We start from the raw sequence: 71047 nt of genomic DNA, 5'->3' as shown, positions 1-71047 counted from the left end.
CGGCAAAATTTTTTCTAATAAATCCAATGTTGGATGTTAGTGCTTTCAGACTTTAGTCTTAGAATTTATTTGTCTGGCTGAATTAATAATAATAAAAATACATCACGTGAATTGTCTTTTTTCTTTCTGATTCTCTGGTTGATTTCTGCAATTGGTAGAAGCGTTTGTATTCCCGATTTAATGTCATTTTGCGTAGATGTCGAAGGATTTACAAGGAAGATATTGCTTGAGACATGGTAAGGATATGAGATTGATATTTTCAGTATCATTTATTTGAAAAATGCAGACGTTCCTGCCGTAGTAAAGTGCTTCGTAAATCCTTGGTACCAAGAACTCTGAATATTATTTCAATATCCTCCTTACGTGTACCCCGCAAATATATGTACCCAAAATTTTATAACAGAAGTTGATTATCAACTGAAGTATACCTTGCAGATAGTCAGAGATAATCGTAAATAAATTCCAACGTCGGAAAATTTTAATGAATCCTCTCGTTTTCAGTTCACTGACTATGATGATGCCTAAAGAAATAAATCAGCAGAACGTAATAGTTGAAAAAAGATTCCTTTGCGTTGCTTCTATGGTCCTTTATTCCAGATAAAAGGTTAAGAGTAAATTGAACATGAAGTTAAGACGTCAAAGTCCGGCAAAGTCGTTAACCCTCATCACCTCTTCTAATATAACTTTTTACTTCTCTTCGCCATAAAATGTCAGAAATTATGCTTTCGCTGAGAACTTTTTACATACAGGGACCCAAAAAAGGGGTTTTTTAATCCAAATTTAGTCCAAGCAAAAAATGTTATCGGTAAAATCACACGAATTTCCATCGGAAAGTTTAGTTCTCAGTGACCTATAACTTCATTGCTATACAAAAACTTATTCGTTTATAAGAGGAAATCTATATGGAATTAGCTTCAAAATCGGTTTCATCCAACTTATACATACGTACAATTTACTACGCACTTCACTTGTCTTTGTATTTCCGACTGTGAATACCAATTTATCAAAGTTCCCAACTTGAGAATCTGACATAAACGTATTAGCACAATAACAGCGCAGCGGAGCAAGTTCAGAACCTTGCGAAATTTGATCATAACTTTTATTAAAGAAGCTGTACTCATTATAGTTATTTTAGCTTTATTTCCAGAATGAGACAAAAAGTTCAACATATGCGAGGATCATGACGATAACAAGTATCACCGCATGGGTCATAGGGCAAGCATGGTCCGCACGGACCGCACGGACCACACGGAGCGCACGGATCACATGGCTTGCCGCGACGATCAATCATACAGAGTATTGGCGGTGGGCCTTCCATCAAATTCTTCTTTCTGTTAAAAATATTAACGAAAAGCCATTAATATTAAAATAATTAAGAACACGATAATTCGCCGTAGAGCGAACTACGTATACCCATCGCCTAGGTAAGCTTAAATATGTAAATTTAATTTATCATCTTTTAAACATCTTCAGACAATGTGCATTGCGCACAAAGAAGACTCATTTTCTGATTTTCTCTAATCCTAGGCGAACCCACAAGACCTATTTAGTAGTTTTTTGGATTTAACTTCAAAATGATAAAGAAAAATAAATTTATGATCAAAACTGGTATGACTTAAAATTGTAAAATCAATCAGTTTCAAGCGGACTAAACCGATTCTGATTGCCACGTCGATGAACAATATCGTTAGAATTGAAAATGATAGATATCATCTCTCTGTATATCATAGCCAAACAGACAGAAATTCGGTAATCCCTTAATCCTGGACGGTGGGTATTAAATGTGGTCAACGAATTACTTCGATTTGCCGCCGGCCGCTTTCTCTTTTTTGGCTTTCTCCAGAATATATTTCATCATATCGACTTTGCCGTCACCTTTTCCGCCACCCTTATGGCGTCCTCCTTTTCCGTCAGGTCCCCCATCTGGGCCGCCTGGACCTCCAGGACCCCCAGGACCACCAGGACCTCCGAAACCTCCAGGACCACCGAAACCTCCAGGACCTCCGAAACCTCCAGGACCACCTCTGCCGCCGAACGGCCCGCGGCCACCACCAGGGCCGAAACCGGGGCCAAACCTACCCCCAAATTTTCCTCCTCCTTTTCCTCCTCCTCTTCCTCCAAAACCACCGCCACCTCCTCCCCCGCCTTCACCACCGGTACCCCAACCTCCTCCTCGTCCTCCAAAACCACCACCCGGCCCACATGGCCCGTAAAGGCCGCCAGGAAGAGGCGAGGCACCGGGATAATAACCATCAGGACCATAGGGGCCAAAAGCTTTACCAAATCTTTCACCAATTGCACAATTGTAAAGCTTCATGTATTTGTTAGGCTCACGAGGATACATCGGCGTCACATTCCAATCGCCTTCGTTGTATTGCGTTCCATGATTGACCAAATCCGGTTTTTTTCCTTTTTCCGGTTTTATTACGCCTGCTGGAGGTGTGACACCGAAATCAAATTCGACATCGCTATCAGTGGTATCGGATAGAACCAACTTGTCGGCGACATTGGGTAAGTTACGTTTTCGGCACTCTTTATTGCACTGATATTCTAATCTTTTCTTGTCTAGAAAGCTGCGACAAAAACAGCAAATAATCGGTTTATGACAAGTGCATTTACTAAAACCCATATCTTTGAGACAGCGTTTCAGCTTACGTATCTCCACCATTAAAGGATTTTTAATAATTTTGAATTGAATTGGTTTCATGTCTAAGTATGGATCAGCGCATTGTTTTAAAGCTTCCGGATCTTTCAATGGTCGCATCGTTATTATATACTCGCCATTTTTCTTAAATATGTGCAGTGTCGGTCTTTGGACTAATTCGTCCACTTTTTCTTTGCCGTTGCAACCTTTTTTACGATAAGAATACTGCGACACTCTCAACGTATCAGCGGGATAATCTTTGAGGAAATATTTCATCAGCTCTTTGATAGGTTTACGTATAGCACCAGGTTTCCAGCCAGCTCTACTGCCTTTAGCCTCGACATTCCATAACCAACCCATATTAGAAGGAACATTTTTGCGACCTGCAGCGAAGCCATTTACACAAGTTTTATGGCCAATTTGATTGCCTGGATATTTGCGTACGGTTCGATAATTGTAGCTAGAAACAAGAAATGGGAAATGGTATTCAAAATGAAGGCGCCCCCTTTTCTTTCCTTCCCTACTTACTTTTTACTTTTGCAAGGTTTTTCAGATTTCTTGAAATTTTTCTGCAAAAACTTTTTTCGAATTCGTTCGACCTCTTGATGTTTCTTACGCTCTTCTCTTCTTAAACGTTTTCTCAATGCTCGATTTACTTCTTCAATACTTTGCTGTGCCTCAATCTTATTGTCATCCGCTTGTTCGGCAGTGGTACTCGTAGCAGTAACAGTGAAATTGCTACGAGCGCTTTTATCGCCATCTGATCTGCCGCTTCGAGCACGTGATCCCTTATTAATATTTCGCTTCGCACGTTCAGTAAATTGCCTTTCACATTTTTCGTTTTTCTCGAACTTTTTCTTCTTAGTTTCTTTTATATCGTAAAGATCACGTAACTCGGAAAATACTCGAGCTAAATAAGGTCGACAATCGTCACCGATTCCCGCCCCACTTTGACATATATTATATAATTCGGACGATTGGCGTTCACATTTATCGCATTGTTCGCCTTGCTTTGGTTCAGGTTGAAAAATATCTTCGCATAGTTTACGGATACGGCAATGAGCACATACTTTGCCCGGTTTACACGTGCAGCGGCATTGTTTTTTCTCCTCGGATCCGTCTTTAGAATGTTGATCAATACTGTCGCTACAACTGGATTTCTTATCTAAATACTCTTCTAATACCTCTTCGGCACATATTCGCTCATTGTAAGCCTTTTCATCGAAATATGGTATCGGCTTGTAACCGCATTTCGGACAAGCGGCCATTTTCGGCAGCCAGGAAACGTCTTCTTTGCAAAGAGGACATGTCCTAATTACAAAAAAACTTTTTAAAAATATCTTCAAGGTCGGTTAAGTCCTTCGACACCTACCTTTTTGAACGTGGAACAGTCTGCCTAAGTTCGGGTGCAGTTAAGCTAGGGCACAATCGTACTACTTTTTCGGCAGCGAAAGGATCTTCTCCTGACGGACAACGACAATTGCGAAAATTCGATTCTGAAGGAACAGAAAATAAATAAATAAATATTCGTTTGTTTATATATATATATATATATATATATATATAACTTGTTTGCGGAAACATGAAATTTATTGATTATTCAATTTTTTTTTTTTATAAAAATTGTTTTTTTTCGAATTTAGTATGACCGTTTATGTGGGCAGTTATAATAGGCCGGTAGATCGCAAATGGTACATTTTTTTTCACTAGATTTACTCCGACCGCAAACAACACAAAATTTTCCACCGCTACAACTCGAATCGCGAACTTTACATTTATTTTCGCAGGGATTACGCGAAGAACTACCTGAACTGCTGCAAAGTGGCATGCTCCTGTGTTGGGTTGGTTGATGGCTAGTATGCTTACGCCGTGGACAACAAGATGTCTCAATTGAATCCAAACCGCTGATCAAATCTTTATATTGCTCCCTTACTTTCTAAAAAGTGAAATGTCTTTAGTTATGACATTAAATGCCTTTGTCAATTGCTTACTTGTCCCTGGTTACAATTGCCATTGTTGAGACTATCTAAGATATCCGGCGAAGTTACGGTTCTACCATTAACCTTACGAAAATTTGATAAATCCAAACAGGTCGGGTACACAGATTTTTCCGAATCTGATGCCGGTATAACGCCAACCTGGGCGCAACAGCAAGCCGACTTGTCTTCCCCAACGACAAAAAGAATATCATTCGCATCGATTACTTTATCCATTTGAGAGCAAATATCCGAACGTTTGGAGAGATTATAATCGGGGTCACTGCATATTATGCACCATGATAAAAATAAAAAGAGGAGAGAGTAAGAGTAAAGGAAATGAATAACAGTGTAGCAAAAGAATGTAGTAAAAATGTGTATAAGAAAAGCAAACGACCTTTCACGAAAAGATTATCGTTATGGTACAGGAATACTGATAAAAATCAATTAATTAAAGGTATAGATACTATTTGGTCGTTCCTTGGAACTTATTCATTATGTATCAGTTCAAAGTGAAATATTTTGCTTAAGGAATTTTTTAAGCATGAATGTGTTCGAAACGTTCCTACTGGTAAAAAAGAATGAACAAAATCGGCACATTTCGGTAAACTTCTGATTCGTAATTAGATAATTGAAGCCTTTGAAGCTATTTGCCGTAGCTCTGTTTCGATAAAAATGTTTTGTGCCAGAACTATTCGAAATATCATATGAGAAATAATCCTCTTTAAAAATTTAGCTCTTTTAAGAACTCTTCTGGAAATGTTTCAATATTGATAGCAGTATTGCATTCGATTGTATATCTTGTAATATATAGGTTTACTTACACGTAATCCTTGCATTTCGTTTGAATACGAATGATAACCTCTATGGAACCCGTTTTACTACCGCGGCCATCTTTTAGCTCTGTCTCATCGCAATGTGTTATTTCTCCAGCACAATCATTTATTCGGCTAGTAAATGTATCAGGCCAAACTATTTGCCCGGTTCCTATTGTTATAATTGCATTAGATATTAAAAAATTTCATTCCAAATACTGCATATATATAAATCGATCGTGTTAATGATACTTACCAATCACACGATCTTCATATTTCACCGCCAAAGCTAAAGGTTGTTTTCTCAGTTGCTCTTTTAAATTCAATGGGGTATCGATGAATTCGTAACTACGTCCGGAACGAAACTCTACTACATTAATACGACTGGACGTAATCTTCAAATCAACATTATTAAATTTGACGTCAACTGTTAGTAAATCCGGTTTTGCAAATGTTTCATTGGGTACATCGACACGCACGACAATAATGTCAAATACAAAGCCTATTCCGTCTTTTTTACTTTTAGCTTTAGCGTCGGCACCCGACTGTGAAGCTCTTGCAGCAGCGGAAGATCGCAGTGGGCCTGTGCTTCCAGCAACACCTAAACCGCCGCCGCCAGCAACTCCAGTTTTCAAATCCATGTTTTAATGCCAAAGATTTCTTAACCAATTCAATAATTTTTTTTTGATAAGGAAAAATTCGAAATGATCCAAGGATTTCATACAAGTTGGATTAAGTTTCGGAATTTTTTCGTTTTACTTTTTTTGGAGATTTGTTTGTATGATTTTGTTTTCGCGTAATTGCGCAATGCGAAAAAGTTGTTAAAAAGAAATATATTTATAGAATTTTCTAAAAAAAAAACCGAAAAGTTTCAATTAAATTATGAAAAAGTTTTCTAAAATTTGTAGAAAATCTGAAGAACATTGGTTGACGGAAATTTCAAAGATTATTATTATTCTTCAAAAGAATTTGTTTTCATTTTGTAACAAATTTCGAAGCAAAGTGTTCTTCATATACCCTTTGATAAGTTTTAGAAATTTATATAACTCTTTTTTCATAAACATTTTTAAAATAAGAGAAAAGTAGTTGAAGACTAATACAAATCGGGATATTCGGGCAAGGCCAAGCATTATGTACACCATTTCGCCCAATACGGTTACTCACTCGTTTCGGTACTAGTACATCAAAAATGACGCATGATTTTCCTCTGCACTTTTCATCAGGACCCGAATATTGGGGCGTGTCCAAAACATCATATGACGTGATCCAAATTAACAAACTTAATTTACTTCCTAAAAATTTGATCAATTTTCAGTTTCCGTCATAAAAAACTGAAAATTTGTCGTCAAGCCAAGGGTTTGTCTTTCATTATAGCTGCTCCGTTTGTGGGAGGATGAAAATAGACCTATGTGATACAAATTCCCTAATACTATTGATTAATTTTCATTCGAAAATATAGAAATTAAAGCTTTTGCTGAAGCTTTTTCTGATTCACGAGAAATATTATACGAAGTGGGGTCAAAACCCAATCATCCGCTTACCCAATTTCATCGAAATATCTCAAACATTGGAACCTGTACGTTGAACACAAGAATACATGGAATACACCATGTAGCGGAATTAGTGTAGGTTGTAAATAGAATTTGGAAAAAACAAGGAAAGTCAGGATGTTAAGTAAAATTTTGCAAAGGTAAATTAGAAATTAATTTTTGTGTTTCGGATCATCGGCAAAGTTTTGTCAGACCGCTTCCATCTGCATACCATAATCATGATTAAGCAAATTTATAACATTCATCAGGTGACCTTCAATTCGTTATCAAAAAAGCAAAGTGTGAATGCTTTTTAAATAACAACAAATTTTCTCAGTTTTGGAACATCGCTCTGCAGAGAAAAGAAACCATGTTAGAAAGTTACCTTGTGGAAAACATAAGTCGCCAATCGAATTATAAAAAAGCTCATTGAAGGCTTAAAGAATATCCACCCAGCTGCGCTTAGCATTCTTCTATTCTCGTCCTAATATTGATAAGTTATATTAGCTTTGATGAGGTGAAAGATCGTATAAAGAACTTTGATAACTAAATGTTCTATAATCACTTACAAAACTCTTATATATATATTTTTTTCTTTACTTGCAAAGATAATAGAGAAAGCATTTAAAAAATTTTATAAAATATAATCAAATTTCTGCAACATTTTTTTTAAAACAATAACTTGTAAAAATAAAGAAGAATTTGCGCATTGTAGAGCTAGATTAGGTGGTTTGTTCATTGTTTGGCATTTATAATGTCAATAAATTCGGGTTTCAAAGAGGCACCGCCCACAAGAAAACCATCAATATCAGGTTTGGCAGCTAACTCTTTACAATTGGCAGCTGTAACCGAGCCACCATATTGTATACGTAAGCTATCGGAGACTTCTTTGGAAACATTCTCCGTTAACCATTTACGTAAAAATGCATGAACATCTTGAGCCTAAATAAAAATTGAAAACAAAAATAAAATTCTCTTATTACGATTACTCTTTTTAAACAAAAAAAAAAAAAAAAAACAAAATTACCTGGTCCGGTGTAGCTGTTTTTCCCGTTCCAATCGCCCAAACTGGCTCGTACGCTACCACTACTTTCGACCAATCTTTAACAGTTTTAGCATAAGCAGCCATTTGACAAGCTACTACTTGTTCTGTTTTTTCAGCTTCGCGTTCATCCAATTTCTCACCAATGCAAGCAATCACGCTTAGACCTTCATCCAAGGCATGGGCTGCTTTTTCAGCAATTAACTCATCGCTTTCATTGAAAACATGCCGACGTTCCGAATGTCCAAGAATTACCCAATTTGCACCGACATCTTTTAACATTGCTGGCGATATTTCCCCGGTAAAAGCCCCTTTTGCTATTTTATAGCAATTTTGTCCAGCAATATGAAAATTAGATGGGAATAGTTCGCGAACATAGCTAATGTAAACAAACGGACAGCCCAAAATGACTTCGGTATTCTCATTTAGTTTCGCTCCAGACAAGTTCTTACATATTTCAGAAATAGCATTCTTATCCCCATTCATTTTCCAATTGCCACCAACACAAAATTTACGCGACATCTTCCCCTTTTTATTACAATCAACAGCAAACAAACGATTTCCCTGCTAAAGATAAATTAAAAGATTGATTATTATTCAATTCGAACTATAATTAAACATCTTGAGCACCTTCTTTCAAGCTTTTTTCCTTTTTCTTGGATATGGAATGAGAACTGGCTTTTATTTTAACTTATGGCTATCAGGTTCCAAGAGTAAAGGCTACGTTGTAAATAACTTTTAAATGACCTTGTCGAATACTATTCACTAAACAATTGCAGCTGTTTTGTTTCTTTCTTTAAATACCATTCACAATAACAAAGACCTCGTTATAGCGAAGCACAGCAAAAAGTGCTGCCAAATGATGAATTACACATGCTTACGTATCGCAAAGTTTTTGTTGCTATTTAGTATTGTTTCCCGGAAAACTAAAGATTCTTGGGTTTCCCTTTGATATTTCAGTAAAATAAGAAGCAAGTTTTTTAATAGAAATCCTTAATTTATTTTTAAGTGGAATGTGATATCTTCATGACTGACTATAGGCGAATATGAAAGTAACTGTTATTGTAAGTATACACACATTTGGCAATCTTACCGCAACATTCCAACTTAGACCGTTTGATTTTGAGATTTTGGTCTTATTATATTTAAGAAGAAATCCGCACGCTGTTCTTGTTGATTTGTTAAGCAAATCCATTCAAGCAATATTTCGCACACGTAATTTGAAATTATTGTTCTGGCTTATACAAATTTAATTAAATTGCCTGATGATGAGCAAGAAGACAAGACAAAAATGTCTATATATATATATATTTCTTTTTTTTTTGGCTGACAATTTTAAAAAATTTCGTTTCACAACAGTTTAGGTGATTTAGGTGGTTTATCGTCTGGAATCTTGCTTTATCTAAAATTGCCTTATGGTGATACAATCTCAGCATTGATCAGCATTGAAATCACGTGCTTCGATATATTTAGAAAAGCTTTGTTTTCTTTGCAAACTTCATTCCACTTTTGGTAATGAAAATTGTGAGTAAATGCAATAAACGTTTTTTTTTACGAAGAGGTGGCATTAAAAAATATGAAAAAAATTGAGAGTTCCGTGTAGAAGTTGAAATGAAAAAATTGGTGAACAATTTCATCAATTTAACTTTTCATGTCCGTTAGCTCACTTTTGCAGTGATCTTTTATATCAGATGTGCAAATGACATCTTATCCCGTCCCCCAATTTTCCCAAATCATTTTTCGAACTATTTCCCGATTTTCTAAGCGCTTCTCAAAAAGACCGTTGGAAAATCTACGAAAAAAGACGTCATCTGACCACTGGCCACTCTACTGGTTTATCTGGAAGGTCTAAAGACAGACACACGTGTCAATATTTTAGTAATTGATTTATAAAGAAATTAACCTTACCGAATTTAGACCGCATAAGTGCGTATTTTGGATACTACTGCATATAAGGACTGTGAGGATATGTAAACACTTATATGGCAAAAGGGCCTAATTGTTAATGTTTTATGATCAAAATTTGTTCATGATAGTTATTTAATATAAAATTTAAGTAGATCGAAATTGAGCAACCTGGGTTTATTTCTTTGATCCGACTGTCTACAAAATTTTTCATGAATCGCAAGTAGAAAAAGATTTAATTTTTTATTTTTTTCTGATGGAAAATGAGGCATAGTAGTAATTTGGCAAAAATAATTAAGGATAGGGAATTTGGATCACAAAGGTTAATTTTCAGGCTCCTACAAATATAAGAGTTATAATGGAAAGCTTACCGTTATATGGAGAAAAAGTATAATATCTAATTTTCTACAATGGAAACTGAAACATAATAAAATTTTTGGAAAGTTCAATGTATTTGTTAAATTTTGACTACGACCCCTAAGAAAAGTGTGCCTTTACATGAAAATAATGTGCACTTTTTGACGTATTTTGACCTATAATAGGCGAATTAGAGCAGGGTATTTAATGGTCGGCCTTGCCGAACTATAACGATGTTAGTTGTTTTTTAATGAATATATTTAAAGATTTTCGCTTTAACTCTTTAAGTGTTCCTGAACGTTATGCTTGTGCTCTACTCTCAGGGTCTTCACATTCTTCTAATATTCCATTTGCAATCCCTTTCGAAATTATAAATTGTATTACATTATATATGTAATATAAATTGTTTATTCATTGTGTTGTAATAATGAAAACACACATAGATTAGCAAAAGTAAAAAGACTTAAGTAAGAAGATCACTGCTTCATCGAAACTCCTTAGTTTTTCATTAAAGACCGGACTTCGCCTGTCCGCACACATGCGCACAAATGTCTGATCTTGATAGATCAATGTGTTTTCAAGGTCATTTTTTCACACATACAAAAGCTCTATTCTTTGTTGCTCTTGTACAGTTTGCCATCTTTAAGTGAAATCTTTATTCAAAAGCGTATAAAATGAAAATGGTTTTAAATTACAATTGGATCCAAAAAGTCGCATTCAATAAAGGCGGGAGACAGTTTCTGTGAAGCTAAAAAAAAAGAAAAACATTTTACTACAAACGTTATAATATTTGTGCTAAGAAAAGCAAACCGTGCATGAGCAACAAACCGGAAGAAGTTGTTTACTACACACTATTTAAATATTATGTACAGAGAAAGTGTTATGTTACCGCACTTTACTTGAGCAATTTGAGCAAGTGGAATCGAATTCGCTGCACCCTATTTATAGAAATTGTATTTAATTATTCCCTAATAAAGTCAAGGCCTTTTTACCTATGCGCTGACAAATTTAATTTGCTAATTTTGGTGAGATTAACTCAACTCAATTGTATGCAAAAACAAAGTGTACTTAACGCTTATTTATCTTTTATATGCTTAACAATTATTATGTATATATTTGTGTGCGCTAAGAGACTTGTAAGTCAATGGTTCATCATTATCATCTCATATATTTTCTCATCTCAACAATTAATTGCTAAATATTTATATGTATTTATAAATATAAAAATATTCATTGAAAAGTTCGTAGAGCGAGAAACGACGGAAAACAGTTGAGGATATATAATTCAATCCAAATCATTTCCGTCCACTGCATTGAGGCGAAATTTCCATAGCTTGAGGAGCTTCCAACTTCAGTCAGCAAGCTAGCGTTCGCGCACGGCGAAGGGCTATGAAGACCATTGGGTGACGAGAGAACGTTGTCACTATTTTCGATACTCTTGAGTATCGACATAACGTGGGCTATGCTATGCTTTTGTATAAGTGTCTCCTTTGTGAGTGCAAGTGTTTCACAAATCTGTCGCCCAATGAAGCCAAATTGTTCAACGCGCTTTCTCATCCTTTCGCCTTGGAGTTGTCCATACACAGCAGGACACACTAGCGCGACTTTTTTTTCTTTACATGCGCTGTCGCCCTGGAGACGGCCTATCTGGGGTGGTTTTCTCGACATCCCAAAGGCTTTTCTCCGAAAGAAGAAAGTTTTTGAAAGAAAAATCATCATTAAATAAATTATGTATAAAATTGACGACGAGAGTATATTAAGCTTAAAGTTATAAAAAATAAATTTGTTTATGCCAGGTCAAGCAAACATTTATGCCCTACAAAGCTTCTACGCCTGTAAGCAAAATCAAGGAAGACTTTAAAAATAAGCTTTTATAATATCCCAACTGATTCCGAATCCGATTTTCTCAAAATATTTAAGACTTTCTGCCCATTTGTGATGAGTTGATTTTTCAGACTACTATCCATATAAAGCCTTACTTTCGTCCCTTCCATATTTCCAATTTTAATACGTCTACGCAAAAATCGGTGAAGGACAGTATTCTGAAATACTAAATGAATATGGGTTGGGACCATTTCTGAAATACACTTCAAAAAAATGTTCTTAGAAAAATTAGGATTTTATACGTCAACGAGATGAAATTTTTAAAATTTTATTATCATACTCACATCCACTTTGGACTAGGTCTACTTTTTACCTTACCTGTGTTCTTCTAAACTACAAGCCTTTACAAAGCAACAAACTATCATTTGAGATGTTGTATCAGGAAGATAAGTGAACAAATATATATTATAGAGGAAATGTTAGGTTATTTAAAAAATGGCGTTATGCAACATTTCGAAAGAATTTATAGCATTTCCAAATGAGTATAGTATTTTGAAAAGGCTCCAAAAAGGCATAAGAATGAAAAAAATATATATATGTATATATATATATATATATAGAGATTAAAATCATTTATGGCTATAACTATTTTATACATATTGAAGGCTTTTATCGGAACTACAAACACATGCTTTAAAGACCTTCAGCAAATCAGTTAAAAAGTAATAAAAAGTATTAAGCTTGACAAAGAATATACGCAAAAATGAAATCAGAGTAAAATTATTTTCTATCATCACGAGCGAGCGAATCTATAAACTTTTCAATTAACATGACATGTACACTGATGTGCATACAGATTTGCATATTTGTGTTTCATAGCAACGTTCTCATCAATGAGTTGTATGTGATATGTGATGCTTGCATGCATAGTGTACGAAAAGTTCTCATACCGTAAACATGTCGCTATTAATTGCTCTACTCATCTTATATCAAATTAATTGTTATGAATATTGCTATTATTTTGATAGCTTAACGAGATCTTTTAAAGAATATAAATAAATTATTTATTAATTTAATCCCAAAACGAGAAAAGATAGAATCAACAAATTATACATAAAAACTTTTTCGGTTGTTTTTCTTTTAATTTGCGTAAAGTTATGTGTTGGTGTTTACGCGTTTACTGGACCGTTTTATATAATCTATTTATTCGATTTTTTAACGATATTGGCGATACTTTAGCGCCAAATTCAAATGATTGTCATAACAGTTGTTGTTGCTGTTGTTGTAAACATTGCTGTTGTTGCCATTCATTTCACAAAAGTTGCTGCATCTGCCATAAACATAACCGGATTAGTGATCCATCACTTAATAGCGACGAAAGAAGAACCATAAGTGATATACATTTAAATATGTCGACGGAGCATGATTACGTCATTGTAGGTAAGCTGAGTTTAAGGCGCAACAATTCAGAAAATTACATTCGACCTGCAGTGAATTTTTATTAGTTACAGCTTTAAAGGATTTTATTTATTGTTGTGGTGCGAGAACTTTTTCTACATGGAGCATTCTTTAATGGATTCGAATTTAAAATATTTTTGCTTATTTTGAACGCATTAACACGCCAAGCACGTCCATGCTTACATTAAATTTTGAGATATTTTCCGTTAATTTTTTCTCAAAGCGTTAGACTTAGCCTGGTTGGAGTCTGTTTACCAAGCTTTCATTTTTCCGTCAGTTTATGAAAGCTGCAACGTTTCAACAACAAGCTATTGAGAGATGGATTGTCGGACGATGTGACGATGGGGATAGACGTTTTCGACCAATCAACTTCGATTCTTACGTTGACTAAGAATGTATATCCCTTATGGCGTCTCAGATGAGTGAGAATAGTGCACATTGTTCTTCCTGCGGCCTAGAATAATGTTTCCAAAATTTCCGAAATCCTTTTTAGAAACATTGTCCAAGGGATACGCAAAATAAAACCAAGTAAGAAAATTGTATTTGATCGCGATCGAATCTTTTATACGCACCGCCGTTATCATAAAAAAAATGTAAAAAAAGGAAAAAAAAAATTTTGGTATTCTATAATATGGGTGGGCGGGGCAGATTTTTTCTGTTTTCAAAATAAAAGTGGAACTTTATATAGTGATGTACTTTACGAGCAACGATCAAAAAATGTGGAAAGCAAAGATGCTCGCTTTGTAGGCGCGTCCTTTGACTGGTTTGGACCGTTTTCATTTTTTTTTGCGAATTTGTAGGCGATATTTTAATTTTTGCAAACGGGAAAACGTTTACCACAAACACTGCAGAGTTGGGCAAACGAATAGACGGACATGTTGAAATGCATCCCGAACTTGATAGTGCCCATGGAATAAACGTTCAAATTTTTGTAGATTTTTCTCCTCTAGTTTATTAGTAATGAGCAAAAAATCAATTATTTATTTTTTTTGAAAAGCGAAAGCAGTTCTGTAGGAGTGTACTTCGATCTATTTGGCCCACTTTTAATACCAACCTGCGTGCAAGAACTCTCAACGTTTCTGCGAAATTTGAAGCCGGTAGTTTCATTTTTGCGACTAGGATAATATTTAGAAATTGCGTAGAGGGACAGACAGACGTGCTTAAGTCGATTCAAAATTTGACACTAATCAAGAATATGTACACTTTGTGGAGTCTCTGAAGCTCGCTTCTGAGCGTTGCATACGTTTTGACAAAATGAGTATGCCCCTCGGTCACTTGTCGATCACAGGAACTAGGTTACCGCGACCACTGGTCTTTCTTCACTTCTCTCTGACCTTCAACCTGTTACAAGAATAGGGCATATCCCTGATTATACTGATTGTTCCATATTAAAAAACCAAAAAGTCTACATAAGATACACATTATTGCGAGACATTTGGGGATACTGCTTAGATGTTATTATATATTTAAAGTGCTCCTATTTCCTATTCCCTCTAAGGCGAAAGCAGCATTCCTACCTTTTTTTCTCTTTGTTTAAAAAACATACATTTTCTTTTCTGCTTTAGACGAAATCGATGCCAATTATTTGCAAATTGAAAAACGAAAAATAGAAACTGAACTCTATTATCGGACGGTGGATCGGGCAATCGCTGAAGATGTACTGACCGATAGAGAAGACGGCACTTGCTTAGTGAGGCCATACAAAGAAGCGGTAACAAAATTTAATTAAAACAAAAAAAACTTTTTTTTAATTGCTTGCCAACACAGCTCGTTTATTATTCAATAAAATTTTTACTTCCTAAACTCCACAAGACTTGGATTACAAACCTTCAAGGGTTTTAACTATATATTTAATTCAATTTTTCCTTACAGGATATCACCATCAAGTATATTGTTAGTATTTATTGTCGGCAGCAATTCTATCATTTATATATACGACAAATATGCGGGAAGGAATTATATGCCATTGGTCAACCGAAGCCGAATGAGCGTTTATTTACTACACCCAATGAAATCATTGATTTTTATAAACATCATCATTTGTTGTGTACGAACAAACAAACAACGATGAGCGTTATATTAAAGCCACTTATTGTTTAAATTTTTTAAATGAAAAGAAATTTTTTATTTACAATAGCAATAGCAAAAGATTAAATAATCTCCTTAAGTTGCAACAATGGCTTTAAAAACGCAACGATTATTTTGCATTAAAGCGGGCCAGAGGAATGCTTTAATCAAGTCTGAACGGCGATCAGATTGTAAATGACGATCATGTTTTTCCGGACGAAGAAAACCTAAAAAAAAGTTAATAAATTATTTTTTTTATCGACTTTAAACTTTAAACAACCGATTACCTAAATTAAAATCGATGTCCAAATAATACGGTACTTTCTGGTTAACCATTTTCCAAGCCAAACGTACACAATTACTTACATAATGCGTAAGCGGTGGACATGAGTCCAAGCAGGGATATTCATGCAAAGTTGATAATACCTTTGGAAATGATGTTTGCAAATGAATTTTTATACTCTCTTCACTTTTGTTAGGTTAGTAGATTTTACCTGATTGAAGACTGTTCTCTCAATTTCCCCTAACGGAAAAGTTTCTATCGTCTCGTATAAATAATTACGTACTGAACGATCCAAAGCTAAAGTTATCTCATTTGTACTGTCTAACGGGCAATATACCGAACGTCTTACTTCCAATACCTTACGTTCACGCATACCATGACACAAGCGAAATGAAAGCTGAAAAGATTCCAAAAATTCTTTTTTAATAATTGTTAAAGGAAAGGTTGACAAGTAATTTTTCAAGGATTCTATCTTTATCTTAATCTTTGACTGGCTCTTTGGTTTTTATATTAATTTTTTCGTTTTTCGTTAAATGGAAAGTTGTTTAACATTTTCTATTAAGAGCCAATCATTAAACTATCAAAAAATATCCTTAATATTAATTATTTCATTATTTTAGTGCAAGGATAACATGTATTTTCATAGCTTTCCCTATATACGTTATTTATCTCTTGTACGGTTTACTTTGGTTTTGAACAACTTTCTCTTTTAGTTCCTATTTTGGGAAAATAGAGTGCCGATGTGTATGTAGGAGTCGACTAAAATTTCATTTAAGAGCATTTAAATGTAACTCAATAATTTAAAAATATTAAATAACCACTATTAGTATAATATAAGTAATTAACAAAAAGGCTTAATTAGTATTTTTGAAATTCCTCATAAAATCGTATTTTTGATGATGTTCGAAAATAAAAGATATATAAAAACGGAATATTTTATATGAAAGTGGAAAAGGAAAGAAACAATGCTGCTAAATTTGTTATTATCTACCGTTTTAACGTTTGCAGAGCTGCTTAAATGATTAACTGGAAAACTTCATTCACAATAATTCATTTTAATCCGTTTATTATGTTTGTTTATAGTGAATCAATGTTCATATCCCACCTAACAATTATTAATAATCACTTTGGTACATAAAGAAAGTCTGTGGGATAATTGCTATTTATTACTTTATGGAAATTTTCACATACTAAGTTGTTTGCATGCTTGAAAATACGGAGGCTACTTTTAACACTTGTCCGCAATGTATCAATTATTGGTTTTCAATGCTGTGGTTATTACATTTTTAAAATTGAAAATATCAGCTACTATACGACTATTGATCGGATTCATGAAATTGAAGCTAAAAATGCAAAAGTGTGGCGTCGTTATTTACATAGACTTTTCGCATTTGGTATTTTTAATCTAATAATTACAGAGTAACGGCAACATAATAATTGCAGTGTTAAAACAATTTGCTTACTTTCCTCTTTTCGCCTGTAAAAAATAACAATACAAATTATATACCTATTAATATTCACAAATGCCTCGTTGTTTCTTTAATTCCATGTTATCCAAGAGGGTGAACAAATATAGAGTCTGTACTCTGCAGCTTTAGTTGTGAATGGTCATTGAAGGCAATGTTCCGGCTTTCAATTTTGTTCACTGTGAACTCGCACGCTTGTTTTTCTTTTTTAATAAATAACAAAAAATAATAAAAACAAAAAATCACTTCGTTTAATGGCCTATCATAATCGGGTTATTAATCGCGAATGAAAAATTTGCTTTCGCATTTGTATTTAGATGTTTGAGAAATACTAAAGCGAAAAGCAACTTTCAGCTACGTGATTATTCGTAACTAGTAAATATAACCATGTCCTCGCTAAATTCCCTGTTGAAAGGCAAAGCATAGAGTCGTTTATAATATATATAAATGGTTGAGTGCCCAACTAACAACATAAATGTTAACGCCGATCAGCTATGTTAAAGGCGCAACTTAACAGACCAGAGGGATTGTAAAACAAAGTGACCAAAAAAGCAAAAGCCGTCGACACGCAACTTAACATGGAAAAAAAATTAACATGAACTAACTGACCAAAAAAGCAAAAGCCGTCGATGTTAATATCTGCTTAATGCGCTCTGGCGTAATTTGCAAAAAATACGATTAAGAATGCGAAAAATTCTGGAAGAAAAATCCACTGCAATTTTAGCTTACTTTTTAATTTTTTTACTATATATAAAATGTCACTGATAAAATCACTGATAAAAAAAAGTTAGAATTGTACACCTCAAGCTCGAAATTTCTATGGTTTGTGTGTTTGTTGAAATATAAAAGAAAAGGAGAAAGAGAGCAGTTATGCATTGCAGATTTCTCTTGAATTTAGAAAATAACAAAAATAAGAGCGATTGTGGATGTGAAAGTTCTCTTGCATTTTAAAAAACAAGACAAAAACCTTTTTAAAGAGCAATTGTGAATGTAAAATTTCTCTTTTGTGTTAGAAAAAAACAAGAAATCTCATTAAAAAGCAATTGCGCTTCTCAAACTTCTCTTGCATTTTAGAGCTGATCAATCTTTTTCTCTTTCAGTTGTACAATGTATTTCGGGAAGGAGGCGAGCGTGGGTGACGTGTAATAAAAATATTTTGAGAAAAATTAAATAAAAAATTATTCAAAGTTTACGAATAAATGTGATAAATGAAATAATTACTTGCGATTTAGGAAAAAACAGAATTAAATAAAAGTTATACTCTTTGTGCCTAAAAAATGGTTTGCAAAAATGAAAGATAAGCAATTGTAAGAATATATGTAATATTTTACAAGAAAGAGAAAATGGCGCTAAATTTGTATGTAAGTTTATTGTCAAAGTAACAAAGGTACTAAAATTCTAACTAGGTTATGGTTGTGTACTCTTGCTTCTAATTGCTTTTGAAATAAAAATCAAAGTAAAAAAAAGTTGCAAGCTTAGGTATGTGAAGAAACTAGACAGAAAAGTTAAAAAAAAAAAAAACAAAAACAAGAAATTATGTTGTCTCCCTAATGTTTATAAATTTTGTTTTTATTCAAAGTTACTGTTTATTATATTATTTATTTATATATATTTTTTTCTATATTTCTGATATATGATATTGTTATTATTATTATTTGAACGGTGTTGTTTTTCTATTTTGATTGGCTAAGTGTACTTTTTTGCACATTTATGCTTTTATGAAGCAATTTAAAATGGACAGTTTTTCGCATTTTATCACGATTTGATTTTTCTACTCACCACAATAATTGAAAATAATATTTTCGCTTTTAAATTATGTACGTGTTTTAGCTGTGGCATACTATCCAATGACTCTAAAGTGTCTGATCTATTTTCTAAATACAAAGAACGATACTGAGTAACCATGCTACTAAAAATATATATGAAAGAAAAGTTATTAAATGAGAAAAATAAATAATAATAATAAAAAGAAAAATGAAATGATATTTTTACCCAATGTCCTCATTTGCTGAGTCATCTGAATGGTAGCCATCGCTGCTATTGCTGCCATTGGGTGAATTTAAGCCATTAGCAATTGTTGTAACAATTGGTGTTTTTGAATTTGAAACAATCTCATTACCCATAACATTTAAAATAATTTCACAACCACGTGCAAAGTTCATTAATAAGCCAGCTGCCGGTCTCTTTTCAACATTTGCTTGTGAATCAACACGTTTCAATTGTCCCACACATTTTAGCACTTCTTTATCGTTTTCCACTCTCTGCGATAAATTTTCAATTAGACTAGTTAATTGCTTTAAGGCCGGCTTATCCAATATGGTTAATAAAGTTTTATTATCAATAAGTCTTTGTTGTATGTCCCCGTAACTAATGGCTAAGAGGCGTTGATGTGAAGATTGGGCGGGATCTGGTTTTACTGTTATCATACTTAACTCTTCCAATTTATGCAGAGCCATCTTGTAAGTATCTACATGTCTTTGCAATTCCGTTTTTAAAGCTGAATGCAAAGATATCAACTGACCGGTGGCATCAGCAGTTAAGCCATGACTACCTAAACCTTGGACAGCATTATTAAATGATTTGCGGGTATCTCTTATTGTATGTCTTAGATTAGGTTCATATTGTACTAACGATTGTATAAGTTTTGAACAACGCTGTTTAATGTTTGTATCATGAGGATTCGAAAATAATCTTACTAGTTGCCAAACAATCGATTCAGTTGGCACATCTAATTTTGGAGAAGGGTTAACCGTAATTAATCTGCAAGATGGCATAAATTTTAAAATCAATTTTTACTTTTTATATAATATTTAAAAAAAGTGTTTGCTAGAATCTTGCCTTGAATAAAATGATTCCAAAAGGTAGGCGCTATGTGGTAAATGCTCTAACAGCAAGTCAATGGGCAGCTCTGCGACAACAGACCTTAATACCGAGGGTCCTAGACGGCCGACAACACCTGCTGCTTCGCGATATTGCCGTCCCTCTGATAGTAACATTAAACGCCTTAAAACCTGACGCGGACTAGTCAAAAATTCACGGCCATCACGTGCAGGACCTCGTATTCTTTCTCGACTATCTGCCATAGTTAAAGAATCTTAAACGTGCTTTTGTCACCGATATTCGTTTGCCGTTATTGCTTCTTCCTAATAGTTTACGATCCGTTTTGTAATATGATTTTCTATTGCATTGGCTTAGGTGAAAAAACTATAACAAAGTTATAGATCCGTAATGTTTTCTTAAAGGTCTTAGAAACCATGATTTATACCACCGTCAAGAAGCAACTACAACAGTTTTTAGCTGAAATATACAAAAAAAGAAAAAAACAATAATAATAATTTTTCATATTTTTTTTTTTTTAAATAAACAAAAAAACTTTGTTCCTAAAGTATAAACTACAATGTTTTGAACACCAGTTAAACATAGAAACGCAAGTCATAAAAACATAATAATAATAAATAACATTAGCGGAAATAGTCAAACAAAAAAGTTCATTAAACTTTTAATGCGACATTGTCAGCCAGCAAGAAGAAAGCATTCCATAACCACTACGTATTACTGTTTAATTATAAGACCTTAAGTAAACAAAGCGGGAAAAATGCATTTAATTACTTATTACCAGACCCGTATATCGGACAAGAACAAGACAAGATTCTGTTACAAAGTCGTAAACAGAGGACTTGCGAACAATTGAAGCGTGGTGTTGCAAGAGTCATTACTTGAAGTTTCGAAATTTTCATATTTTAGAATAAAAAAAAAAAAAACGCAAAACTTAATATCATGTTGCATAATAGTGAACATGAAATGCATATTTCGTTAATATATTTACTATATTTTTATTAATTTAAAAGTTTTACTTCAAAATCCCTCTGGGTGGCTGCGTAGACAAAGGATATTAACTAACAGTGGCCATGGGTCCAAATCTCAACTGCGCTAGAGTTTTTATTAAAGACGATATTCTTAGATGTTGGTAGTGCTTTAAGACTATAATCTTGGAATTTATTTCACTGCAATTTTAATAAAACTGTGTTTTATATTGTAAGGGTACCAATCAAAGTATAAATGCCATAGGTAGGCATAAATTAGGTGAAGAGGAAATGATTTCAAACTTGTTGAATAAGTCACAAGACAAAGTTATTTCCTTTCAACTTCAAGTTAGTGGAAACAATATAAGCCCGCCAGCATCTTTCTTTCGAAACACACGCGGTAAGTTTGCTTTTCAACGCATTAAGAAACAAATATTGATCTACAAATACTTCTCGAAACTATACTTTAAGAGACGAAAAAATTCATGAGTGATGTAGGCAACAGTATCGTTTTGGAAGCAGAAATGTTCTCTTTTTAGCGAGGATGCAAACATAGGCTCGAATCCGCTTAAATGTTCTCGGTGTTTGTTTGGCCAACGGCTTTAGGGACAAGCATGGATTACTAAATTATAAGGCGTTCCATAATTGAATTCGTTGTCAATCGGACTATTCGTCCGCGGATTCTATAGCATATTGAGCAGTCTGTTTGAGAAGAAATGAAAACAAGGTTTCATCACGTGGAATAAGATACCCAGCTTCCCAGCTACCCAGCACATACAATCGATAAACTCTCATTAGCTGGCAAAGCTAATATACTGGCACAATCTGAGCGGTATTTAATACTTCTTTAACTGAATCAACAACAACAAATCATCATGTGACGCTTTTGTTTAACTTTTCTGGAAGCTAATGCACATTGAATTATAAGTGTGTGTGCAGGAATCGAAAGATTTTATTCTTTCGAATTATCCATTAAGTGATATTGTGTCTTCAACATGCCTCATAACATGAGGCAAAATAAGCGCTAATTTGCAATTGTGCGCTGTACGCTCGACTTTCGATTGTCGCTAAGAAGGAAAATTGCCTACATTTTAAATCATACTGCACAAGAGTCTTATCGAGAGTTAGCAAATTGTCCAAGAAATTATCTCGTTCATCTTCATACTCGTCTAAAATCGACCGAGCATTCAAAAATTGCAAAATATTTTGTTAATGATGGATGCGTTAGTTGGTTGGTTTTTACGATTAGCGCATTGAATTTTCATACAGTCCACGTATACGTTGTTTGACAAAATCTGTTATGCATTGCTGGTCACTCGGTCTATTGTTGCCTACCGACTCAGATCCATATACCAATTTTTGAGAGTGCCGGCGAACATACTTTACGTGTGGGACTCCCTCGCGAGAATGGTATTATTAATTATTAGTTTCTTGGGAAATCCGTACCGCGATCTAGAAACATAGGACGCTGTTTCCTTCTTCCAGTAATTTATGTGCCATAACAGAAGTTTTTTTAAGTCCCTTTTTGCTGTTGTCTTGTACATTGCTTTCAATGCCAATTCAATTTTTGCTGTGACCATTGCGATATCAGCTTATTCACATGGCTTCTTGGTCCGCCACAAAAATTTTCACGGCATATCATGATTCTTCGAACTTTCCAGCCCTTTTGTTGCCCTCGAATGGCCAGGCACCTCATTGAGTGTTTGAAGACTCTCCAACGCAAGTCTTCATGCTATCATTCGTCCTTTTAGGGACTTTAAAATGGCTTGACTGTCGGGGTAGATGCAGATCAGTAAATAGGTTTTAAGCCTTTCGCTAACCCTAGCCTAAGGAGTTTGTAATGAATACTTCCGAGGATCATTAACGAATGAAAAATCTTCTATCGTAGATAATCCTGTGCTAGCTAAAAAAACCGTAGTTATTAAGGTAATAAATACGAGCAAATGTTGACATGAAATTTATAATTGATTTCAGCATTTTCTTTATTGAATGTTATGCGTTCACAGCAGTGTGCGAAAGTGCAGAAAACTGGAAAAAAAACATGTTGATGGACAATGTAATTAATGTACTAAAAGATTACGTTAGAAATCAAGGTTAAATACCAGCCATGTTAATGATCTGAAAGTCTTTCTTCTTTTGGCGACTGGATCGCTGAGGCCTTTTAATAAATTCATTGATTTATTATTATAAAGTTTTAAAAAACCAGTACCAGTAACTCTGATTAAAAGCAAAGCTTTCTTTTTGATTCGAATATTTAATTGGACCTATTAAATACTTGCATTTAATTTCAGATTAACATTGTAAATACGTTATATATATACATGAAGGTTCTAGCTAGCTTTTTCTTAGCTATCGAAAATAAATTTGCAGCCGCAATTTTGACAGTGGACTCTACTCCACTAATCCATGAAGATCGGACTTATGAGTGGATAGACAACAATCTTGAATGAATTTTACTCCCTTAACTCATGAATATCGGACGAATGAACGGATAGACTCAAATAATTTGGCTAAATATCCCCAAACAACAAACCTTTAATTGTACCTCTGACGGGTGTTCCTCAAGGAGCGATAGTCTATTATTTACTCCGGGTAATAACTATGCAAAGTAATTTACTAACTAAAGCCGGCTCTGCTTCTGCACAGCATGCTTATTTGGGATTGCACTAATAAATATTTTTAGTAAACTTTAATTTCTTATCGTCTATAGCAGCTTTTTAACAATTGTGAACTCGTTTCCGGACGTATAAGTTTTTCTAACTTCTTTTTCCTAAAAACATTGGCAAAGTGCTTCAGGCTTATGTCATAATTTTTGCGATTATGATTAGATTCACTGCGAATTGGTTAGTGAAGGGAGGGACAGATGAAGCTGGGTTAAGTAAATCACACTTTTTACGTTTTCCTTCAGTTCCTTTATTTGAAAGTTTACTAATGAAAATGTTTATGATAAGATTTTAAGTGCTGTCCGAGTGACCGTTACGTGTAAATTTTCTATCGCAGCTTCGACAATTTTTAAAACGCAGAATATCAGTTTCACGCATTAATACGAACAGATCAACTTACACACTGGCTAAGTAAAAATATTTACAGTTGATATAGTTTTTAAAAGGCAATTATAAGAGGAAGCAACTTATGTTATGGTGGATGTAAACAATTGGGACCAAGTTGAAGACTTTTTTACAGCCATCACCGAAGGAAGAAACGAGACATGTATTCAATTTGTCAAAACTTTTGCAAGGCTCAGAAAGGGAGCTTCAAAAACTCCGTAAAGTCTAGATAGGCTTGATCGGTAACAAATTCTAAATCGATTTAAGCATGTCCGTCCGTCCGTTTGTGTAATTTATGTTGTAAACATTCTCTTCGCCGTAAAAATGACGAGATACCGGTTACAAGCTTGCAATAGAATTTGAAAAACAACCAAATCGGTGAACGGTCACGCCTACAACGCCCAAACGATTGTACAATAAAATCTGTGAACACATTTGCTCTTCATATTTCTTGCCTGTCATTCATAAAGGATATCACATGCACCATATAGATTGCCACTATTTTTATGAAACTATTAAGAAAATCAGCAACGCCCATCAAATATGGTAGAGTACAAAAACTTCCTTATTTTCCTTGTGGTATAAAAGGTATAAAAGATTCGGTCATGACCGAATATAATTTTCTTCTTTGTTTAATTTTACATATTTTGCTTATCTTCCAGGAGGCCGCGAAATGATGACCGTTCCTTTACTTACCTTTTTTTGTATTTGTAAATTAATTTGAAAATTTTCCGATGTAATCCAAAAACGAGCCGTTACTTGCCTTCAACAGTTCGGCCAAATTAATTGAACATAACAACAGGAAAAGTGAAATTTTTCTTTTATTAAGAAATCTTTTCTTATTTCTGTTTGTTAAACTTTATTTCCAAAAAAAAATAAAAATAAAAATATATTTAATACATATTCCCATAGTCATAGTAAATAAGTTCACACATTAAGGTAAATAAAAAATAATTTATAGTTATTTCGAGTCATCTATCAAATTGTTTGCAAGTTCATGATTCCGACGTAGGTACGCGAAAAAAAAAAACTAAATTAAGAGCGTTTTTGAAATTCTTTTTATAATTTTAAGAAATATTCACAAACTATGATAGGTAAATGCGTGCTCATGCCATATTACGTTTGTTTGACATAACAGGCTCGCAAATAAACACTAAGAGAATATAATGATGGAGTATATACGAGTATGATATCCGCTCAACACAACCGTCATTGGTAAAAGTCGCATAAAGACTGAATGTCATGAACAGTATAAACTGGAGTATGGTGTAGAGATGTTAATGGAGGATGATTGTGAATAAACTTTCTTAAGTATGTAAGTGACGGGTGACGGGAGAAAGAAAGAAGAAAAGAAGATTATAAGCAAAGTTAGCCAAGAAACCCATGCGAAACCAATGGTTAAACGTTTTTACCCTGTCAGCTACAAAAGCAAAAACAGCAAGTGGCACGAAAGAGTTGGGTTTTAAAGCAACAACAGCAACAGGAGAAGACAACTTGTAAAATCTATAAACATTAACTGAATTATTATACGGTTCACAGATGTGATGGTTGTGTCTTCAATGATGTTTTTTTTTTTTTTTTTTTTTTTTTTTTGTTTATTTTCTTGGCGACTTTTTGGCAAATTTTAAACTGTCTTTACAAAAGTTTAGCTTGAGCTTCTGTTGCGAATTCTCTAATTTTGTACTGTTTAACCCAGAAATCAGGAGAAATGAACGTGTCTAATAAAGTTTTGTATGCATAAATAAAAAAAAGGAAAAAAAAAAATGAAATTTTTAACAACAATAACAATAATAATCTGTCTTGGTCGATCATTCAATCAATGTATTGATTGATTGATTGATTAATGCTCTATTGGTTTACATTGATTTATTATTACTTTTTCTTTTCGTTTATTACTTGGGATCTTTTGCATGTCACTCACTGATTTACCAAGATTGTCGCTTACGAAGAACTAAGTAATTGTTTTATATTATAATTATGAAATGAGGTTAAGATCTTAATCATATGATTAGCAAATATTAATTTAAATTGATGAACATTCGACACAATTTAATAAGCTTATAGGGTTTATCAAAACATATATATATTTTGGAGGACTCTTTAAAAAGCCTTTATGTGCGATACTATATCGTTCGGAAACTTCCTAGCCTTATGATAACCCACTTAAATGACACGGCATGCTGTTGTTCCAGTTTTCAAAATTTTAGATCGTTTCGACCCTATATTGTCTTCTTCCATTCTTTAAACATAGTTTAAATTGTTTCGACCCTATATGCTCTTCTTACATTCGTTTGTTGAGAGCTTGAATCATCGTGGCCCGATCGAATATGTATTTAAAAAAGGGTCATCTGAGTCGAATGAAATTTTGAATTTCGGGAAAAGGGTTCCTTCATAAGTAATAGCAAAACTGCGGATTACCAAACTTAACACAATCTTATAATCCCCAATGATAACACCAAAAATAATCCTTCCAATAACAGTTAATGAATTCCGTGCTTCCCTTTTGGAAGACCACCGATGAACTGTGGTTGACTACCGTGCACTCACATGCATTTCAATTGAATCAGTAGTTAGACAGACTTTAACAAGATTGGTGAAGCAGTTAGTTAATTAAACTTTCCCAGTAATAACGGACTTGTGTTCAAAGGAATAGTTTGTTCATTCAGCGTACTGTTTACGATTAAAATACTGGAAGTCTCCCGAAAGGAGTTAAGCCTTTGAGTTGCGAAGAAAATTTTTCTAATCAATTATGTTGAAACCTTGAATACAATAGCGAAAAAGTAGTATCGAAATTTTCGGGTTCAATTAGAGGAAAAAATTCATTAAAAAATTTCCGCGGTCTGGGGGATGTCAACGCACCTTTCATCTATCCATTTCTCGATGGTGAATTTGAAACATTTGATAACAAATATTCGGAGCATCCGTAACATATACTGGAGATCTAATCATGGCGGTTCACCTGTTGTCAAAACTTAAAAATTCCGAACCTGTGGTAGCTCTCTTCTAAGATATTGTTACGAAATTCTCTTTTCTCGATCACTAGATCGTGAATTTTTTTTTAGTAAGAGAAAACACTTTTCGCTTTAAGACTCTTTATTTGCAATCAATTTCTTTAAGGATAGCATTATTGACATTTTGCTTTGGCAACACTCTCGACCTCGCAACTCTAGTATTCTTTCCCGACTCAAATGTTCTTGTTCTTGCCTTCCGCAAATAGTCTATTTATATACATTTTTACAAGCATATTACTATTTCCTAAGTTTATGGTTTCAATTTTAATCCGTTAGCCTGCTTTTACGTTAATTGTTTTCCTAGGCCGGCAAATCAATTAGTTAGGATAAACTGGATTTGGGATTTCCGTAAAAATATTTATATAAAATATATGTTGCCTTGCAAATTAAAGATTTAGTTAAATTAATCCTATTATCTATTAGCCAGTTATTTCAACTTTGGGAACCTAAAATTTCATATCATTTATTCCCTAAGAAGTGAAAAATCCTTTGTAATAGCTCTAGAGTGACAATTTAAAGCTCTTGTAAACTTCAAGACAAATGTACAGACAAAGTGATGTATTTTGGTTCATCGATTCAAAATTTACTTCAAGTATTTGAATGACGGTTAACGTATTTAATTTCTATTCCTAATTCCTAAAACTGATCCACATCGTTGGGACTCGAACGATATGCATTTGTGGATATGCTTTGTGAATGGCGAAACCTTTCCTCACCTTTCGAAGATTCGTTTCCGTAGCATTTAACCTTGTGGACTTTTTGAAAGCACATGAAGAACTTAACGTCGCTACACTATATGACTCTGTTCAAGTGACTGGACATAGCTTTAAAAAAAAAAAAAATCTCTTCTCTAGCTTAAAAGTCTATTTTTAAAAAAGAAAGAAGATCCAATAATCGTACTTGCCAGTGCTTGTCCTATAAAAGGAGATCTGATAATCTTAGTGGCCAGTGCTGCTCCAATTTTTCTTTTTTTTTTTTAGTCCTAGAATTTATTTCTTTGCTCTGCATGTCTTGCCGACCTTCCTTTAATTGCCCTACATCGGAAATGCTGTGGTGGTAACATTGTTTGTGCGGCTGTTGCTTACTGCGCGAAGTGCAAAGCTGTAAAGTATACCTCCCATACTACGCTTGCAAGTAACCTAATTATTGGAAAAGTAAAATCTTCGCAAGATTTAAAGCCTTCGGAAGACGAATTTCAGCCCGATCTCCACACATAAAATCGGATCATGACCGGAAGCTTTGCATAAATTGTTCTAAGGGAAAAAGGTCTGTCTATCCGAAATATGTCATCACTTTAGAGAGGAATGGCTACCTAGACACAAGTAAAATTGTTTTATTTTATTTATGTTGACTTCTTTTCTTTTTTTTAAAGAAAGTGAAATTTTTCTTGAGTTCGAATTAATTAGGAAAACGATGTTGATTTTTATTTAAACTTGAAATAAGAGAAAAATTCATAATGAATAGAAAGAAAAAATAGAAAAAAAACTTTGGTCACAACTGGTTAAACAAACTTCTTTTTTAACCGTTAGTTCAAAAAATTTTTTTTTTTTTTGTTATTTTAAAGCGACATGTGTTAAAAAGTTTTTCATTTCATTTGAAATAATTTGAACAGTTTTCTTCTTTCTTTTGTTTATTTATTTTCATATATATATATTTTTTTTTTCATAAGCTATCAGTCAGTCAGTCTATCATTATTGAGATATTTTTATGTATTTTTTAAATCAAAGCAGTTAATTACTTGATTTAGTAATGGTCTAACATGTTTTTATAGTCAGCTAATGCAAAAAGCCATAAACGCTGTCTTAGTAAAAATGGGCGAATGCGTTTATGTGAATGATTTTTCTATCCATAGGAACTCGAGCACGTCTCATTTGAAAAATCAAGATATTATTCATTTAGTTGTAAATAAATTCTTAAAAGCTATGAATTTTAGAACTGTTTTGTTTATGTCCGTCCATATGTCCTGGTTTCATATAACGAAGAGGTTCTAGGAATTTTATATATTGCGTTGCATTTATGATACACGGTAAGCGCAGGACCTTTTCAAAGATGATCCACTAATACGTTCGATACTCTTCTTCCGCATAACGATAATGTTATCTACATGAAAAGATTAGTTAAGCATTACCTACCATTAGGTAACGAGTATTCAAAATTCGTTGAAAAGCGTGTATATAACTTTCTTGGTTATTTTATCAGGTGTCCATCGTGGACATGCACGTATACACACATACACATATACATGGGCATACACATTCGCACAGGCCCAGGCAAATACACATTAACACATGCACACACTGCGGTGACAAAGTTTGTGAATTATAGAATGTGCGCATAAGTATAACAAAGTTGCATTTATGTACGATAAGGAAAAGTGTTTTTTTCATGTTTGTTTATAAAATTTTCAAATGTTTTTCTAAGGAAAAATTATAGCTTCTCTCTTTTTCCTTTCTTTCTTTCATTTTCATTAATGTGAAATTTATTATAAAAAGGAGAAAAACGAAATAATTTTCTTCTTCTTCGTCTTCTTCTTCTTGTTTACAATTTCACCAAAGTTATGTGTTGGGAAATTATGTGGCTGCCGGTAAGTGTTAATTTTAAAATCTTTTTAACGAAAATAATTACATTGAATTAAAGCAAATGATAAATATCTTTCTCTGTTTTTCGTAAAGTGAAGCATATGCCATTTTACACAATTATTTAATTTTATTTTGACGCTTCGCTAAGTTTAATATAGAGGCCATAAATGCGTTAACAAATCTTTTCTTTTACGCTTACTTAATATACATTCTTTTCCCTTAGGGGTCTAACTGTCTTATTCATTTTCCCTGAAATTTGAAATTAAAAATTCTCCCCTTTTCTAAAAAGTTCGATTAATTTGTTTATCAAACTTTGATGTTTTTAATAGAGTTTGGCACCTTTGATACCCTTTTATACCACTCATGGTACAAGAGTATATTAGGTTTGTGCGGATGTGTCCAATGCCAAGAGAGCATCACCTTTTGTAATACTGATTGTTTTACTAAGTGATTCTAAGCTCGTCACTCCGTCTGTCTGTCATTTCGTGAGTTCAATCTACAGGCCCTAAAATTTGCGATATTTTGATGGAATTTAATATGCTGGCTTGTTTTGCCCTAGCAAATAAAGTTAATGAAAATATAATAGTTTACATCGGGCCATTTTTTCGACAACCTCCTTTATAAAGCCTTATTTTGTTAAGTCCTTATGCGAGTAAATATAGGGCGGTGTAGGGTGTTTAATGGCCGGCTGTGGCCCACTTGTTGCTTTTTTAAATGTTCATCTAAAAACCTTTAAATTTCATATTAGTGCAGATTGAAACCTTTTAGGATCGGCTTAAAACTACACTGAAACGTAAGAGTCGGAATGCACTGCAGACATAAACTCCTTTTTAACGGCGTCTTTTCAAGCAGATGATATGCGGCCACGAGTTCAGAAAACCTCTGTTCCCTGATTGTATTCGCTCCGCTTAGGAACTTATGGGCTGATGGACACATCGCTTCAAAATATTTATGTAGAAAGTTGAAGTAAAATGAAGTTATAAAGAAGTACGTCTAAGCCCTGTACTCCACATACAGGAGATTTTAATTACGCTTTAGCATCTCAAAGGTCTACATAAAGTGGAGTATGTTATTCAGAAACTTCGAAACTGACACATAAATAACATAACATTCCTCCTTTCGCGACTTGCTTTCTTTTCGCGAACGATGCTGCAGTTTCTAGACCGCTCTTCCAAGTGAATAGTTAACGGGAGCACCACAAGATGTGGAAGAAGATAAACTGACTCACACTATAACGAGGTGGCCACTGTAGAAGTCCCAAATAATCGTAATTTGGACAACTTTTTTTGGAGTAGAAGGGCAACTAATTGAATTATAATACGCAAGATAGTTATTAAGCCTCTTTTGACAAGTTAGCTGTACCATTTGTGTCCCGAAAGTTTTGTGTACTTGCTATGAGGAGTGCACGTACTCGTACAAAATATTATTATGTCTCCATGACGATTTTTTTGAAAAATATCGAGATATCGTTAATTTAAGCCGACGTGCAGTGCGGCTTGTGCAAATTTGATTTGGAAAAAAAGAAGAAGAAAATTCTATCTACGTGCTTATAACTTGAGGAGTACGAGCGAAATTTTGAAAATATTCATTTTTGTGTGATTTACAAGTCTTTGAAGGAACAGGTTCAATTTGAGACCCCACAGAAAAAGCAGTCTTTTATAATAATACTAATAAATAATGATTAAATTAAGCTGTCGGAAATGTCTAATTTTCCCCTTTTCGCTTCGAAATGCATCGAAAGTCTCAAGTATCCGTATGTTACTATACAAATGCGTTCGGCAAATCAAACCTTACCCTTAAGGAGGGAATAAAAGTGTTTTTTTTTCCGTTATCCGATTAATTCCTTTCACTCACACAACCACGTAATCAGCTATTGCTTGTTGTGAATTTTAATCACAAAATGTTTGCCAAAAAGCCACACATAGCCATGAGCCCGTTTAAGAAAGAAGAAGCAAAAAATTTTCAAAAATTTTTTTTTCGACTTACAGGACACATCCTTAAGGTCATAATAGTCTTCATTAGGATAAAAATCGGAATCTACATGGATTCGTGGAATGTTTATGCTATGATACCATGACCTTGTGGAAGCGAAAAAGATTAAAAAAAATGAAGTAAATTATTTATAAACCCGTAGCGATTGATCTAAAGTATATTGATTTGGTTAAAAGAGAGCTAACTGGCGCTACATCGGTATCCAGTTGAAAGGAGTTCATTTGTTGTCGACTAAAATAAAATTTCTTTAGTTTTTTCTTAATTTAAGTTTTTAAAAATTAAAATATTTAGCTAAAGAGACGCAAAGCAAAAACTAAAAGAAAAAAACGTAATCTCTTGTGAGATGGGAGATTTTACTGTACATTCAGGTATACTTGGACGCACACTTTAGAGGCCTAACTTGTGACAAGCAGTCTCTTGTTTAACGTTAAACGGGTAAAGTTTAACAGCAACTTTCACAAAATGACGCGCAACAACCATTTAAAGCACTGAATGCGTATGCGTAGGCATATATTTTAGTATATGGGTAAATGTATATATATATATATATATATATATTAGGTAGAGGATATAACAATATACGTGCATTGTGGCAAACGCGATTCTTATTACAGAATCAAGTGTAACAACTTCTTGACTGTAACAGTTAGGTATTATGTGCTATACTTTGTTTTTATATTTGATGATGATGATGCCACTACTAGCAGCTACATCACCAACAAGTATGAGATGTAATAAAAAAGACAAAAAAAAAAAAAGAAGAAAATAAAATAAAACAAAGGAAAAGAAGAAGAGAAAGAAAACTCTTTATAAGCCTTTCTTAAGATGTGTGCTAAACGTCAATGAACTGTTTGCTGTTATTGATTATAGTTACCACGTGTATCAAAACCTAATTGCTTTGGTTTGGGTTTAAGAAAAACACCAATTATTACTTTATGTTTTGCAGTTAGAAGACTTGTAACGTTCTTTTAAAGCATTATTATTCACATTTATGTTTTACTCGTTTTTGCTTCTTCGAGCGAACTGAACGCTAATAAACGTTTAACTATGAAAATGGCAACAATTTTTTTTGTATTTATGACAAGTAACGCCGTTGAAAATTAAAATTGTCTAATTGTCTTCAACTTCAGTTAGTTGCTGTAATATTAACGGAAATAATTGAAGAGTTCTCCCCCATCCTCATCTGTCTGCCTAAACTGCTGTAAGCAAAAGAGCTGTTGTCGTGAACTAGAAAACAATTCGATAAAAAGTTTTTCCAAAAAAAAAAACCAATCACTCAGGGCACGTGCTCTAAATGTGTAAGACGGTGAATGCCAGAAAGCATTGAGAGAAGAGGTAGAGCCGTAGTTTAGTCTGTGTGTGCCCAATCGATTAATGTTATACCTTCATGTTCCTGGGTTGATAGCCACGATTCTTATCTGCTAAGATAACCAAACGGTTCGCGAAATGTCGAATCATTGTCTTCGCAAGGAACGCTTTTGTTTCTTACGTCTCTTCCTCCCAAATCTTTACGACAAGTAAAACTTTTTTACGAGTGTTCCATTTCATTTTTAATTTTACGGAAACGAAAAAGCTCAACGTCATGGCAAATACTCATTTTTGTACACATCGACGAAGGATGAGGGGCATATTCATTTTGTTAAAACGTTTGTAACGCTCAGAAACGAGCTGCAGAGACTCCACTAAGTGTGTAAATTCTTCATCTGCGTCAAATTCTGAATCGATTGAAGATCGTTCGTCTGTCCGTCTACGTAATGTCTGCTATAAACCGATAATGTTGTACCTTTATACCGACTGAGTATTCGCTATGTTTATGATCAAAGAAATTCTTACCGCGGTTGAGATTTTGACCCGCGAACGTTGACTTGCTATTCACCTATTTTATTACTCAGCCGATTAGAATATTATAGAAGAGTATTGCGAGCACTTTTGTGTTATTAAAGAAATAGGCCACGGCCCGTGGCTCTTAAGTGCCCCACACCGCTTTACGGTTGTTTACAAAATATTTGAAAAGAGAGCGTTATATGAAAAATGATAGAAAAAATGGTCCGATTGGAACTATTTGCAATGGCATTCGCCCATAGACCCATGGACATGTTAGTGTACCAAATTTCAACAAAATATATCAAAAAGTACGACCTATACGTTGAGCACAAAAAAACGAGACGGACAGACAAATTTAAATCGTGGGTCTAACCGAAGTCCTTCTGAGCGTTGCATAAATCTGCACTAACTCCATACACCCTTGTCCCTTAAATGGTGTAAGGCAAGAAAGAGTTCGAAGCAGGATTCCGCATAAGGAGTTTATAAGGAATTAATAAATTCGCCTAACATAGTTGCATTTCGTTTAACATAGTTGCATTTATCGAAAAACTGCCGAAACTACATATTTCGTAAGAGTATTGCGGTATGCAAATGCCTAAATCTTAGTTGTTGTCCTCTCACATATATCCTTCGGCAATATGTTTTCTCACGCAAAAATCAATGCGATAAAAAGATTGCAAAGCCACCATAGACTGGATTTTTCATTGTTATAATGAATCTTCTAAGTTTCCTTTGATTTATTTAAACATTATATCTGTATAGTAACGTTGTTCCCATGGGAGGGCAACAACCTCTGCTACTTTCCTCATCTTGTCATAACATTGATTTACTATCTTTCCGAATAGATTGTAAATTAAATGTGTAAATAACAAAAAAAAAAAAAAGGAGAAATTTAAACCTTAACCATTGACAATAGTTAGCTGGAGTTTAACAACCAACTTCCAAATCGGTATTGTTAAACAAACAGCTTTACCTTATTCTGGCACGCTCACAGCAAGTTTTTTGGCAACGCTCCTCACAGGAAATCGTATAAGTAGCATTTTTTCATACATATTCCTTATCGCCGAAAATTGACTCTGTTCAAAAAAAGGTTGCCACCGTACCTCGTTAAGTAGAAGATGGCTTTTCATTACTCCTAAATCCCTTTCTTCTCTTTTTATTTTTTATTTCCTTCCCTTCACCACTTGTCATGCATTAAGCTTATGCGAACGCATGCAGTACACGGAAGGGCTTGAGATAAACCTACCTTTTAGTATACCGAGCCATTGAGATTTATGTTCCGAATCGATCTAAGCTTGTTTGTCCGCCTATCCATACTACTTTTTGAGATATTTTGATGAAATTTTGTACACCGATGTGTTTTAGCCCAACAACGAAGGCTATTTAAAAATTGTTCGGATCGGAACATTTTGTCAACCACTTGCCATATATGGTTTTACTTGAATAACTGTGAGATGGACCGTGTCACGTTAAAGCATTTTCGGTTGTTTTTACGTTTGTTGCGCGCTTATAATTTGCTTTGCCGCGAGAGAGAAAAGCTTTTTATTACATAATATTATGACACAATAGTTCATAAATTTCATAAAACACTCGTTGTACTTTTCATTACGAATGTTTTATGGACTTCCTAATACGATTGAAATTGTTGAACTAAACAACTTTCCTCCGTCATATCATTATTGAACTTTTCATTATATGTTTATTGTTACATTCTACATACATTAATGTGTGATGACCTGCAACGCTGTGATGAGAAGAAAAGTCTTCCTTTAAAAATTTCCTGAATCTTCACTGAACTCCATCTGCGTATAACTTATAAGCGGAGGTTAATTGATTGTGTGGCTGCTGTTGTGCTAAACCATTTCAAAATGAATGTAATTTTAATCGTTTAATCGCTTCCTCTTGATCAAAAGCTTCTCGCATGCACTTTGCACCTCACTTCACTTTCTCGCTTATAGCCAACCAATCATGTACATTATGGTTTCGAATAAAATTAAACGGTGCGATTGTTTGTAATGTTTTGTAATTTTTCAAGACAATTATTATAATCAACTTGAAAGAATTTCATTTATGTACATATCTATGAAAATGCATTTCATAAATGGTTGTTAAGAAAGTTTTTCTGCTTCTTTTTTGTTGCAATAATAATTCATTTTAGTTTCTTCGAATGTGAGAAATTTTTTAGTTTTTCTTTTTTTTTTTGTAGCTGTTGGGAATAATTATTAAATTTTATGATACGCATAAAAATATTTCAAATACATTTTATTATCTATGCGATGCGGTGGGATGCTATTGTGCGCGAATTCATTATAAATTTAAAAAGGTATTTGCACAACAAATATTGTTGAAAAAAATCTTCTCAACAACAATAGCAAAAATATCAGCGGATATTCATTCATTCGTATTCGTATACACGAATACATAAATGTATTGGACTTTCATTCATTCATGTTAAATAAGGTTATCCCCCAAAACAGACTTTTGCAACAGTATATTATATTTGTAGCCATTGTAACTGTAATGGACTCTTGAGAGCTTTTATTTTTATATGCTTACGCACACACAAGCGAGTATGTGCATATGCCTCACGACGAATAAATGCCAGAAACGGTTTGGCTTTTGGAAGCCAAACAAACTTACATTAGCTCTAAAATCATTCACGTAACGCCCACAAGCATATTTTTACGCCTATCACCGAAGGATTAGAGATATACTCATATACGCCCAGAGGAAAGCATCAGAGGTACCACAAAGTATATGTGTATTCTTGATCGGTGTCAAATTCGGAAACATTTTAAGCACGTCCGTCTGTCCAGCTATGTAATACCATTCGCCTGGCCTCAAAAATGAAGCTATCAACTTTGAGATTGCACAAGAACATTGGAAGTTCTTGCACGCAAGTACCTCTTGACAATGGGTTGAATCGGTGGTAGGAGACGTTTCCACCAGCACGTAAACTGAGAGCACCTCTGCTTTTCAAAAGGAATAAAAAATTGATGTTTTACTCGTTGCTCATAAGCTGTAGCACGTAAGTGTAGAGAAATTTGAACGAATATTCTGTGGGTGATGCCGTAGTTCCAATGCTAAAATGGAAGAATTGACCATACAAGCATGAAGGACATGAGGTAGTCCTAAGGTAGTCCAAATTTCAAGAAACTGCGTCGGTGTGATGGTTCACTACTACCTCGGATCTATATCGGCTGCAAAGGTGCCTTTTGCTCTTTTCTTTATTATTTACGCTTTGCTTTTTATTTAATGTGACCACTCACTCAGAGAATGTCCTCTACATGTGTAACGATGGGATGATCAAAAGTAGGGAAATGGGGATTAATGGAGGTGATCAGATACTAATGCTTAGCAAAATATTTATTTTTAGAGTCTACTCTATTTATTTGGTTGTTTCATTTAGAGCTGAATTTCATTTCCCTCCATTTATCTGTATGTCCGTCTTTTTGTGTGGCTTACAATTACGAGAAATGCAAAGTGAAACGCAGTGTTTGTCACTAGTTTTCAAGCTGTTTACTAGCAGAATATCTAATGCAGTCAAGAGTTGTGTCATGTCTTTCCACTAATCCGTCTACTAATGCTTGTGAACTTAAAAAAGGGAAGAGTTGGCAAAAGCTACAACACTCTACTTTCCGTAAATAAGTTCCTCTTAGATTTTTTTGTAAATAAAACCTACGTTATTCACACTCTGGTGGTACGAACTCAGGTTGGATTCGAACATTATTTTTAACATTTAGCGTCATATGGCTTTTTTCACGATATGCCCTCTACACTTGTCACACGGTGGCGTTCAGAAAGCAGTGGCGAAAGAGATAGGAGTATAGGATAGCTGCAGCCTAGAAAGTGTGCGAGTAATCGCTAAATGCTGTACCTTTACTGAACCCGCGAACACTGACTTGATAGTCGCGATTCTTACCTACTCGCCTACTTATGCGGGTAATATATGAACACATGAAGTTTGGCGGACTTCGCCTAGAAGTAAACTCAAGTTCGGCGAAAGGGTATCGCTTGTAAGTCTCATGTTTCTTACCGAAATCGGGAAGACAAAGCTCTCGCAACATGAAATAAGTATCTTTTATTTATTTATTTATTTATTTATTTATTTAATTATTTTCTTGTTTTTTAAGAAACAACGAGAAAAATGTTAAATTGTGAACCGGATTTTAACAAACGTAAAGCTGCGTGTGGCTCTATGAGTCGAATTTATCGCCGTTTAAGTTTTACGAAGACACAAAAAAATTTTTTTTTTTACGCTTATCGAACGATAACTGCCAAACTAAACTTAAGATTCGCTACTAATACCAATAAATGTCAGCTGCCATATACATGCACAGTTGACATAAACTTCACTTTTTGCGCATACACAACATACTAATGGACATAGATGGTAGACACTAGACTAGTCACTTGAGCATGATTAAATTTTATTTGTGCGCCTCTGGTATGAATAAGCAGTGGCAGCGCTAGCAGCTTGCATGCGTTTCATAAATAAGTTTATGTGAAGGCGATGTTTACAAACAAAAAGTAGCCCATACGGAATTTCGTTTTTTTTTTTTCTCTTTATATATATATATATATACGACGAAACGACAATGAAAGTAATTTGGTCAGTTAGGTGGCATTAAGGCTGTGGCCGTAACCAGAATTTCCAGCGCTAGCTTCCAAAAGTAATTTCAATTTCCTTGGAATCACATACAGCAGCTATAAATTATCAGCATGTTCGTCCATTTGTTTTGTTTACTTTCTTTGACTTAAGAAAAACTCCTTGGAGATGTTCGTGCGAGATGTTATTGCCAAAATCTTATATAGACTTTTTTCTTTATTTATTCTTAGCTTTGCGTTCGGTTTAACCGTTTCACTTTTTGAACGCTTAACATAAATATTGAAAAGATATCGTACACGTATAGGCTTTTCAACGAATTAATATTTGCAAAGTCTGTGTCGGCTATTAGATAAAACGATCATAAGATTAATCAACGATTAAATGTAACACTTATATACGCATAACCTATAAAGATGTCTCATGCGGACCGGTACAGAATACTTGATGTTGTGCAAATGCGTTATCCTATGCATGCGAAGCCTATTAAATATTATTAACCAATTGCTCAAAGGCTTTTCAGTTCAATTCAATGAAAATATTTTCGCTACACCTGGCTTCTTACTCACATTAGAAAGTAAAATTATTGAAAACAGTGCATATATAAGCATGCAGTAAGAGCTTTTCAATGCAATCTCCTATCATTTGCACACACCTTTTTAACCAAGAAAAACATCTTGGCATCTTATCATAATTTTTTATGATTCAGATTATATTAAGAAATGGTGTTTGTAGTTTTAATCGCAGAAAAATAGTAAAATGATAATAAACAACAACCAAATTTAGCTTTCGAATCATTATAGAGTCTTGGGATTTCCCAAGAGCTGGTTAATTGAATAATAACATCTGCGAGTTTGGTCTCCATAGAAAAACTGGACCTTCAGAGATGTATTGCAAGAAGAGTTGAAGAGAAAACTAACCATTCAAACAGCTTCTAAATTAATCGTAACTGGCGTCGATAAATGCAAAATCGACATATTTACTAAACGTGGTAATAATGGTTCTATGCATTTTTGGATCAAATTCAGCTTTGACACTTCTTTGACACTTCTTCATATTCTTCAGCATTCTTACAAATCTTCAACAATTGAAATATTCACCTTCACTATCTATAGTCTTTTACCTTTTATCGGATAGCTTAACATATACTCTTGCGATAAAAACTTGGTGGTGTCGAGATGAAAACCATTTCGCATATCGTCAACTTTTGTGAATCGTCTATTTGCTAAAAATGCCTGCATCGATCTGGACAAATTGTAATCAGAAGGAGGTAATTTCCAAGCACAAGGCGCAACTGAAAGAATTTCGCAGACCAACTTGAAAATCACTTTATGGGTTGCTTTTGCTGCAGACGGGACCGACTTATCGTTATTATGGAGCAAATCATTTTTCGATTCCCTTCGTTTGTAAATGACCTTCTTTCATTAAGCGCGTCACTTCTTTTGGTTATTCGCGACTCACATCATTTAGATGCACAGAACAGTTTGGTGAGGTTTTAGTTGTTTGCAGCATCCTATCCTATTAAATGAAGCTCCAAAGCATTCATTATGCTTGAGCTTAAAATTTTTTGCACGAAATCTCGCTTATCACTTACCGACTGTTCCATATCTTACTGCATTTTTACCCCAAGCCAACTTAATCATTTTCATAGCTTCGTCTGCAATTTCTTCCAATTTAAAAGGGAAAGCCATATAACGCCTTAACGGCTGCTTGTTGAATTCAATCCCTCTGCACTGATATATATATATACTGAATAACAAGTGGTAAACAATTGAAAATTATCCCATAAAGAACCAACGTCTAAACTATGCGTACCTAAAATTCCGTAAGAAATGAAGCCATCAATTTCAACACAGAATTTATTGACCCATTTAGTGTATTGTATTATCCACTTAAATATTCAAACTGAAGGATGACTTTCTAATTCTAATTTAGTGGGCGTAAAAATTATATTAATTACAATTTGGAAAAATATTACACATAAATGCAGTAATAAGACAACAAAATTGTCGCTCGGTAAGATTTTAAAGCCTAGTGGAGCTATGCTTACATCTCAGAAAAGGAATAATTTGCTGCTGCAATAGTCTGCGATAGTATGAGTTAGCGTTTGAATTAAAATTGTGGCCCAAATAAGTGAACCACAGCTTTTCAGCAATACTCTGCACTAATGCCTAATGTATGCGTCTAATGTATGCATAGCCGAACTTTCGTAAAAACTGAACGCATTAGATACGTTTTTGGAGTAGAATCAGTTTCAATACACAGAACTTCGTCACACATCCATTATAAATATTCGCCATCGTCTTGGTTTAATATTTGCAGCACCACTAGACACGGAAACTCAAAAAAAAAAAAAAAAAAAACGGACATGTTTTCTGACTATCTAACAAAGGTCAGTCCTTTAATTCTTAAGATCACATGCGAAATAATTAATTTTAAGGATAGATTAAAAGCTAAACTAAGCGCTTAAACAGACGCCTGTTATTCCTAAACATCTGGTTTTATCCCGTTTTCGCTTTAGTCGGAGAATTTATTTTTTTAATCTATATAAATAAATTATAATAACAACAACAAGTGGCATTAATAAGAGTTTTAGTCATCGTAAAATAATAAAATATAATAATACAAAACTGAAGCTACATAGACAATACTGAACAATAATATTAATATTGCCTGTACTAAGAGTATCTGCGGTATCATATATCCGTACATAATTAATTGGAACATTAACCAATTAGCGATTAGTCTTGTACGGCAAATGTTAATTGTTTACTACGCGAACTTTCGAAACGATTCGGTGTCTTAATGTCCAATATAGCCAAAAGTCCAACAGTTAAAATAGTACATAACAGAATAGTTACTACGATTCCAGCCCAAATAGGAGCAGTAGTAAAGCCTACACAATCGTAGACATCGCCAAATTTATTCAAACCATTAAGCCAAGGCTGAACCTATAAAAAAAAAAAAAATAATTAATTAAAACTAATCACCCATTACATATTGTTATTATAACATGCCTGATAGTCTTTTAACACTAAGATGTCGGTACCATTGGTAAATACTAGACTTCGCGATGAACATCTATAAGAAAATCCTACTGGTGCAGAGGGTATATTATAATCGCCGCCTTTTAAACGCAAAACATCCTTATAGTCACGATGCTCTACCTCTACTGCCTTCATATACCATGTTCCGCGTTTCAAAGTAAAATTGAAGCGTAAAAATAATTTTTCATCACCCACTTTTGAAAATAATATTCAAACGTCCATAGCCTTTAGCTTTCTGATCGTCAAAAGTCACGGCTTTATTGTGCTCTTTCAATACAAACGACTCGCGTGAGATATTCAATTCCGGCGCAGATGTGAGATAAAGTATGGCTTTTCTACCTAAATAAAAAGAAAAGAAAATCTTACGTTTGTTAACCTGAAAGAAGTAAAGACCTCTGATCTTAATCTTAAGAAGTCTTCTTATAGTAAAGGAAATCTTGGTACTTGATACCAAGGGTTTAAGCCCTTAAAAACGTACTTAAACGTTTTTATTTCACTTTCCCATAATTTCTTGCTCATGTATGTATCATTGACTTATGCCTTAAAGGCATGGCAATCGCTTTATTTCAATCCTCAATGACTTCTGATACTATGTAATATTATCTCTTGCTAACCTTGAAACTGTTGCTGTTGTTATTTTATTAGACACGATTAGCCTTTTTTATGATTACTTAAGCTTCCGGGAGCGATAATTGAAAGCTTCATGAGAAATAATCTGCTGTAAAGATAGTTAGAGGGCTAAAGTGAAAGAGGCTTTAACTTATCGCTTTGGGAATTCCAACTTGACAAGTTGTGGCACCAGTGTTCGCCCATCCACCCTATGCGCCTGTGCGATCACTGACAACTCGATATTTTTGTGGTTAAGATGAAGCTTAGAAGCCTTGTTGATGTATGCCATGTGTCTATTTCTCAAAGAATCGGTTTTTATTTTTATGCGACTGTTAAATTTCTTCATAAAGTATAAAAAGTGGTTAGATAACATGCTTTACCCGCGTCCGAGTCTGAGCAATTTCAACAAAAAATCTCATATTCTGCATCTAACCTTTGAAATGCTAATAGCAGAAAATGCTTCGATAACCGTGCCTTTTCCTTCCTAATAAAAGTTATCGTTAGATGTTTTGATCTTTACTTTAGGCGGAGATACTTGGGTCTATCTACCATTGAGGACAATATGCGATGCATAAAGTTTTAACTGGGCAAAGCGAAATTTGTCTTAATAACCGTTACATTCGCTCGTAAATCTGATCTACTAAGTGTTATGACTGGCAGGTATTAAGACCAAAGCCAGCGTCTGCTGATGTACATTCTAGGATATGGGATCATCTATGGTTGAAGACCACTGCACAAACTTTTCTTGCTAGAATATAGTGTGCATTATCTGAAAAAGAGGAAGATCTCGCCGAACAGAATTAAAGTGGTATCGAGGTTCCATTGAATACTTTTAAATGCCGTAAAGGCATCGCCAAACCAGTAAAGAGTTAAGTGTTCTTGATTATAAAGACTGCAGTTTTCTTTTGCTCCTTACTTATTCTAGTGTGCATGCTGTAGAGTATACTTTCCAATCGATGTACTATCAATTATGTAGAGAAACACTTAACCCATTGTTTTGATTACGGGCCAAAAAATTAGAAAAAAGTTCTCGTTCAGGAAATGGTCTTCTTATCTATACAATTTGATGAGCGTGCTTTACTTTACCTGGAATAGCGGCGGTAAATGGGCTGGCAGTTGAAGGGAAGATCTAGCGACATCAGACAAGATAGTGTTTAGTCATTAGATCAAAAAGTATCCTCCATATATGTAGATTTATAAATTTTCGTAACCTGAACGAAGCCAGATTACCCTATAGTTTCCATTAGCGAGACTTTAAGGTCCCTAGTTAAGTCTTTCCCACAGTGTTCTTAACAAAATCAATTCTTGTCCGGATTGAATTTTAAATTTTACGCAGCACATTGCTTACCATCAGCCACATATATGAACGTCTCCTCAGTTTCATCAGTAAGTGGTTGTACAGTAGTTGTGTGCGATTCATCGGTTAGGCTTTCACCTTCTTTAGTTTCGCGTTTGGACAAAAAGTGTGCTTCCTCTTCACGGCCAGCTAATATACCCAATACTTCTCCGTTACCATATATAGCTAAAGCATCTGCATAACCGGATATAATTTCTGAATCGTTTTCTTCGTAAGAACCGCTTAAATTTATAACCTTCGAATTGAGAGACACCGTCGATACGATACATTTAACATTTAGTTTCGTAACGACTTACCTCGATGTTTGCGTTGTAATCGAATGGATCGACTGCTAATGAACGCTGCGGTAGATAAGTCCAGGCGTTATGTTTAACTAATTCTTGAAATTTTGGATATTGTTTGCCATCTAAACGTTTAGTATTATTTCGAACGAATACCACGATGGCTTTAACATCACGGAACAAATCAGCGAAATCATTTTCATTAGCTTCTATTAAAGCGCGAGGCTGCAGATTTATAACTTTCTCATGACCCCAAAATAAATATGGACCACTAAGGTTAGCTTGTGTGCAAGAAATTAGTAACAATGCGAATAAAATAAAAAATATTTGCATAATTTCTTTAATAAATCTCCAAATAACGAATCCAATCTATTTCAGTAGTTAAGGTACAGTGAAAATACGTCGAAAAATCAATAACGAAGTTAGCGGCTGCGTATTCGTTCAAGTAAAGTTGATTTGCTTTTGTGTAATATGTGCGGGTTGGCAAACAGCGATAAAAAGATAGGCGAATAGACAACGTTGGGTGCTCTCGATTTTCTTCACTTATTTATTTATTTTGTTTATAAAATTATTCTTTCAGTTTAACAACTTAACTTAAAATACAATTAAAATATATTAAAAAAGTTGCAAAAATATTTACAAACAATTTTGCTTGCATACGAGCACTACTGGAGATGTTATTCTTAAATGATTTATTGCCTAAAAGAAAAGAAAGCATTTTTTTCTTTGCAATTTTCACTAAATAAAAAACTCAACAGTGCTTACGTTTTTCATTTGGATCTCTTACGCCGCAAGTTCTATATGATATAGTGGCCTTACGTTTCGTATTCACATGCCCGGGAATATAGAGACTAGGAGCCTCGAGCCGACCGGCGGCTATTAAACGTGACATATCCAATTCCAAACGATGAGCTATTGGCCCTTTAAAATGTATAATCATTTGTATGCAAGCACCGTCATGTAATTCCTTTGTTTTCCGTGCATCAACATCTAACATCCATTCGGGTATCCCCATAACAGCTCGCAACTCTTCTAGAAACTGTGCTCTGCAAGAGAATTTATTTATAATATCGTTCAAGTATTTTTTTTTTTTCGCGGCACCTTTAACTTACACTACAAATCTCGGTGGTTTTTGTAAATTAATATATTTGATAACATTGTGATCCGGTTCGATATTGGCACAGGCAAATCGGTCCCCTGAAAAATCAGGGCCAAATATAACAATTGAACGGCCTATAGCGCCTACTTGCCCATCTAGGGGGAAATTAAAATCACTAAACACTTTCCGTTCTGCACCCAAATCTGATAAGAATTTTAAAAGAAATTATTTGAAAATTGCTTGCTTTTATCACACATATGATAGCAACTACCTATGGGACCTAGACGAGCTCCCACATCGCCCACATAGCATCGCAAAGGATTGTCAGAACCACATTCACGTTCATATAAGTCTCTCTAGCGTAAAAGTAGAGAAAGATAATTTTTAGTAAATTTTATTTTATGCAGAATTTAGAGAAGACGGTGCACAAAAATGTACTTTCTTCTCTACACGATGTTATTCATTTTAGCGCGATTAAAGGGCAAAAGCTATATTCCCTAACACATAGTAGTACAATACAAAATTGTCAGCAAAGAACTACTTACATTCAGTGGATCCGCCAATTGCGTATAATAGGGATTCCATACATAACCTCCGGCCACACACCGGGTAATAGTTGGTTTAACGGCTGCGTCAACACCAACCGGATTCACGAAAATTTGCCAATTATGATTGTGAGTCTAAAACGTTTTCATCGCAATAGTTTTTCTTATCGGCACGATTTTAGCTAATTAACTTACCACATTTCTATCGTTTTTACCAGGATGCCTTAGTTTTACCTCGATTACTGTCTCGGATGAGCTTCCATCATTATGTATTAATTGTGTCATTTTTATATAACCATAAGCATAACCGGTGGGATGATGAAACGAGGCAATGGCACGTATTTCACGAGCCTCATTGGGTGAATAACCCCTTTCCAAACTGCTGCAAGCCCAACGTGCGTTACGCTTTTTCTTGTGTATGATTACGGAGCGACCGATAATACTATTCATACCAAACAATGGTAGATTAGTGTCATTAAAAGCTCCTTCAAACTGGGTCATTGCTTCTAATGTTCCAAATTTACCGCTTAAATCTCCCAATTCATATTGCTCTGTGCTACCTTTGCCAGGTCTAGGAGAGATTTTAGGATTTACGGCGAAAGGATTAAAATGACCATAGAGAGTTGATGCTTCACATGGGAAGGCTAAATTAGCTTCGACCGGAGTCTGGGGCAAAACAAGGGAAAATAATTCTTTTTTAAATCATTTTATTAACAACACGTACCATATGTATATGGTAGCCACTATTGTCCTGCAGGCCTTTAAACTGCACCTCTAAATTGCTGATATCATACTCAGATTGTTGGGTCATTTCAATTTTGCCATTAACAGTTAAAGGATCACCATTAGCATACCATTCTTTGGCCACTACCTTACGACGGTAATATCCACTTATCCTTTAAAAATGAATCTGATTACTAAGAATTGATTTCATTAAACAAAGACATACAAAACCATACATACATTGAACAAGCTAAACGTTCTCCTCTCGCTTTAGGGCCAAAATCATCAAAAATTACCAGAGATTTCCCTAAAACATTATGTCTGCCCGAGAGGGGAAGATTCGAGTCCGTAAACATACGTCTGCTTAATTGCTGCGCATTTCTCTTGCTACCTGCTATTGTTAGCAAGCCGATTCGTGTATCTAAAGCACCTACTTGGCACATGGCAGTTAGTTGAGGTTTGCAGTAGTCGTCTATAGATCGATTGCCCCAGTCGACTTTGTAGGGATTGAAAACATTGCCGGCCGAAATGCAACGATTTTGCCAATCATAAAAGTCTTTACCGGGTGCGCTGCTATGTATAGCCCAACGGTGCTCGAAAGTGTTATTTTGTGTAGAACCGTCAGCATGTATTAGATATTCAAATATTACCGTAGTGTCTTCCCAGGGTTCTTCGGATGGCTGTCGGAGCAGAACCCGGCCTACTATTGGATACCGAAATAGCACTTGGGCGGTAAACATCACCTTCTGATATATGCCGTTTTTTTGGTATTGATTAATGGTCCCGCAATACCATTTGCTCTCAGTTATATTTTCCAAATTTGTGCGATTGTATTGATAGATCACTAAACTACGATGAGCTATGCTATCTATACCGCGCAAAGGCAAGAAAACATCCCAGTAGAGACCATTTAGTTCAGAGCTAGAACCTGGTAACTGATAATGGTGGAAATAATGTTTATTACGACTCTGTAATTTACCGCTTAGGTCGCCCACTGGATACTGATCTTGAGTACCAAAGCCAGGAGGCGGTATAACATGTGTTTCGATTTCTTTGGGATTATACAAAGAACCTGTGGAATGACAGTAATTTGGATGGCCATATTTCTGAGGTGTAGGCGGTAGAGTGTGTATGCGAAAGCTAGATACGTCTTCTGCAAATTGCTGAACTGTATGTGTAGAATTTTCGGAGGCAGCATTAATGGAAAAATTTAGAAAAGTTGGATCAAATTTCGATCTCTGAGTATATGTTACATCACCCTTTAGACCAGCAAAATTCACAAAAGTTCTGTAACGTAAATCAATAAACTTTTTGCTTGTGAAGGCCTCACCTTTTGCTTATAAACGAGACTCACTTGTACTTCAATGGCATGACATGACGGATTTTAGTACAAGCCAAATAATTCTCGGTGTGCTGATCTTCAAATAATACCAAATAGAGAGTACGATGTGGTATCGTTAAATCGGAGGGTAATAAAGCCAATTGTTCATCCCTGTAGACTACCCTCTGCGAAGAACGCAAAGCGTTTTTGGCGACCGGTATTTTACCCAAACGACTGTCTAAATCTCCTATACCTTTGCCTTCGCCATTGCCACTCGGATCAAATACCAATTGTAGAAAATTGCAATTATCCTCAGTGCGATGATGATCATTTTTAAAAATATCGGTTACGAATATTTTCCAATTATGTTTAGTCATTGGTTTGAAAGAGTCAGTAGGCGAACGCAGCGATTGTATGTGATATAGATCTGCATAAATAAGAGTATCTCCAGCTACGCCATCCAAAGGAGCTAACCACCGAAAATACACTGATCCCGCTATAGGTGTATGGAATCTAGCTTCTGCCATGTGTTCGACCGACATTTGTACGGTGGTAATGGTGGCGCAGACGCGTACGTTACGTGATATTTCGGTTAACACCAATGACTTACCCCAGATACCTTTCTCGCCTTGAACAGTAGATATTTCCTTTATAAAAAATTTCCTGTTACCATTTTATTATTTTCTCTTACCTATCAACTGCATTTCCTTAACCCACAACGACGTTTCATTTCCCGGTAGTATTATATATTCAAGATCGTCATCAAATCCAACAACTTGTTCACCCAACTTTGACAGCTCGCAACGCTCGTTGGTATTCGCATTATTGTAATCGACAGGAAATTTACGTACCATCCAACTCCATATTTGATCGGGGTATTGAAGAGTTGTTTCCAAATCGCTTTTAATCTCCACATGAGTATTATTTATTTGACGAAACGTTATCTCACCATGTAAACCATGCTGCGACATGTATGCAATCATATGTTGAGCTGAAGGAATGCACGCAAACGTAAAACATATCTATTATTTAAGTGGTTTACAAATTATACCTACCCGTACTCTGCGTGGCATTTTTCAAGCAGAGCAGGACAAAAAAAATTGATGTTATTGCCTTAATTTCTGCTCTAATGAACATTTTTACGTAATTTTAAAATTTTTTAATAACTAATTTCAAGTATTTTCTTTAAAAATTACTTTCACTTTTACATATTTATAGTATTATAATGTTTTACAAGTTTCGTCTAAGAAATGCTCTCTTCTTGAATATAGCGTACGGCGCTAATTTATATTATGGAACGTGTTTGCTTGAAGTCTTGATTGCAACTAAACCAGGTTTTAAATATTGGTACCAATAATGCGTGTACAGCTAAGCTAATAAGAAAAAAAACTCATTCTCCCACTCAATTTTATACTCTTTAACTCTCCTAGGTATGGAGCATTAAATTTTGAAGAAGTTTGCGCATACTTTCCTCTCCACATTAGAGTTAAGCAAACTTTATAAAAAATTGGTGTGCGATGAGATGGGTGAACAATCCTTACGGAAATTAAGTTGAGTTTATGGGCCGATTTGAACCAACAGAAAAATTTAACTTAACGTATGACAGAGATGTAAAAAAGAGTTCAAACCAGTTTTCAAACCAAGATTTTGCCAAGAGATTTTGCAAAAGCGTTTCATTGAAACGACAACAAAATTTAACCACAGAGTAAAATTATAGACGATTATCCTATATATGGTTAATATTTCCAAACACATAGGCAATAAAATTGTTTGTATTTCGCTCCCGAAAAGTATGCACAATATTTTACACAACTCCATTGATCAGGATTAAGATAATTTTTAAAAGCAATTTGGGCAATCATTTTCTTAATGAAACGAGCAATAATTGGAAAAACTGGTTAATCCTAGTTGTGACTAAACTTAAATCCGTGTTAATCTAAAATTAATCATAGACCATAATTAAAAACAAGTATATTTTTCATTTTTCCTTTATTTACTTCAATCAAAAAAGTAGAAATGTAAATGGAAAATAAAACTTATTGTTTCCACACTTGGCTTTCCACAAATAGCCTTGTTGCAATAGTTGCATACGTATTTTGCGTCCCCTAGATAATACAGAAAATATCTTTAATGTTTACTTTGATAGAATGTCTTAAAATAGTCATATTGTAACAGCCTTCCAACCATGGCTTTACGAAGCTGTTAGCCAATGTAAATGCAAAGATTTTTCGTGAGAGAGACTTCTGCTGTTGTCGTACTTTTTTTGACTCATAAATGATATATGCGTTTATTAAGCTTAGGTCCAAAACATAGAATAAGCAAAATGGCCATCTATAAGTTTTATGAGCAGTACTTATCCCTGATCGTAAGAAGTCCACAGTATCCATTGATTCTTTGGTGGTGGTATAATAATGAATTATCACAGGCTTGTTTGTCGTTTTAAAGAATTTTGAGGACAATATCAAAATGCAGGAAAAACGTACAATTGCACACAATGACCGATTATAATGGTGGAGAGAGGTGCGATATATTTGCAGCATTGCTATGGGCAAACAAATTGAATTCTTTGAAATTTTAAACGTAGCGGGTCGGACTCGACCACGTTACAGCCCAGCGATTGCCATGCCATGAATCATGGAATCCTCCAGCTGTTCGCTATCGCGGTCTCCTGAAGGAAGTATCCATCAAAGTCGAAGATTTTCTTCGTGACTATACCACATCAATTGCAATAAAATAAACGTTCTGTTAAACTGATACAGATGTAACATAACTGCTGGGCTATGATAAGAACCGGCTATGTCACATGTATGTGGTAGTTGGTAGCGAATGAGCTAAAAAGCTGAACCAGAAAACTTCTCAAACTTCGTTTGCCTTGTAAAGCATAATTTTCCAACTTGTACTGTTACGATTTTCTTTCTTTCTTTCTTTCATTTTTTCTTTTTTTTCTCTTACTCTATTATTAATTTTCTTTTGGACATTAAAACCCTACATTAGACTATCCAAAATTATTTTTTAAACGAGTCTGCATTTCTAGATTGTTAAGCCTATATAGGTATAGGTGTATAGTGTAAGTGGTTTTGGATGCATAAACAATTCGCATAAATAAGGTGCAGCATTTTTTTCATTACAAACCTTTGATGTCTAAAGTAAAACGACAATGATCCACTAATGGAGCTTTTCATTCGAAGAACTGCGAAGAATTGGTCCTATGGAAGGATCCTTTCTATAAACGATGCTTTTATTTTGTTCCAAATTACTTAAGTGAGTAAGTGAGAAGGTAAATATAAAAGATTCTTTGAATTAAATAGCATGACTAGTAATCATAACGATGGACATAGCATTGCAAAGGGGAAAGCATGTTAAATAAATCATTAGTGATGAGGTTTTTACTCTACAGGTAACCTTTTCAGAGTGTTTAAGAAAGAGAGAAAGATAGAGATAGAGAGAGAGAGAGAATGAAAGGTAGATAATCATGTCATTTTTCATCGCATAAAACATCAAGTAAAGAAAAAGAGTTAGTATTGGAATGTTATATTGATATGATGCACATGATATATTAAATCAGTATATTTTTCATGTAAGAAAGAGCAACAAATAAGGAAGATTGTCAACGAAATGAGAGGATATAAGAGAAAATTCATTAAAAAAATTCATTAAATTGGAGTAATTTTCAACATTTATGAAGGTTTCTATCATATGCAATAATTATATTCTCTATCACATAAAAGAAACTAGGAGCATGAGATATGAAATACGAAAAAATTCTGTATAGAAAGGAGTAGAACTCGAATGGGAAAAGAATACGAAAAGTATTAAGAGAAGATGCATAAAAAGAGTGATTAATTTCTTTATTTGGAACTAAAAAGAGAACAAAAATCATAATAATAATAAATAACTGTTATTATTAATAAAGTAGAAGTAGTAGTGAGGCAATGAGAGATTGCTGCATACACTTTACAAGAGGATAAGCGAGATATGAATGCAAATTGAGATTTGAAATGTTCTAAGCGAACATATTATATCAAAGTATGAGTTGCAAATGTTTATATGATCGTTAATAGGGGTATGAAATGTGAGAAAATTGCAAGTATATTGCATTGCAGAGGGTAAGTCACAAAACGATGCATGTTATGGCGAGTTTCTTGTTCCAGAAACAAAAAAACAAAACAATATGGTAGATAATTATGATGAATAATATAATATTTTAAGGGAACACATTTGTTTGGCGCATTTCAATCTCTATTTACAACGTATTTACAAAAAAAAAAAAAAAAGGAATTATAAATAAAACAAAATGCTTGTTTTTTCTTTGGCCACCTTAATGACCCTTTGATCGCGTTTGTTTTATTATTAAAAGTCATCCTCATCATAAACTAAATACAAATTCTTTGATTTTTTTTTTGATCAATCAAGTGTTCCTTTAAAATAGTTTTTTTAAAAAAAAAAACAATGATTAAGTTGTTGTTGAATTGTCGTTTGCTGGTATTTTTTTTTTTTTTTTTTTTTTTTTTAAAGATAACCTTAAAAAATAGAATGGATTTTTTATAATAACCATTTAAAAATTTACTGACTAAGTTCACACAATATGGTTGGTTTGGTTGTTTGTTTTTCTTTCTTTTTTTTTTTTGCTTTTTTGGTTTTGTTTTCTTGATAGATGTTAATCGATAAAGTCCACTTCTCGTTTAACTTTCTTTTCTCGTTTAATCATTACGTCCTGTTATCATGTTTAAACGAATCAATTGAAATAATTTAAGTTATATTAATATAAAGTGAGTATTGAATATTATATAACTTTTTAATAAAATATATTTATTGGGTTAGGGTGATTTGAATTTATTAGGCCCATTTTTTTCTCTTATGTTCGTTTAATCATCACGTCCCGTTGATTAACATTTAAACGAATCAGAAACACATTAATAAAAAGTTTTAAAAATGAGTTAATAAATTGAATATTTGTTATATATATATATATAGCTTTTTTCCATAAATATTTAAATAAAAGACATTTGTAATCATGAGTAAATAAATTGCTTGATAACTCCATAAATATTTTTTAACATTCGGTTCCTCCTTTGAGTAATACAACAAGTAACGAATAATATTAATAATTGAATCCTTTGTTACATAAACAAAAATGAACTCAAAAACGAACGATAAAGCATTTTTAATAATATAATGATATTAATTGAATAATAATAATAATAGTCATAAGACAATAAAAGTGAAAGAATTTCATTGATAAACAATAACTAGGTAAATATATGAATAAATTGAAATATATGTTTGTAATATATAATGAAATAAAAACAAGCATGCATAAAATATTGTTTTGATATAAGTAAATAACTCTCATATAAATTTAGTTGATACGCGTACATAATATCATATGCTGTATACGCAATGAATCTGTTTGATGTATTATGTTGTTGTTGTTGTTGTTGTTGTTGTTGTTGTTTCTTCAATTATCTAAAATTTCCTTTTTTTAGTATTTTTTTAAATATTTTTTTAAATAGTGTCTGTCTCTCTTTGAAATGAGTTAAAGCGCGTCTCAAGAAATTTCACGTCTCTCTTCCTTAATGAAATGTATCGTGAAATCGTAATTTAATTTCAACAATACATTAAATTGACATATATATAACGATATCTAAAATATTAATTTTTTGTTTGTTCTTCTTGTTATCTATTATCATATATATAAATTAATAAAAACTGTGCCTTTTATTATTATTATTATTATTATAGATTAATGTATAATAGTTTCTCAAATCATTCCTCAACAAAACATCAAAACATTTATAACAAAAAAATAAATAAATAAAAAAACAGATTCAAAAACAACCCCTTTACTTTACTATTACAAGTAAATGAAGTAAATGGTGAGAAAAGAAGAGAAAAAAAGTGTTTTGTTCAAATTTTCCTCTATTTAGTCTTTTTCATTTTTTTTTCATATATAATATTTTTAATTAATAATTATAAAAAAAAACATAAAAAAAATTCCAAAAAAGAGAAAAATTAACTACAAGTTCGCCTGTTGAAAGACCCACTTTTGTTGTGTCACTGCTCTTTTTCCTTCTTTTACCATCTCCGTAGCAGAAAATTCTGTTCTTGCCTTCTAGTCTTCAAATTTTGCTGACGATGATTTGTTTCAAGTTTTTCTTTCTTTGTTTAAAAATTCATTTTGTTTTTTTTTTTTCATATATTAAAACAAAAAAAGTTTTTCGTCATATTTTTTTTTTAATATTTTTTTAATTTTTTTTTTCAAAGTTCTTATCAAATAGTGTTTTCTTTTCTTTTTTTTTTTTTTTCTTTTTAATTGGAAGTGCTTGGCTTATTTGGGTTTTCTTCTCAAGTGTACAAAAAAAAAAAAAAAAAAAAATGTAATCGTTGTTCGTGTTTGATTTAAGCACCTTCCTCGCCTTCTTCTTCCTCTTCCTTGCCGGTAAGCATAGAAATCAAAGCACCGGTATCGATTTGATTTTTATCATCGATAATCATTTGATCGAAAGCATCATCGACTTCTTTCATGGTGAATTTATCACCGAAATTCATTAACATTTCACGGAATTTATCACCATCAATGAGACCGTCATTATCGAAACATTTAAAAGCGGCAATAACAACTTCATCTTCATCGTTAGCACCGGAGGTAGCCATACGGTTTGCGAACAAGGTTAACAATTGTGTGAAATTAATCGGGCCAGAAGCTTCACCTAACATGGCATCCAACTCCTTGTCGCTGGCAATTTTACCTACCGAATCGAAAGCGGCACGCAAATCGTTCTTGCCAATAATGCCGTCTTTGTCAGCATCCATAAGTTGGAAAGCCTAATCAACACAATCGATGTATTTAATATATTCTCTTACTTATATATCGTCTGCTAATTTTTCGCTAAGCTTAAGCTAATCTACGGGTACTTACTTCTTTGAATTCGGCAATTTGTTTTTGCGAGAAAACTGAGAATACAGAAGATCCGGCACGTTGCTTTGATCTTTTCGAGCCACGGCTACCGCCCGATGCCCTCTTTGAACCAGTTGTTGAAGCTGGTGCAGGAGTGGCGGCTGGGGCGGGAGTTGCTGTCTCAGATGGAGCCTCAGAGGCGGTTTCGGAAGTACCTCCCTCCTCTTTGGTCTTCTTCTTCTTAACCTTCTTCTTCTCATCGGCCTTTTCGGGAAAAGAAGTTAAATTAACGTAGAAAAAAAAACAAAAAATAGGACATTTTGCTTACATTTAAAATTTATAAAAGGATTACGTTCTGCTAGGTAGATACTTTAAACTTCATCTAAATTTGGTTACTATTAGCTTCTCGCATTTTTACAATCAACTCTACTTGTACTGTTGTGATTAATTCAAAATTTTATTAGCTCACATTGCTTTCCTTTGGCGTACTTTAAATGCAGGGTATAAATAGCAAGTTGTTTGCCCGATTTCGATAAAATCTGACACCTAATATTTACACCTTTCTTCGTTATAATTAAGTTTTCCGAATTTTAAACAGCAATGTCCTTCTAATCTCGAAATAAGTCGTTATATTAACCCTTTCCACTTCAATGTCGACTCGATATTATATTATTTAAAATAATCAAATTAAACACACGGTTGTGGGTCACGGCTCATTTCGCTTAATACAAATACTCACTTAACGACTTTTCAAAATAAGGCGTCTGGATGCTTGGAAAGGATCGAAAAAGAAGTCTAATCCGAATGGTTTGGAATAACACTCGTCCTTGGACTAAAATACGTTAGTGCACCAAATTCCATCAAAATATCTGTGGGTTCAATACACGCACATAAGACGGACGGACGAAGAGGTAATGTTATTTTAATTCAGGAAGTGATTCGAAATCGATGAGTGTAATAAAATTCGGGTTTATCTCGACATCTTCTGAGCATCGTATACATCCCCATAAATCTACATAACAGGGTATAATTATGAAATATTTTTTTCGCCCCTTCCATATGCTAAACGTGTCATATTCCGAATATTTACAGTTAGCGGTAAGCAGAAACAACAAAAAGAAATAAGGAGTGCAAACGGTTAAGGACCTAAAAATGAAGGAAAAATTCAACATAAGTGTTATGAAATTTACGGCGTACGCTTTAAAATAAAAATTCTATGCAAAGAAAGTCTCGTCTTCTTGCTGCATAGTAGACTCAACAGAAAAACCAATTGTACCCGCCAGTGGTGGGTAGCCATAGCGTACGGTTTGCGCTCTTAAGTAGAGTAACGAGCGAGATTTTTTAAAGCATTTAATTTTTTTTTCTAATTTTTATGTAAACATTGAATAACTGCAGGCATGACCGTTGTTAAATGTTTCTTAAGCAATATATGCCTGAAAATGTTTAGAGAAATTTGAAAAAATTTTCGCGTGCGCTACTTTAACACCTAAGGACACGGATTTTATCTAACGATTATCTTCATACATAGATTTTTGCACCGTTAAACAAAATAACATATGTTAGTCCTATGTCCTTAGCAATGAAAATAAATAAAATCTTCTTGTTGTAAATTCGGGGCAAATATTGGCCATGACGCTATTTATCGATCAGTTATTTGTGCTAAAATATGAAGTACGAAGACGGTTTTCCTACAATTCTAAAATAAATCCTAAACTACAGTTACTAACTGATAGGTCATTTTACAGTAAACCTCGAAAGGCCCTCGAAATTTCTTTTCTTTGATGAATAGTTCTCGCAGAAGGATCTGAGCTACTTTCTTACACGCTGGCCTTGAGGAATCAATTTCAATGAGCGATACATGAGGACTCAAAAAAAAAAAAGAAAAAGAAAAGAAGAGTAATGGAAGTATTCGAGAAAGAAAAGAGAAACGAGGTCATTTGGAAAATCCGATATTAGTTTTTTATTTCATCTCTTTCTGTCTTAGTAGGTAGTTCACCTATAGCGGAGCCTACAGTAGTAAGTGAATGTTCAGCGATACAAAATATCCGTCTATAATAAATTCATTCCAGTTATCGACTAAGATCTATTGCTGTCACCGAAATGACGCGAAAGGAATATGAACAAATCGCTGATCGCATCACACACAATATCACAAAATTGTAAAAACAATTCCAAGAGCTTGCAGTTTCATATCCTTCTAGAGAATTCAGACAAAAATGAAAAGATTTAAATGCAAAATATCCCAATTTTTTCGGCATTGAAGCGTAACTGATATGAAGATATGTCATTAGGGTTAAGTGAAATCGAGGTGAAATCATTTGTAATTGATTCTCTCCAATATTAATACTATTTTTAGTAACGTTACTAGATATGTACACTAAAAGTATACGACAACACTACGGTTGCCTCTCGTTAGAAAAGTAAATTAGTTACATTACCGTTATTACTACTACAACTACTGTCAAGGTATAAGAAGCATACGAAATTATGTGTACCGACCTTTCATCATTTAAAGTATTGCAGTCATTCAAGGTTTCTAACCATGGTCGTCAGCTCGTCTTTCTATCTTCTATGCCATTTGGTTTGGCCAAGTCGACTGACTAATAATGAAAGTGAGATTTTTCTTTATTTCTTTTTTTTTTTTATTATTCATAATACGTTTGTACGTGAGCGCTCCAATACCGAGGAAGAACTATAAATTAAAGGCAATATAATATGGAAAAATGATTTGTGAAAATGTTTTTGTAATTTTGAAAATCCAATTTTCAAAACTTTCTTTTTTTTTTTTACTTAAATTACTTCTAGAAAACGGTATTTTCCAAATTCACTTTATTTTCTTTTTACTCAAGTGTTTCAATTCTTGATCTATTTATAGATTTCGTATTACGCAAGTTCATCGTACGCCTGGGTACACACATTTTCTCAATATCCTCGTTTAAATGTCTGCATATCGTTGGCTCTTTTTTACACATGAGAAAATATCAAATTACTGTCGTATTTTTAGAAATTTCATAAATATTCACACACACACACACACATATATATATATATATATATATATATATATATATATACATGCATACGAATTTTTTTTTTCAATTTCACGGTTTTTTGAATTAAAGAAATTTTTCATTTTCATAAAAAAATTTTTAGTTTTTCTTTTATTTTTTTTTTTGTTGAAAAATTCTTTTACAACAATTTTAAAACAATTTCATTTCGTAAATGTAACGGAAACCTTTTCAGAAGACGTAATCCTTTTAGTAATATTGCGTTTTTTTTTCTCTTTTTTTTATAATAGATTTGTTATTATCGACGTTTTTCCTTACCATGGTGCTAGCTTTCTGTGCTGTAAGTCTAAACGGATCGAGCGGTCAGAGCACACTAAGTGTTCTGGCTGATTTTATCGTTGCGATGATGATATTTTAAGAAAAATTTTCAAAATCTACAAAAATTTCCAAATTCTATACATTTGAAAATATTCAATACATTACTTACACATGCACCATACATAAGTAGAGAACCGCACACATAAAAAGAGAGAGAGAGAGAGAGAGAGAGGGAGAGAGCAAGCGAGAGAGACTTTTAAACAGCAGCATTATGGCTGGGAGGGTCTCTTAGGCATAGACGATATTGTTTGTAAGCATAACGGTGATACCATTTTTAGTTCGTGCAAGGCATGCTATTTTCTTAGGCGGTGTACAGGCGGCTTAACTTGATATTTCGCCTGCGCTTGTACACACACGGTATACCTGGTAGGTATATGTAGGCCCCAACAACCAAAAAAAAAAAAACGAAAAAATCTAAATATAAAAATTCGAAAATTTTCTTGAAACACTCTCCTTTGACATTCGCTCTCTTTATATTACCTCTTTATTGCTGTTGTTGTTAATATCACCTACATTTTATGTTGTCGCTCGATTTGTTTTTACACAATTTTCTCCATTCCTTTGCTCTACGTTATGGATATATGTTCATTCTTACTTAATTCGTTTTTTTTTTTCTTTTTTTTTTTCTACATCTACAAACACATCGTATACGTTGTTCTTCTTCATTTTGCGTTTGTATTCATTTCTTTCTTTCATCAAACTATTATGAAAATTCCGCACATAATAATGTGAAAATTCATTCGTCTTTATCAGCTCATCGTTACGCATCGAATCAAAGGCTTCTTCACAAGATGATGCATATGTTTATAAATCCACGGGATAGATGTCATGATTATCGCGAAAATCTACAAAAATATGCATGGTTGCGATGATAGACTTCTTTATAAATTTTTGCAAAAACACGTCCCGAAGACAACTATTTATCATTAAGAACTTTTTCATACACAATTTTATTATATTTTTTGCAACTATTTTGCTAAGTTTCAAAACTTTTGCTCATAAGAACATTTAAGATATTCGACACCCATAGTTCATGGTTCTAACTTTAATAATTGCCGAATAATGAGCAAAATTCCGAAAATTTTGGTTAAAAAAAACTGGGTTGCGTTCAGTTTACGCCCCATTGCGCGTTTTTGTTCTGACCAATTTGTCCTATTTTCAATACCATCCTGCGTGCAAAAGCTTCCAAAGTTTCTATTAAATTTGAAGTCGATATCTTCATTTTTGCGGCCGAGAGAGTCCAAACAGACACACACACCGACGGACATGGCTAAATCAACTCAGAATTTCACGCTGATCAAGAATACATATACTTCATAGGGTCTCTGAAGCTTCCTTTTAGGTGTTACATATATTTTGAAATAAAACAAAATGAGTATATCGCCATCTTAGAGTGGTGGATGTAAAAAGGAAACATAAAATCTTTTGCTAATTTTAAGTAAATGAGTTCGTAAATGATTTTATACCTATATTCGGTCCAGGCGTTTTTAAACTCCACTTTCTTGTTAATTTTTCGAAGGCGGAAGCAATTCGAACTTATTTCAGACGATATATTGATAGACATGTATCGTATGTCTTTGTGTCAGCATGCATGCGCAAAGTTAAAATACCCGTCCGACCGAGCATGCTAATGCAATGACAATAATAATGTGAAAATGATACAAAAGAAAAGTGAACTAACACTCTCTTGAGCAATGGATGGGGAGAAAACATGCAGAAATGGATTTTTTCCTATTGCAAGCTTTACCTGATCATGGACATTTTTCGAGTTATTTCTGCCATTTAGACCCACGAGTGGGTAACGCATGCCACCTGTCCTGTCTACCCGGGTGGGGCCTATTTAAGGAATATACTTTGCAGGTCTCTAAAAGTAGAAATAACCCCATGTTGCTTGCTACCGGTTATACTGACGGGCAAAAGATAATGGAAACAAGCGTCAGTTTTTTTTGCACGACATACCCCGATATAAAGCTACGCGAAAATGACATCCAAATCCTTTATCACGCAAGAACAGGGGCGATACATGTCGATGCAATACGAAAACGAATGCGGAATCTTACACCAGTTTAGGACCACTAGTTGTCAGCGCGCTACCACTACGTCCATAAAAAAATATGTCTACAGATAGTTATGAATCTCTACAGATATCTATAGATGTCTACAGATATTTACAGTATATGTCATTTTTTAGTGTCGAAGCTCCAATCAGTTTGTTTTTCATATCCCTCTATCTTCTACCGTCGTCAAATGGACACCGCAGCTAATTCCAGCAACTTTAAGCCTGTCGAGTAGAATCATTTTTACAGGGAAAATCTGTAGATATTTATGAATCTCTACAGATATCTACAGATAACTATGCGCCTATGTCGAATGTCGGAGCTCGACCTAGTTTAACCTTTATAACCCCTTATATTATTTCGCCGTCTTATGGACAACGCAGCTAATTCCAGCAACTTTAAGATTTTCAAATACGATCAGCCGGTTCGATTGCAGTCAATACTCTTGTGTAAACTTAGTCGATATGCGTTATAAGCTAATTGCACGCGACGACGGGGAAGTCCATCTCGAGGTAATGCGAAAGCGACTCCGCAATGGATTTTTATCCCAGTGCAGAACCACGTCCTTAAAAAACGAACGTACATAACACTAAGGAAAGTCTATAGACAGTTATGAATTTCTACAGATATCTATAGACGTCTACGTGCACATAAATGTCCATGTTCAGTGCCTACGCTCGAAACTGTTTGCCGTTTACATCCCCCTATATTATTTCGCCATCTTAGGGGCAACGCAGCTAATTTTACCAACTTTAAGCCTACCGAATACGATTATTTTTACAACTGATTCAACTGTAGCAAAAATTTTCGTATAAACTTGTGCCATAAGTTATCGTTAGCCGCGCGGAAGGACACAGTCCAATAAATTGCTAAACAGATTTGATTCAATCAAATCAAATTGTACCGAGTTTCGGTGATAATGTAGGGTATTGCTGTACAGAGTTGCAGGAAATTGTTTGACAATAAATAATTGCAAAAGTACAGTAGAAGCTTCTTATTCGCGCTTCCTTCATCCGCGTTTTCACTATTCGCGGATTACAAAAATTCGATCCAATTCCTATATTCGCGGCTATAAATTTCTTCACTCGCGGATCTAATAAGTACATACATAATATTAAAAGGATTCGAATAGGTATCCAACCCAATATCCAATTACCCTTCCGTATTCACGGTTTCTGTATTCGCGGCACATATACCCCGCGAATAAAGAACTTTTACTGCATTTAATTATGATGATGACTTGACAGAATTTTAGAGATTCTAGTTAGAGTTACGATTTCTTTTGCTCTGCTAGGCTATTTCGGGCTTGACAACCAATTGGAATTCAAATGGGCTTTGTACAACGCTTTAAAGAGAGTTTTAAATCCAAGTAGAAATTGCATGCTAATTTCAGTTGCAGATCCCAAGTTGAAGGGCATTTTTGAGTCTGGTCGAAACACAAATGCGCATAACGCTTCCATCTCCTATGCTGCGGATACGAATAACGGTTTCATTTTCTAATACAATTTCACCTCCCTTGAGACGCTGATCTAATTATCGATTGCAGCACTAGTCCTTATTGGAAGTAGAATTCAACTTGAAGATGGGATGTGGACTGATAAAAATTGCAATTTAATTGAAAATCTTTTTTAATTGTCTACATGTCTATATGTCCATATTCTGATTATGCTCTTATGACGACGCCCAAAAATGAGTTTTTTAGTGAGTTGTCCCAAAAAAATATCCCCATCTGTCTACACGAAATTTCTATACTACTGCTAGTAGTAACGAAGGATGGACAACATGTTAATTGAAATATTTGGCGCCATTTCTATTTACGCACGAAATTAAATGATGCACATAAAAACGCCAGGCATGCTGTCCTTAATTGACGTATCGGATGCATGTTCAAAATAAAGTTTTTTTTATTTATTTATTTATTTATTCCACTTATACAAGAAACTCAACTAAAAATTTTGACAGTCGTTCAATTGACTCTTAAAGTAAATCTTAAATTAATTAATATTAAAACTTAGGAAAAGTGCAATAAAACAAATAAGAATGAAAAAGAAAAAAAGCATGTACACAACTAGCATAGAGCCACACCCACAACCGGTACAGGACCAAATTGCGATTGAACCCCTAAGCCATCGCAAACACACATAAGCTTGGCAACCGATAATGAAACTCAAATGGTATTCGAATGTAATTGAACGACTTTTAATGCTTATCTACATTACCAATCTGCAATGCCTTAGTACTGTTTTGCAAGAGCAATAAGTTCTAGTATACCTGGTGATTCCGCTCGATGTATTTCATGAACCCCAACCAAACCAGATCCTTTTTCGGCATTTCGCCTATGGATTTCACCAATTTTTATCATATATGAAAATTTTGAAATAAGAAAATTTGTAAAATATAATTCATATACTCATATATTCGCTTAAATAAATTGAAAATAGGATTTAAGTTTAATAGATTTCTCTTGTAACGTAAATAATAATCAAGCATGAAATTATTTCTTTTCCGATTGATTTCGAAAAATGTTGAAAGACAATAAATATATGGCGTCTGTAAGACTTCCTGCACATTTGGAAACCAAAAAAAAATAAATTGTGTGCAGAAAAAATTTCAAAAATTACACTTGAAGACTGACAGAAAATAAAACGTAAAAAAAAAGAGAGACATAATGAAAATTTGCGAAATAGTTGCGTTTTGCATAGAGAACACTTTGGCTAATCGCCAAAGAAATCGTAATACATTTCAAAACTAGAAAATTCAAATGAGATGAAACAGAAAGAATCGGCATTAAACGCAACACAAGAATAATATAATAATTAATGTTTCTTGTGCTTTTTTTTTTCTTTTTCAAATTTCTAAACAATGTGGGTGAGGAATAAATCTTATATACAAAGAAGGGGAAAACAAATTGAATTGATAGAACCGCACAGCCGTTTCGTCCCCCATGAATCATAATCATAAGCATCGAATTTTTTTCAATTTTTTATATTCTCTTTCGATCCCATGAATGTGTGTCGGCTAATGTATAAGTATATATATATTCTGAGTATATTCTGTAAATAGAAATAAAGTAAAGAAAATTTTTTATTTCAATTGTTTGGCTAATCGCCATCGCGAGGCTTGATATACATATTTAATAGTAACCAAAAATATTTACTTCAACTTATTTCGAAAAAATATCTCTCGTATAGTCATTCAAAAAACTGTTTAGTGATTTATCAGCTTTTATCAGAATGAACGAAGGGAATGGGGTTTTGCATTTGACCTCGTCAGTTAAATAATTCGAAACGAAAACAAGTAAAAAAAAAGAAAGAAATTAATATTTGTCTTAAAACGAACTTTGAATACCCATCATTTAAGGAAATTGTCCGTTTTGAGTGATTAGAATCTTCCTGAACCAACGTTATGGACAGTTCTACATAATATTTACATTCATTTTTACTTCGGCTGTACGCTAAAATCTCGCATGTTCGCAAATGTAGCACGTCCATTCTCGCATAAAAGTTTTCGCTCATTTCTATAGATATTTGCTTCTAGTTCGGGTTTAATACATGTTCTTTGCTTATAACCGATATATATATATATATATACTTTTCTTTAATATGACCATTAAAGTAGGAGACTTATAACGTACTCGTTTTATATGGTGACTATCAGAAAAAAGCGAAGAAAGGGAAAGAGATCGGGAGTCGGTAAAAATCAAGTGGGTGTGTGCTTCGCCTTTACCAACTGAGTAACCCCCACAATCTATCAATCAAATTAAACTTTACCGCACTGAGATTGGCACCCGCGAACAATGACTTAGTAGTCGCGATTTTTACCTGTTCGGTTCCTCTTAGTTGGGTTCAGATCATATTGCACACGATCACACAATCAGCCGAGAGCATATACCCTAACCGCCAGATATCAATTCATCTCTCTATTTTTGCGCCGAAGCGTTCCAAAAACCGACTAATTTATAATGTTACACATACATACAACAAATCACTGAATAAGCTCGGCATTATTGACAAATCTTTATGACTTTTAGATAGAATCAATGTTTAAGCGAAATGCGACAGAGTTTTACAAAAGTAGCAAAAACTATCGTCTATAGTGGGAGCATGTCGCCCTGTTAACCTGTTGAGTGATATGTTACAATGTTAACTTTGACCCACCCTTAAAGGATATTCGCTATGGGCACAGCCCAAATACATTGAAGAGGCCACTACCCACGCAAACGGAATTGTGTTGATAATTTGCAGCCGGATTTTTTTTGTTTTTAATGTCTTTTCCGCCTTATTCACTCAGGAGCGCATTAGCATCTCCTTTGTTGACTTGCTTACACGGAAAATTTTGCAGATCTATATATCATTAATTTATAGTTACGTAGGTGATATTTTTGTGTTATATCTAATTCATCTTTAAGATGGATCATTTGTCTTAACATCTTAATGCATACAATGGTAGCGTCTTCCCGTTGTAGTGCAAGATGTCGATCAAAATTGTTCTAAAATATTTTTTGATTGGTGGTGCGACGAGTAAGGAGATTACGTTCATGTCAAATACAAACCTTATTTACATTTTAACTGAAATAAATGTGAAATAATAAAGCGTTTACGTTCATTACTGGTATGCAAGATTTTTAAAGAGGTTATACCGCAGATGGACAAATCTTCGCATCAAATTTTTGGGCCGATATCCGCTATTGGTTATAAATAAGTAAAAGCTCATGTTTGAATGTTCTTAGGATTTTTGTTGGCCTTTTGGATATACTTGGGGTGATTTTCAAGTCAACGAAAATAATTTGGAAAAACTAAAGTTTCCTCTCTCTAATTAATACTGAAAAGTCCAGTAAATCAAGTCATATTCTGTTGACGAATATTGTAATTGTCGACTTTCTAATATATATTTGTGCATGTTACAACCGCAAAGACGAATCTAATGTAACTCCCACGCCTTCGGACGTAAGCGTAACGAGAACAATCTACAAATAAATGTGTTTATATTTATATACCCTCGTATGTGTGTATGCATGTGTATGTCTATTTATCTATAACTATATATATGCACACAAACATTCTATACAAAACTTGTTTACATTTTATAAATTTCTAGACCCTTTACACAGATGTAGTACGTCATTTAGCACCAGATAGATTCTTGTGTTAAACAGAAAAAAAATGCATACGTATAGGCTTAAGTTACTTATACAATAACACAGAAAACAATGTAATTATTTATAAAGCTTTTGTATATGATATGACTTATATAGATTGCTTTGCTCGATGACCAAAAATAGAACTGCCCACACGCACTATGGTACTACCCACTTCAATCTGAATAAGACAAGAGAATATAGAAAAGAAAAGAAAAACTATTTTGTCTTCTTTTTTTTGTTTTTTGAAAAATTTGTAATTTTTAATTTTACCGCTTTTTCAAAATCATCAGACATTCCCATCGACACTTGCACTTCTTCCGGTTTCAACTGGTAATCTCCGCATATTTGTCGATGCACTTTCATTAAGCATACAAAATCTGGATTTGGTCCTTTCGTATAATCATGACCAAATGCTCCTATTGTCATCACACCATCCACTCGCAAATTTGTTAGATTCTCTCTAATGTGCTTGTAAAGTCTTGAAGCTTCATTCGGTTCTATACCATTCTTAGCTAAAAAATAATAAAAAAAAATTTTTTTAAATAATTTAAAGCAAAAAATTCATTTATTTTACCATCCTCGCCACTAGTATTGATTTGTATTAACACCCTTAGTGGTTGCTTATTGTCAATTTCCAATTTTTTCCAAGAATTATTCAAGTTATCAGCCAACTTTTCGGTATCCACCGTTTGTATTAAGTGAATGTTAGGTAGTTTTAGAATCTGTATGGAAATGTATAATAACAGGAGTTGTATTTGCCCTTTTTGTTTTGTGTATCGATATATTTAAAGGTGTCACAAAAGCTTGATTATGTTATCATGCAAAGTATATTAATTCTAAGTTATAAACTTTCCAAAATTCTGATCAAATTCTTGCGCTGGGAAGGAATCATCAAACAGTCGTAAAAGTTTGCTTTTGATTTTTTATTTATATTTACTATTGATATTATGATCAATTAAAACAAAGGAATAAATTCCAGGACTACAAGTAGGATGTATTACTATCGCCTCTTTTCTTTATTAAATAGATGAAAGGATGAGTCTCGTCGACCTAGTAATCTTAACTATTTTATTGATAATTACTTTGAAGATGTCAATACGACTAGACACCTCAAATAGGAATATTCTAATTGTAAATTTTGTCCAACTATTAGGTGTCAAGAAAGTATTAGAACTTTTCTAGGGAAGTAAACTTTACTATTATTGTGATATGATATAATTGGATTGAGATTTTTTTCGTAATCACAACAGATATCTGAATGATGCTCATCTTAGAAATTGGCTTCTTTTGTTCAGATGACGAAATTTATCTTTTAATCATATATTTAAGTTATTATGGTAGAGTTATAAGTAATACCTTTGATATTATTATTATTATAATAAATTTAGCCAGAGAAATAAATTCTTAGACTTAAAGCACTAATAGCCAAGGTCATCGCCTTTCAAATCTTAGATATTTCGGTTTTTCTTCGTTTAAGGCCTTCTTCGACTAAGGCCTTCAACAAAAACTGCTTGAGGTAGTTTGCTCCGAATTTCGTTCTCTCATTTACAGCGAGCGGCAAAGGGAGTAAAAGATACAAAGCAGTTCGTATTACAATATTTGGTTGTACTTAGAAATTGGCCACATTCCTGTTCAAAAAATTCTAATCACTTTATGGATACACACTCTATTGCCTACCAATATGTGTATTTCCTACTATGCAGCAAAAGGTAGTTCATCCCTTTAATTAAAATAATACCCCTTTAATAAAATACCTTTGGCAAATGTCTCCAATCTATGAGAAATACGCTTAAGATATAGAACAGATAAAGCACATAAACATACATATTATTAAATCCCATATCTTTTTAAATTTCTTTGAATGTTTTTGCAAAATAGTACACACCTCAGTAATCTTTAATTTTATACGAGATTAATTTGTTATTGTTTTGCAATCCGTATATTTTATTTACCTTATTTACTTTATTGTTTTGCAAATGTCCGATAAAGTGCCACTTAATGTCAGGGCATTTTTGTAAAATTTCTGGATGTTGACTTTTGTCAACCAATTCTTGGACGTAATTTTCGCCAAAATGACGTTGACCCACTGAATAAGCATCGATTATCATTTCAATGGGTTTTGTTTTACTAACAGCCACCAAGAAAGGTTTACCGGCCTCCAAATCCTTTAAATTCAACGCAATCACTCTTCGTGTACCAATTAATTAAATATATGTGCATTACCTTTGGCCTTTGTTCGTAAGCGGCATCAATTCGTTTAAGTATTTGTTGCAAACCGGCTTTTACATCAATGTCCGCCATAACGCGTTTTATCATTAAGCCAAAGAGGAGTAACAAAAATTAATTAAAAAATATCCGAATGCAGAACAACGGCATCTTATGTTATCAATAATAAGAAACAGCTGTTTATGCAGATAATATCTGTAGAATGTATATGGAACGCATCTTCAATGCTCACGAATACAACGCTAATAAAAAACGGTATTTTTTCAATCTCTTCCAATATCGTCCGGTATTTACAGTTAGACAGAAATGAGTTCTTTTAATAAACCACTAAATTCGAAGTTCATTTCAGATTTATTTTTACAAGGAAACTCCGCTTTTATTTAAAAACAAGTGAGAAAATTTCATACCCATCGCCGTTTACTCCAAAAAATGGCAAAAGAAGTAAAAGAACAACATTTTCATGCGCTACTTTTAAAATAAAATTTTTTGTCGTACAGGCACGTGGACGTTGTAGGCGTGTCCTTTGAAAAACTTAAGTCAATTCCGAATTCTTTTGCAAATTTGTGGTCGATATCTGCACTTTCGCTAACGGAAGAAAGTGTGCCACAAAGTCCACAGACGCTTATGAACATACCAATAGACGAACATGTTTAGGTGTAAACCAAATTTGAAACTGGCCAAGGATGTATATGCTTTATAGGGGTTTTCAAGCATGTTTCTGTGCATTATAAAGCTATTGAAAAAACAATTAAATTTGACTACACTATAATATTGGGTAGGCGTGGTTAATTTTTTCCATTTTATGCCAAAATGCCGTAGCATCACCCATGGAATATACGTTCAAATTTTTGTACATTTACTTGCTGTTGTTTATGACTAATAAAAAAAACAATTTTTCACTTCTTTTGAAAAACACAAATGTTCTCAGCTTACGTGGGCTGTGGGTTTGTCCTTCGATCGATTTCTCCCATTTTTAATATTGACCTACGCTCGAGAATTTGCAATATTTCTGCCACATTTGAAGTCGATAGCTTCATTTTTGCAGGATAAGGTTAACAATAGACATTACACAGAAGGACACGACTAAAACGATTTAGAGTTTGATGCTGATGAAGAATATATATATACATACTGGCGTCTCTGATGCTTCCTACTTGGGGTTGCAGACGTTTTATGAATATACCACTTATCCTTTGCTGATGGGTATAAAAATAAGAGGGAAAAATTTTGAATCGAGTCAATCAATCGCGCTTTTGACAATTTATATAAATATGATGACACTTTTTTAATATTCTAACGAGGGACATTTCCAACATTTTGTTTCTTATAACCGCCTTTTTCTTGACATATTTGATGGCCTTTTGTTGTCTCTTAACAGTTTTGATGGCACTTGTTAACATTGTGTTTCGTTATGATGGTAATGGATTTTTTATGGTGATAATGAAATGGAAAACCTTTGCAATCAAATCTAAAATTTCATCTAATCAAATAAAAAAGGGCGGGTGTGTGCCAAACATTTATAAAAAGTAGAAAAATACTTCGGAAATCCCATAAGCTACTACTTCGATAAAAGCTTATATCATCTTGTGTCTGCTAGAAAAAGTATTATTGTTTAAAAATGCTGTACAAAGAAAAAATGACAGGTTTTATTAGCACAGCGCCGCGCAGGAAAACCGTCAGTGATGTGCGAAAATTGTCAGTCAATTTATTTTAAAATTAGTTCTGATATCTGAAAACTGATTAGAAACATTTTGTAACAGTTTTAATACAATTGTGTATATACAGCGAACTACTGCAATTAAACCATGCACGAAAAATTTGATTATAAGTAGTAAAAGATATTTTCATATAAATAAAAGTCATCAAAACATTTTGAAACGCTACATGCTTTATAATCGTAAAGGATGAAAATGAAGTACTTGGTAGCTAGTCTTGTGCTAAACATTAGAAATTTAACACTTCTCCATAATAACGTTTCTATTTATATTATTTATATGATAAACTTTAACTTGTCGAAGCGTAAGAACCATTAATTTCCCTTCGACTTATCCATCACAGAAGTTTCTTGATAATCAGTGTAAAAATATGCAAATCTTTGTGGTTTAGGTTTACAATAGAAGTTAAGGCTTCCTATGGAACTCTTAACTAATCCGTTGTCTTAAACTGCAAAACTATTCGATGCTCTGTTTATATAATGACTCTGCACATCGCACTGACGAAAGAGAAGAGACATTAATTCGCTAGAATAAGTATTAAAAACTTACGTGCCTCGCATTCAAATTTATCGAAAAATTATGTAATCTTCGAGGTTACAACGGGTAACGCTTGCACAGCATCTCGAAAAGGTGGTACGATCTTAATATTGGATATGGATACTCTTCTAATTAATCTAGTTTTTTCAACATTTCTTCATCCACTTCACCTTTAACCGCATTTATTCAGCAAGAATGGAATATTAAATCGAGTACTTATAATCAGTGGATATCTTTCAAATAAAATAAATATATTATATTTCAAGCACTTCAAGCACTTGTACGAATATATGGTAAGAATTAAGGGAAAATGTTCAATATAAAAAAAAAAAAAAAAAAACTTAATCTTGTTATAGTTGTTTTGATAATGCGTTGCGTTTCAGACTAGAAAAGCGTGATTGATTATTCAATTCCTTTAGTAGAAACGGCATATGAAAACTTACATTAGTGACAGTTAAAATGGACATTTATACGCGCGAATACTTCGCAAACCCAGCAAACCAGCTAGGTCACTTTCCAATCATACTTTTTTTAGTTTTATGATTTTATGACAAATATCTTTCACTTGTTGGGAGAATTCGTCACGTCTTCATTAAGTACATTCCTAAGACTTTAATAAAGCCTATTCATTCAATTTGGAAAAAATTTTAAATATTAAAAAAAAAAAATTATTTTACTTCTTACTTGACGATCTTATTTTATCCGCGGTCAAAATTGAAATGACTGATTGCATGAAAGAGAGAAAGAAATGCACGTTTGCAAATTTCTGGTAATTTGCAGAAACCGTTATCAGCTTGCGTTGTACATATGAAAACACTTGGTTATTAAAAAAAAATACCAGAATTGAAAAGGGTTGCCAATTCAAATACTTTTATTGACAGTGGTACGGAGATGGAACAAAATGTGAAAATGTTTCGGTTAAGCCGTCGACTGCATCTGCATTGTTGCTGCTAGTAGCAGCAGACGAAGGTACTGGTAAAGTAATATCGATGCATATGTCATTGTTATTAGATGGAGTCCCTTGACTGACATTATTAGTAGAATTCGAAGTTAAGCTTTGTGAGGTCTGGGCTGAAGGTGTGGTATTTTTAAGCAGATTGATAAAATGCATTTAAATAATCGTTTGAGATAGTTTCCTGATACAATGAATACTTTTCTAATCGACATTTTTAAACATTCTGAAAAATAGAATACTTAGGCAACCCTTTAACAGCAGTTAAAAAACTCTCCTATTGTGAATGAATAAAAGAACACTCTCATCGTGAATGTTAACTATAAATAGCGATCAGAATGTCACCAAAGCCTTCAAATAAAAAAAAAGCTGTTAGCTGGTATCATTGCGAATTAGTGACGTTAATATAACGTTCAAAGAAAGAGAATGTATACAACCCCGCAAGGTATTTTAATGTGTCTGTCGGTTTGCCAGATGAGAAAGCGCGCAAGGAAATCTTGCCCTTAGACGATGACATTGAAATCTCTACGCTAAGCAAAAGAAACTGAGGGCTATTCAGGTGCGGAAATTCAAGCAATATGCCATGAAGTAGCTCTCAAGGCGCTAGAAAAAAACCTTGACACGCACCGGGTGTGCTGGCACAATTCGAATACGGACTTGGTGTGGTGGCGCTTGGAATAAACCAAAAAACAAACATCAAATAATAACTAAGGGACGATGCACCGCTGTAACCAATTTATTTATTTACTTGCCTTAACATACGTATGCGTCTACACATTTATGTTGCCATATGTCAGTATTACTACTACTTCGACTACATTTACTATAAACACTTGTTAAAACGCTTGCGAAAGTTTTGAGTATTCATTCTGTCAAATAACGTTTCGTGGGAAGCCACAATTTCGGAGTCGCTGCGTTTGGACAAT

At 33.9% G+C, this 71047-nt stretch overlaps 8 protein-coding genes across 11 annotated transcripts; 1 reads left to right on the top strand and 7 right to left on the bottom strand.

Moving 5' to 3' along the window:
- Positions 1-1162: 1162 nt before the first annotated feature.
- Positions 1163-7035, bottom strand: LOC119640776. The gene is made up of 8 exons (XM_038039002.1): positions 5692-7035; positions 5445-5607; positions 4636-4903; positions 4451-4580; positions 4017-4140; positions 3173-3955; positions 1800-3104; positions 1163-1331 (listed from the first exon to the last, which is right to left on the bottom strand). The coding sequence occupies exons 1-8, from the start codon at positions 6074-6076 to the stop codon at positions 1163-1165; spliced, it is 3327 nt and encodes a 1108-aa protein (XP_037894930.1). The 5' UTR covers positions 6077-7035.
- A 589-nt stretch (positions 7036-7624) lies between these two features.
- Positions 7625-8745, bottom strand: LOC119640802 (triosephosphate isomerase). 2 transcript variants are annotated; one of them, XM_038039036.1, is made up of 3 exons: positions 8637-8745; positions 7992-8573; positions 7625-7906 (listed from the first exon to the last, which is right to left on the bottom strand). In XM_038039036.1, exons 2-3 carry the CDS (start codon positions 8526-8528, stop codon positions 7700-7702), a joined length of 744 nt encoding a protein of 247 aa, XP_037894964.1. In that variant the 5' UTR covers positions 8529-8573; positions 8637-8745; the 3' UTR covers positions 7625-7699. The 2 variants fall into 2 exon arrangements, with proteins under 2 accessions (XP_037894964.1, XP_037894966.1); XM_038039038.1 differs by having other exon boundaries at positions 7992-8570; positions 8637-8743.
- Positions 8746-15087: 6342 nt separating this feature from the next.
- On the top strand, positions 15088-15678 carry LOC119640775 (the record flags this gene model as incomplete). The annotated part of the gene is made up of 2 exons (XM_038039001.1): positions 15088-15261; positions 15423-15678. Coding segments are annotated over 2 exons (402 nt in total), but the record flags the coding sequence as incomplete, so codon positions are not given.
- Positions 15679-15713: 35 nt separating this feature from the next.
- LOC119640886 lies at positions 15714-20452 on the bottom strand. Its single transcript, XM_038039193.1, has 6 exons — positions 20205-20452; positions 19359-20126; positions 19146-19275; positions 16112-16297; positions 15905-16043; positions 15714-15844 (listed from the first exon to the last, which is right to left on the bottom strand). Exons 1-6 carry the CDS (start codon positions 20447-20449, stop codon positions 15714-15716), a joined length of 1599 nt encoding a protein of 532 aa, XP_037895121.1. The 5' UTR covers positions 20450-20452.
- Positions 20453-40727: 20275 nt separating this feature from the next.
- LOC119640844 lies at positions 40728-43937 on the bottom strand. Its single transcript, XM_038039108.1, is given in 5 exon segments — positions 40728-41179; positions 41246-41467; positions 41469-41614; positions 43233-43476; positions 43538-43937. Coding segments are annotated over 5 exon segments (1140 nt in total). The 5' UTR covers positions 43856-43937; the 3' UTR covers positions 40728-40969.
- A 58-nt stretch (positions 43938-43995) lies between these two features.
- Positions 43996-48656, bottom strand: LOC119640843. Of its 3 annotated transcripts, none has more exons than XM_038039104.1 (11): positions 48266-48656; positions 47902-48201; positions 47244-47838; positions 46130-47176; positions 45891-46062; positions 45362-45832; positions 45167-45301; positions 44893-44977; positions 44635-44824; positions 44288-44568; positions 43996-44221 (listed from the first exon to the last, which is right to left on the bottom strand). In XM_038039104.1, exons 1-11 carry the CDS (start codon positions 48345-48347, stop codon positions 44112-44114), a joined length of 3468 nt encoding a protein of 1155 aa, XP_037895032.1. In that variant the 5' UTR covers positions 48348-48656; the 3' UTR covers positions 43996-44111. The 3 variants fall into 3 exon arrangements, with proteins under 3 accessions (XP_037895032.1, XP_037895033.1, XP_037895034.1); XM_038039105.1 differs by having other exon boundaries at positions 48262-48655; XM_038039106.1 differs by lacking the exon at positions 43996-44221 and having other exon boundaries at positions 44483-44568; positions 44624-44824; positions 48266-48654.
- A 4846-nt stretch (positions 48657-53502) lies between these two features.
- On the bottom strand, positions 53503-57539 carry LOC119640803 (myosin regulatory light chain 2). Its single transcript, XM_038039039.1, has 3 exons — positions 57435-57539; positions 54130-54372; positions 53503-54035 (listed from the first exon to the last, which is right to left on the bottom strand). The coding sequence occupies exons 1-3, from the start codon at positions 57435-57437 to the stop codon at positions 53610-53612; spliced, it is 672 nt and encodes a 223-aa protein (XP_037894967.1). The 5' UTR covers positions 57438-57539; the 3' UTR covers positions 53503-53609.
- Positions 57540-61713: 4174 nt separating this feature from the next.
- LOC119640867 (pyridoxal phosphate homeostasis protein) lies at positions 61714-67310 on the bottom strand. Its single transcript, XM_038039145.1, has 5 exons — positions 66915-67310; positions 66644-66856; positions 65266-65413; positions 64962-65203; positions 61714-64869 (listed from the first exon to the last, which is right to left on the bottom strand). The coding sequence occupies exons 1-5, from the start codon at positions 67005-67007 to the stop codon at positions 64798-64800; spliced, it is 768 nt and encodes a 255-aa protein (XP_037895073.1). The 5' UTR covers positions 67008-67310; the 3' UTR covers positions 61714-64797.
- Between the last annotated feature and the right edge of the window lie 3737 nt (positions 67311-71047).

The sequence above is a fragment of the Glossina fuscipes genome, unplaced genomic scaffold (genome assembly GCF_014805625.2).
Source record: "Glossina fuscipes isolate IAEA_lab_2018 unplaced genomic scaffold, Yale_Gfus_2 128, whole genome shotgun sequence".
NCBI lineage: Eukaryota > Metazoa > Arthropoda > Insecta > Diptera > Glossinidae > Glossina > Glossina fuscipes.
Note: the sequence above shows the minus strand (reverse complement) of the source record. Positions and strands in the feature narration are given on the sequence as shown.

What these genes read in the sequence shown, in the direction of transcription:
- LOC119640886 (XM_038039193.1), bottom strand. Translation starts at nt 20,449, where the DNA reads ATGGCAGATAGTCGAGAAAGAATACGAGGTCCTGCACGTGATGGCCGT. An exon ending in TATTATTTTCAATTATTGTG is followed by an intron (nt 16,298 to 19,145) that starts GTGAGTAGAAAA and finishes GAATCTTTTCAG; the next exon opens with CTTTCATTTCGCTTGTGTCA. An exon ending in AGAGAACAGTCTTCAATCAG is followed by an intron (nt 16,044 to 16,111) that starts GTAAAATCTACT and finishes TCATTTCCAAAG; the next exon opens with GTATTATCAACTTTGCATGA.
- LOC119640802 (XM_038039036.1), bottom strand. Translation starts at nt 8,528, where the DNA reads ATGTCGCGTAAATTTTGTGTTGGTGGCAATTGGAAAATGAATGGGGAT. An exon ending in AAACAGCTACACCGGACCAG is followed by an intron (nt 7,907 to 7,991) that starts GTAATTTTGTTT and finishes ATTTTTATTTAG; the next exon opens with GCTCAAGATGTTCATGCATT.
- LOC119640803 (XM_038039039.1), bottom strand. An exon ending in AAATTGCCGAATTCAAAGAA is followed by an intron (nt 54,036 to 54,129) that starts GTAAGTACCCGT and finishes TGTGTTGATTAG; the next exon opens with GCTTTCCAACTTATGGATGC.
- LOC119640867 (XM_038039145.1), bottom strand. Translation starts at nt 67,007, where the DNA reads ATGATAAAACGCGTTATGGCGGACATTGATGTAAAAGCCGGTTTGCAA. An exon ending in AAAACAATAAAGTAAATAAG is followed by an intron (nt 65,414 to 66,643) that starts GTAAATAAAATA and finishes ATTTCCATACAG; the next exon opens with ATTCTAAAACTACCTAACAT. An exon ending in CTGATGATTTTGAAAAAGCG is followed by an intron (nt 64,870 to 64,961) that starts GTAAAATTAAAA and finishes TGTCTTATTCAG; the next exon opens with ATTGAAGTGGGTAGTACCAT.
- LOC119640776 (XM_038039002.1), bottom strand. Translation starts at nt 6,076, where the DNA reads ATGGATTTGAAAACTGGAGTTGCTGGCGGCGGCGGTTTAGGTGTTGCT. An exon ending in GCAATTGTAACCAGGGACAA is followed by an intron (nt 4,581 to 4,635) that starts GTAAGCAATTGA and finishes TTCACTTTTTAG; the next exon opens with AAAGTAAGGGAGCAATATAA. An exon ending in GCGGCCGGCGGCAAATCGAA is followed by an intron (nt 1,332 to 1,799) that starts GTAATTCGTTGA and finishes TATTTTTAACAG; the next exon opens with AAAGAAGAATTTGATGGAAG.
- LOC119640843 (XM_038039104.1), bottom strand. Translation starts at nt 48,347, where the DNA reads ATGTTCATTAGAGCAGAAATTAAGGCAATAACATCAATTTTTTTTGTC. An exon ending in TAAGGAAATGCAGTTGATAG is followed by an intron (nt 47,839 to 47,901) that starts GTAAGAGAAAAT and finishes CTACTGTTCAAG; the next exon opens with GCGAGAAAGGTATCTGGGGT. An exon ending in AAACCACCGAGATTTGTAGT is followed by an intron (nt 44,569 to 44,634) that starts GTAAGTTAAAGG and finishes ATTCTCTTGCAG; the next exon opens with AGCACAGTTTCTAGAAGAGT.